The sequence below is a fragment of the Xenopus laevis genome, chromosome 9_10L (assembly GCF_017654675.1).
Source record: "Xenopus laevis strain J_2021 chromosome 9_10L, Xenopus_laevis_v10.1, whole genome shotgun sequence".
Taxonomy (NCBI): domain Eukaryota; kingdom Metazoa; phylum Chordata; class Amphibia; order Anura; family Pipidae; genus Xenopus; species Xenopus laevis.
Window position 1 is genome coordinate 131,482,650 of NC_054387.1, and position 55,364 is coordinate 131,538,013.

The 55,364-nt window shown below is 42.8% G+C and overlaps 2 protein-coding genes across 3 annotated transcripts; both read left to right on the top strand.

Moving 5' to 3' along the window:
* Positions 1 to 1,348: 1,348 nt before the first annotated feature.
* Positions 1,349 to 28,689, top strand: LOC108703962 (RING finger protein 112-like). The gene is made up of 14 exons (XM_041576702.1): positions 1,349 to 1,680; positions 2,343 to 2,442; positions 3,707 to 3,989; positions 4,226 to 4,423; positions 17,079 to 17,216; positions 18,133 to 18,237; positions 19,712 to 19,762; positions 21,292 to 21,348; positions 22,501 to 22,587; positions 24,149 to 24,272; positions 25,143 to 25,273; positions 26,192 to 26,245; positions 27,098 to 27,172; positions 28,132 to 28,689. Exons 2-14 carry the CDS (start codon positions 2,411 to 2,413, stop codon positions 28,549 to 28,551), a joined length of 1,755 nt encoding a protein of 584 aa, XP_041432636.1. The 5' UTR covers positions 1,349 to 1,680; positions 2,343 to 2,410; the 3' UTR covers positions 28,552 to 28,689.
* An 8,597-nt stretch (positions 28,690 to 37,286) lies between these two features.
* Positions 37,287 to 53,586, top strand: rnf112.L (ring finger protein 112 L homeolog). Of its 2 annotated transcripts, none has more exons than XM_018239996.2 (13): positions 37,287 to 37,622; positions 43,631 to 43,907; positions 45,213 to 45,425; positions 45,741 to 45,878; positions 46,025 to 46,129; positions 46,246 to 46,296; positions 46,386 to 46,430; positions 47,885 to 47,971; positions 48,076 to 48,199; positions 48,467 to 48,597; positions 48,686 to 48,739; positions 50,379 to 50,453; positions 53,052 to 53,586. In XM_018239996.2, exons 1-13 carry the CDS (start codon positions 37,480 to 37,482, stop codon positions 53,442 to 53,444), a joined length of 1,836 nt encoding a protein of 611 aa, XP_018095485.1. In that variant the 5' UTR covers positions 37,287 to 37,479; the 3' UTR covers positions 53,445 to 53,586.
* Positions 53,587 to 55,364: the final 1,778 nt, after the last annotated feature.

The window sequence follows — 55,364 nt, forward strand, 5'->3', positions numbered from 1 at the left end:
AGTTTTTTTGTTCATGGGGTCTTTAAAGGACCCAGCATCTTCCGTTGGCAATGTGGTATTTTTTGATAATCGGACTATCGCTGAGTCTACCTTTGGAGACTTATCCCATATATTCTAATTTGTTGAAAATTTTGGGAAATAGATGCTCTTCTGTCCAGGCTCTGCCCATTCATCAGCAATAGGTTCGGTAATACATTTGCTGAAAAAAAAAAATACCTGGATTTTTTGTATCTGTTGCCTAGGACTTTATCTGCCTTGGAAATAGGTGTTTGGGTCACTGATATTTTTTAAGTTGTTGCATATGTATTTGAGGAGTGTTTTAACTTCTTCTGGTCGCTTGTTAGCTGGAGATGTACTGGTCTCCGAGGAATCTGTAGAGGAACCTTCTAAATCTGAAGTGTGTGATTTGCTGTCTGATTGTGATTGATGCGATGAGCTGGGTGGGTGTAGTAGGAGCTTCTAGTTTTTGTCTACTGCCATATTTCACCTGATCTTTGAGTGCCTGTGAGATGGAAGATTTAACCTGATTTTGGATCCATTCTGACAATTGCCAAAATAGATTGTGTTCCTGATCCTGAATTTGCTTCTTTTCTTTGCTTAGAGAAGGAGTGCTAGACTGTGGTACTGAGTGAATGTCACCATCGGCACCCAAAATCCAGAACCAATGCTAGGCTCCCTGGTCTCGGCTCTTGTTTCCGCCTTTAGCAGCCGCCTTTCACCTCAAGAGGAGGCCTCAGCTAATTGGATTCCACCAGGTCTTATAAAAAAAGGAGCTAAGGGTGCTGGACAAGCAGAGGGGTACAATCGTTAGCAAAGTCTTTTGGGCAGAAGATCACAGTACAGGGAGCAGACAGAAAGCATAATCAAAACCAGGACGGGTCGTTGCAGGCAGGATGCAAGCGGAGTCAAACAGGCAAGGGTCAAAACCAGGATATCAGGATAAGAGTCAGACAGGCACGGGTCGGAATACAGATTTCAGAATAGAGGTCACGCGCCAGCATCACATCGCCTTTAAGAAGAGACGTGCGCGCCGCGAGCGCCCCTAGGAAACCAGCAGCAGCGATGATCAGCGTGGCGGGCGTCCCCGCCGACCCCCTCGCACCGCTAGACCACCAGCGTAAGTAGTTGTTACAGTGAATTTGTGCAGTAGTTGTGAGAGTAGTAGCAGCAGGATTATTGTCCTGGTCAGAGTGCTGATAATCAGAGTCTATAGTTTGCAACCTAGGAGCTTATTTGGAGAAGGTGGTCTTGAATACTTTCTTTTCTTACCCCTTCTGGTATTAGACTTAGCATGAGCTTTCTTTGTGCGTGAAGTAGTTTTTTCAGATGCCATGGCCTTGGCTCATAAGCATGAACAAAAACAGACTTACTTACTAGGGAAGCACACTGCAGGAGGGGCTTTACCCTGGAGCTCACCCTAGAGTATAATTATTTTCATTCTGGGCTCTACCTACAGGAGCACACGCAAGGGTCTCAACTGAAAGGCGCACTCTAGAACCTGTATTTTGTAGTCTTCATCTGTATTAAGTAAGAGTGGAGGAAGCGATGTCTGCCCCCGTTCAGGACAAATAAAAAACTGATAAGAGGAAGTGGAGATCAGGAAGAGGAGGAGCTGCAGGATTCTGTTTGTCGTGCCTCCAGACGGGAGAACATTAACCCCCAGACTTCCTGCACTGACAGGTAGGGCCATCCACATAATGAAGAGGCACTCCCACCCCTCATTTCAGCCTAGCCCAGGGGTCCCCAACCTTTTATAACCTGTGAGCCACATTCAAATGCAAAAAGAGTTGGGGAGCAACACATGCATGAAAAAGTACCTGTAGACGACAAAAAGGGCTGTGATTGGCTATTTGGTAGCACCTATATGGACTTGCAGCCTACAGGAGGTTCTGTTTGGCAGCGCACCTGATTTTTATGCATCCAAAACTTGCCTAAAAACCAGGAATTCAAAAATAAGCAGCTGCTTTGATGCCACTGAGAGCAACATCCAAGGGGTTGGAGAGCAACATGTTGCTCGTGAGCTATTGTTTGGGGATCACTGGCCTAGACTCTCAACAGTAAGCATCTTCTAAGTTGCTTAGAATTGTCCATTCTATAACATACTAACAGTTAACTTAAAGGTGAACCACCCCTTTAAATGCCCCTAGAATAATAAATTCCATTGAATTGGGGGGGGGACACATCCAAGTTCCCAGAGTTTGGCACAGCCCCACACCTCCCATACCGTTTGCTGATCACACACGCTGTACTTGGCTCTGGGGAGGGGTCACCCTAAGGTGCTGTGTTTCACTTCTTCTCTATCACCCGCCCTCTCCCCACCCTCCTGCCGAATGTTCCCTCAGTTACCAGCAAGTTCCTCTGCACATTCCCAACCACTGATTCCCTGGTGCCACTTCTCTACACTCAGCACATGGGAGGCAACAGCAGCAACAACAACAAACCGTGAGTGGGACTGTGCCGTGTCCTTCCTCTCTCTGTCCCCCCATCATTGTCATTTTTTATTCTGTCAGTGGGGGGGGGCATTCTCTCTCTCTAACTACCCATTGGGGTGTAACCACCGCTTAGCATACAGCACATCACCCCTAATCTCACCCATCTAGCCTTTGCTTTCTCATTATCACATGGAGCACTAACACCTCACTAATATCTCACTAACACCTCACTTATATCTCACTAACACCTCACTAATTTCTCACTCATACTTTTCTAATATCTCACGTATCACCTTGTGGCTCTGATACACAATCCCAGGGGTATGTGCTCAATGGCTGCTTTATTAACCCTTGAGTTTCCAACTGTTGCCACTGATCAGTCGCAGGAATAGTAAGACGCCTTCAACCAGGTTATTTCCACTGTTGTAGAAATGTGCCTGTGTTCAAACTAATTGTGTGCTATATATATATATATATATAATAGGTTTCCCAGGGGGCTGTATGTTGGAGTGCTGGGGTAAATTTCTTTTAAAATATATATATATAATCCTCCACCGAAGAAGCTGCACTCACAGGACTTATCTCAAAGATATAAATGCTTTATTCAGAAACTAACATTTTGGCTGCAACTCAGCCTTTTATCAAATATATAATTATCTAGACAAAAAAAACGCACCAAACAGGTCTTTGTATAGTGTCAAAAAAAAAAAAAATGTATTATCAACATTGTAATGATAATACATTTTTGTTTTTTTTGACACATACAAAGACCTGTTTGGTGCGTTTTTTTTGTCTAGATAATTATACTGTTGATACAAACCAGCACACAGGCACTGGACATTCATATATATATATATATATATATATATATATATATATATATATATATATATATATATATATATATATATATATATATATATATATTTCCAGAATGAACCAGCAACACAGGTTTTTTTCATTAGAAGAGTGTATTTAGTATATAAGTAAAGCATGTTCCAGCCATTATTATATGTAATACACAAAAGCCATGAATATCCTGTAAATTATATCCTTATAAACGGTGAGTTCTGATGTCATCAGTTATAAACGGTGAGTTCTGATGTCATTTCTGTCACATGACTCACTGATATTAGAAGTTACCTCGGAGTTCCATGACCTGTATAAAAACACTCTGCCTCCTCTGTAACTTATAATATCCTTATATTTTACAAGAGGGGGTACTTTATTCACTATATATACTCACTATATATACTTACTGTATTTGTTTGCAGTCCCAGCATGTCACGGGAGGTCTCTGTACGTTTCCACAAGTTGGAAGAAGATATCACCTGCTCCGTGTGTCTCAGCCAACTTACTGATCCAGTATCCATCACCTGCGGCCACACCTTCTGTAAGAACTGCATTGTCTCGTGTTGGGACACCCCACAACTATTGGGCTACCGCTGCCCCGAATGCAGGAAGGTTTGTCCCAAAGATCAGCTGATTTCTGTCCACAGGCTGAAGAATCTGATCGCAAAGGTCCAGCTGGTGATGAGAGAAGAGCAGGCCAAGCAGGTAAGTGATAGAGGAGGGGCACATATTATTATTATTAACTTGTATTTATAGTGCGCCAACATATTGCACAGCGCCGTAAAGTAAATGTATTTATACAACTAAATTACATACATAGAACATATGGAGTTACATACTGTACATAACGACCAATACACGGCCATTGCTATTATAAGTGTTCAGTACGACACTTGGAAAAGCAACTTCTAATTTCAATTGATTTTTTTCTCTCATTAAAGGAGACCCCAGCCTGTGCCGTTCCACTGGTTTATACAGACAGTCGTGGGCACCTGCAGTTGGATGAAACCAATGTACAAAGCTGTTTTCTGGACAGCGATGTAGCAGATTACCCCGTGTGCCTCATATGTGTGATCGGAGAGAAACGCCGGGGCAAATCCTTTCTCTTGAACTACATCATGAGGGCCCTGTCCTGCCAGGTAATATAATGGAGCTTCTCCTTATAGTCAGGCATGCGTTTGATTGGAGCTGCCCAAAGCACTGACTGATAAAATAATAGGAAGTGTAATAACTAAACTCCTGCTGAGACGGCTGTCTATAGGGCAGTGCAAGTGGGGTAACTCACACCCCAGAGAATATCAGATTTATGCAGAAGATCAGTCCTACACTTGTCTTTACTATGGAGGTGCCGCAGCTTTAAAGGAATTGTTCAGTATAAAAATAAAAACTGGGTAAATAGATAGTCTGTGCAAAATAAAAAATGTTTCTAATATAGTTAGTTAGGCAAAAATGTAATGTATAAAGGCTGGAGTGACTGGATGTGTAACATAATAGCCAGAACACTACTTCCTGCTTTGCAGCTCTCTAACTCTGAGTTAGTCAGTGACTATAAAGGTAAGGGCACATGCCAAGATTCGGGGAGATTAGTCGCCCAGCGACTAATCTCCCCGAACTCTGTCCCCTGCCTTCCCGCTGGCTAGAATGTTAATCGCCGGCGGGATGGCACTCGGAGCGCTTCTTTTTCCGAAGTTGCCTCACGAGGAAGCTTCGGAAAACGAAGCGCTCCGACTGCCATCCCACCGGCGATTTACATTTGTCACCTGGTCGACTAATCTCCCTGAATCTGAGCATGTGTCTCTTCCCTAAGGGGAGCCACATGGGACATAACCGTTCAATGAGTTTGCAATTGATTCTCAGCATTCAGTTCAGATTCAAAAGCAACAGTTATGGCCCATGTGCCTCTGTCTCAAGTCAATCTGATTGGTTACTGCCTGGTAACCAATAAGTGGAAAGCAAGAGAGCTGCAAAGCAGGAAGTAGTGTTCTGGCTATTATGTCACTCCAGCCTTTATACATTACATTTTAGCCTAACTAACTATATTAGAATTTTTTTTATTTTGTACAGCCTATCTATTTACCTAGTTTTTATTTTACACTGAACTTTTCCTTTGTGGGGTGTAGTATGACAAGATGATGGAGGGCTGTCCAGTCTGTAATGTTCAGCTCTTGATGATGATGATGGAGTCCTGTCAGGGGCCACAAGGTCTTCCTATGAAATGGGCAGGGTTTGGGCAGACGACGAGCGAGTCACGGATGTGCCCAGGAGGTTGAATAGGAACCCATGGGTGATTATAGTAACCCGCTACTATTCCATAAATCGATTAATGTCAGACATATCTGAACTTGTGACTAGGAAAGGGTAAAAGTTCAGTTAATGAAGATAAACATAAGGGTGTGTAAGTGACTGGCAGAATCAGGTGAGTAACCCAAGGGAATGTGAGACTGGGAAATCCACTCTGATCACAAGGGACATGACCATAAACAGGAGAAATATTTGTAGGTCTTGGTATAAAACCCTTATGGGTGTCAGGTGCTTAAAGGGATCCTGTCATCGGAAAACATGTTTTTTTCAAAACGCATCAGTTAATAGTGCTACTCCAGCAGAATTCTGCACTGAAATCCATTTCTCAAAAGAGCAAACTGATTTTTTTATATTCAATTTTGAAATCTGACATGGGGCTAGACATTTTGTCAATTTCCCAGCTGCCCCTGGTCATGTGACTTGTGCCTGCACTTTAGGAGAGAAATGCTTTCTGGCAGGCTGCTGTGTTTCCTTCTCAATGTAACTGAATGTGTCTCAGTGGGACATGGGTTTTTACTATTGAGTGTTGTTCTTATATCTACCAGGCAGCTGTTATCTTGTGTTAGGGAGCTGCTATCTGGTTACCTTCCCATTGTTCTGTTGTTTGGCTGCTGGGGGGGGAGAGGGAGGGGTGATATTACTCCAACTTGCAGTACAGCAGTAAAGAGTGATTGAAGTTTATCAGAGCACAAGTCACATGACTTGGGGCAGCTGGGAAATTGACAATATGTCTAGCCCCATGTCAGAATTCAAAATTGAATATAAAAAACTCTGTTTCTTCTACGTCCCTCCATGTCAGTACACATGGGGCATTGCCCCTCCCAGACCTGGAGGTAGGACCTATAACATAGCCAATCAAAATGAATCATGACCTATAAGACCACATGACCTCCTCCTCACCAGTTATTTTTTGTCCTACTGGACAGGGAGGTAGGATCTCCCTCCTCACTTTTTATTTTTTGTTGAATTTTGAGAGAAATCAAACACAGTTTTTGTTTTTTGTTTTTCTTTTGCATTTTCTTTTTGTTTATTTATTTATTTATTTTTTACCTCTGTGTAGACACAGAGGGATGATTCCCAGGTAATGGAGAAGATTTTACCTGATGCCTCAAGATGCATAATCTGTAAATTATCGCTTATTGGGAAGAAATGCAGGTGTGGGCATACCCATGGTCCTAGCCCTGTGCTAAAACAGCCCCCCTGCTATATGCCCAGCGAGGCACAAGATTCAATCTAGTGCTTTTTTGGGAACAAACACAGGTGTGGGCTTCCCACATTATTACCTGTGAGCCTTTTGTTTTTTCTTCTGTATTTTTATTTATTTATTTATTTATTTTTGCTTATTTTTTACCTCTGTGTGGACACAGAGGGATGATTCCCAGGTAACGGAGAAGAATTTACCTGATGCCTCAAGACGCATAATCTGTAAATTATGGCTTATTGGGAAGAAGTGCAGGTGTGGGCATACCCATGGTCCTAGCCCTGTGCTAAAACAGCCCCCCTGCTATATGCCCAGCGAGGCACAAGATTCAATCTAGTGCTTTTTTGGGAACAGACACAGGTGTGGGCTTCCACATTGTTACCTGTGAGATTTTTGGCCTCCCCTTTTCTTTTGAGTTATGTGAGACTTTACAGAACTCTACAGAACTTCTGCAAAAGGGCCGTGGGTATGCATATGGGCTAGTTATAACTGCCTGAAGCTGCTGAGTATGATTCTTCATTATCTACTGTGTGTAGTGCACTGGGAAGTCTGCATGCTAATTGGCTAATTATGTCCCTCAGCTGAGAGCTATTGGGGCTTTGGCTGGAGTTTCCATCCAGCTAATTTATTAATTTATTGCCTTTTATTACACTGGAGGCTTGCACTGCTGAAGCAGTATGGTAGCCCCTTCCTTACATTGAGTCTGCTCAGTGCTGTAACCTGATGTCATTGGGCCCCACATCAAATTCATTTTAGGGCCCCTAACATATCCAGAGGTTGTGCTTTTTTACCAATACGTATTGAAATTGCTCTTTATTTGGGCCTCATGGGTCCCTATACCTTTTGGGCCCACCTGCAGCCACAGGGTCTGCTTCCTCTTTAGTTACGCCCCTGAGTCTGCTCCTTAGAAGCAGTCTGCCACCAAGGATCTGTCTGGATTATTCCTACTGTCTAGCGCATATTATCTGGTTAGGTGCCTGTATTCCTCTGACTTCTTGTATAGTTGTCATCTGAGGTCTTAGGTTTGTGAGCCCGAGTTCTCTGCGCAGACACAGTAGGCAAGTGTGCTCTTATTACACCTTGTATTTCCAGGACCAGCTAGGGGTTTGTTCTGCTGTAGCAGCATTGTGCCCCATTTTTTCCTATGATGTTTCCACACTTAACAGGCAGTGTTCCGAGTTATATGGTGTCTTTTTGTGTGATGTTGGCCTTCTCTTAGATATTCTATTCCCATCTGGACTGGTGGCTTTTGTTGGGAGCTCAGTTGTAGTTATACTACATCTACTGAGTTTTTGTGACGGTAGGTTTCCCTTCTTTAATTGTTGGTAGATTAAAGGGCACTTACTGTTATGTCTATTGGCACCTTAACATGCTTGTAGTCTATGGCCCTTTGTGTGGCCTCGGGCATCTCGCCAGGGAGCTGGGTTTGTGTGGCCTCTAGCTTTCATTATGGTCCTTGGCTTGGGTTAGAGCCCTTGTTTTGGTCCATGGCTTTTTACCATGGTCCTCGGCTCCTGGGTCTGCTGGCCTTTTACAAGGGCCCTTGTTCTGCTGGCCTGTTGCATGAGCCTTTGGCTCATGTGGTCTTTTACCCTTGGCGCATTTGTTTGGTTGTCCTTTTACCTGGGTTATTATGGCTACGGACCTGTTTTCATGGCCCTTAACTTAGGTGCTTGCTTGCCTTTTACCAGGGTTCTTGGGCTGTTGGCCTTTTCTGTGGCCCCTGGCTAAGGGGGCTGCTAGTTTTTATTATAGTCCTTGTGGGCTTGTGGCCGCCAGTCTTGGCTGTGACCTATGGTGCATAGGTCACCAGCCAGGCTGTGGCGGCTGATAGGCATGGTTACTATTCTTGCTGTGGCCCTTGGTGGGCATGTCTGTTTGCCTTGCGGCAATCCTTGGCAGGACAACAGCCATTGGTTTTGTCTTGTCTGCAATCCTTGCAGGTATGGTTCTGGTTACACCAGCAGTAGGCATGATTGACTATTTGGTTGGATCTAGCATGGGTTGTACCATCAGCTGGTGTTTGCTCTGAGTTTCACAGCCCATAGCTAATTTTGTTGCTGATTGGTATTCAGCAGCTGATGTTGGTCATATGTTGGCTTACAGCTAACCTTTTCTTCTGCCTTACATGCATTGTTTTTGGTCTTGTATGCCACTGCTTATTATCAATAAGGCTGGCTTGTGGACCAGGATTTTGCAAGTTCAACAACTGACGTGCTCCGTTGTTGCATGTATGGAAATTGACTTTTGTGTCAGGTGCCAGTGCAGTTGGTTACCTTGTCCCTAAGGGTGGCATTCACAATAGCTGGCTTATTTACTATTGCTTGTGTATTCAAATTCCACTCTGTTTTTTTGCAAACACTTCAGCTGACGGGCATCTTGGCCTGCTAGGGTGACAATGGCCTTGCACATCTATGTTGGAATACATAATAGCTGGCTGGTCCACCACTGGTTGCATGTATGGTGGCTGGCTCTCTGCCAGTGGATTGTGCATCATTGCTGTTTGGTACCAGTTTTTGTAGGCTATAAGCTTCTGGCATGCCTGATTTTGGATTGTGCTCCCAGCTGTTGGCTGGTTCAGTAGCTTCTATGTATGGTCACAGGTTTGGTTCAGTTTTTGCATAAACTGTATCATTGTGCAGCTTGAGCTGTAGTGGCCTCGGCTTTTGTGGGTGTTTTCTAGAACTGTAATTGGCTTGGGTCCAATTGCTTGCTTGTGTAGCAGTTGACTGGGGCAACAGCATATTTTACTGGTAGATGGCTTTAAGTCACATTGGTTGGTTCAGCAGCTTATCCTTGTGCTGTTGTATACCCAGTTTAGATTTGGTGGTTGGTGGAGCTACTGGGCTGTACCAGCATGGCTCTACAATGGTTACAATGATATGCTGATTTATGATAACCCAGAGTTGGTGTTCATTTAGTTAAGTCTTCATTAGGTATTATTAGCATGGAGTTAGTGGATCTTGGACTGATCTCTGGTGTAGAGGTGACTCCGGTCAGCACTGGTTTGAGCTGCTTCCATTAAGATGCAGGACCAGGCTAATGTGGGCCAAGTCTTTTTAGGGCCACTTGCTATTGCTGAGGATCGTGTATTTCTCCAGCACTGGTGATAGATGCATTCAAGTTGTGTTTAGTTTCTGATCTGATTGATTTCCTGGTGGTTTCTAGGGTGTTTTAGTTCTGAGATGGCTATTGCCATCATTCTGGTTTTGTCCTAAGGCACCTTTTTTGTTTTAACAGTTGCAGGATTTTTGTTCTTCCCCAGGTGGGGTTTTGTCAGATAACCATATTGCAGGTATCCCTCTAGTCACTGAGGGAACCTTTTTAAACAGAATATGTTTATTCTTAATCTGCAATGCTTGATCCTCAAGTACCGGTCTCTGTAATTTTGTGGTTGATTTTGTAGCTCTTGTTAATCGTTTACCATGTCCTAGGACATGTTGTTCTTGTGCCTTTTATCTACCCTTTTCAGGAGATATACATTTATCAGCTCCCCTGTTGGATGGATGTGATGCTGGCCTTTTCTCAGGGCCTCCTTAGCATCAGTTTGGTTTTTGCATTATGTTGGTTATTCCCACCCCTTGTTTTCGGTGCATGGCTTGGTAGATCCCATGTGTACTGACATGGAGGGACGTAGAAGAAATAGAGAATTTTACTTACCTACTTGACGTAAATTCCTTTTCTTCTAGTCCCGACATGTCAGTACATGGTTTCCCATCCCAATTATTTATTTTGGTTACTGTACTGCTATGGCAAAAGTATAACTGTGGTGAGGAGGAAGTCATGTGGTCTTATAGGTCATGATTGATTTTGATTGGCTATGTTATAGGTCCTACCTCCAGGTCTGGGAGGGGCAATGCCCATGTGTACTGACATGTCGGGACTAGAAGAAAAGGAATTTACGTCAAGTAGGTAAGTAAAATTCTCTATTTGCTCTTTTGAGAAATGGATTTAAGTGCAGAATTCTGCTGGAGCAGCACTATTAACTGATTCATTTTGAAAAAAAAATGTTTTTTTCCCATAACAGTATCCCTTTAATCTGGATGCCCTTCACCTGCCCATCAGCTCTGGCATTCAGTGTAGATAAGAACCAGTAGCTCACTGATTAAAGTAAAGTTTAGGGCAGAATAAACTACAAATTCGCTTATTGTTGACTTCAATCAATGAGCAACTGGTTCTTTTCTACACAAACAGGGGAAAGAGACGTCTCAGCTTGTAAAGGGAATGACAGTTTGGTTTAAATGGTCACCCATAGCCACCCTGGGTAACGTTCCTCTAAGTATTACAGTCATGGTGAACTCACCACATGCGTAAGTGACATCCATTTAGCCGGGTACCATACTAGGGGGCAGATTTATTAAGGGTTCAATTGAAAAATCAAATTTTTTTTAGTGTCAAAACTGTCAAATTCGACTAGGGAATTATCCAAATTTCATTCAAGTTTGTAAGAAAAATTTGAATCCGATTTCCGAGATATATCATACTCTGGCCCTTTAAGAGCTTGAATTCTACTATTAGTCACCTAAAACCTGCCGAATTCATGTATAAGTTAATGGGAAATGTCCAGGGACCAATTTGCAGATGTTCGTAACCTTCCTGACATTCTAGTTTTTTTTTGCGGAAGAAAAACTTGAATCTAGTTTGGTCGAATTTGAATCGAATATCAGTGCTACTTTTTATTGCTCATTTTTCTATTCAGGCTTTCTCCTTATTATATTCCAGTATTTTATTTGAATCAATGCCGGTTGCTAGGGTAATGTGGTCCCTAGCAAGGAGACTGCTGAAACTGCAAACTGGGGAGCTGCAGAATGACTCAAAAACTACAAATAATAACAAATTAAGACCAATTGCAAATTGTCTCAGAATATCCATCTCTACATTTTACTAACAGTTAATCTAAAGGTGAAGAATCGCTTTAAGATGAACAACTACGTCACAGTCATCCCATATCTGGCCAGTCCTACGCTTAATTTTCATCTGATTCATTAAGAATTCTATTGCTTCATTATACATTTTATAAGAGGAATAAGTTTTACCTGCAACTTACTTGCTGCTTTTAAGGTTAAAACTCCCAAACTTGGCTGCCCTTTTATTGGCCACCAGTGGGATCACCTGACTATAGCTGGGAAAACAGTTCCTAATGTATCAAATGACTGTGATGTAGTTGTTCAGCTTCAATATATTGCATTATATGGACAAACAATCCCTGTTTTGTTTAAAGGGTAAGGCGTTTTTAGTCGCTTAAGGCACAAAATGTCCTAAATATATTATTATTGGGAGTACAGAGGACTCTTGTATTTGTCTGTATGAATTTGTGCTCACAGCCTCTTTGCACCCCCCTAAATGTTTTTAAAAATTATTGGTGAGCACAACTTTCCCTTGTTTGCTTTAGTTTCATTTATCCTAAAAGGTGGCAGAGGCCAGAGACTGGCAGAGGTGGATGAGCCAAGCGGCAGCATCAGTTACAGACTGGAGGAGTGACAGTGTCTGAAGGGGAAGCCTATTAAAAGAGAAGGAAAGCTACAAAGCAGTTTATTGCCAATAGATCCTCAATAGTACAAGCTATAACACTATATTTATTCTGCAGAATGCTTTTCCATACCTGAGTAAAGAGCTTTAGAAGCTCTCTTTTTATTTAAGATAGCAGCTGCCTTATTAGCTTGGTGTGACATCACTTCCTGCCTCTTTCTGCTCACTCATAGCTCTGAGCTCAGATTACAGCAGAGAGGAGGGAGGGAGAGAGAGGAGCAAACTGAGCATGCTCAAGCCCAAGCCCTGGAGGTTTAAGCTGAAAACAGTTAGTCTGATACAGAAGCCCATGAGTACACAATAGAAGGAAAGAAATGTGCTGTTTCTTTTGACAGAGGACTCAGAGCAGAATTACTTTGAGGGTTTACTGGTGTATTTATATAGACCTTTCTGATAAAGCTTACTTACTTTTAGCCTTTCCTTCTCCTTTAAAGGAGAAGGAAAGCTCCAAGACAGTTTATTGCCAAGAGATTAGCCACAATAGTACAAGCTAGAACTCTATATTAATTCTGCAGAATGCTTTACCATACCTGAGTAAACAGCTCTAGACACTGTCTCTGTTTGTTTAGGATAGCAGCTGCCATATTAGCTTGATGTGACATCACTTCCTGCCTTAGTCTCTCCCTGCTCACTCATATCTCTGAGCTCAGATTACAGCAGTGAGGGGAGGAGGGAGGGGAGAGAGGAGCAAACTGAGCATGCTCAAGCCCTAGCCCTGGAGGTTTAAGCTGAAAACAGGAAGTCTGATACAGAAGCCCATGAGTACACAATAGAAGGAAAGAAATGTGGTGTTTCTTTTGACAGAGGACTCAGAGCAGCATTACTTTGAGGGTTTACTGGTGTATTTATATAGACCTTTCTGATAAAGTTTATGTAGTTTTAGCATTTAATATACAGTTATAGGAGTCAAACCATCATATGATGTAAGAAAACATGTTATTGAGTTATTGAGTCACTAGGGCTCATTTATCAACACTGGGCAAATTTGCCCATGGGCAGTTACCTATAGCAACCAATCAGTAATTAGCTGTTTAAAGCCAGCTGCAAGCAGAACAATGAATGCAGTCATTTGATTGGTTGCCATGGGTTACTGCTCATGGGCAAATTTGCCCAGTGTTGATAAATGACCCCCATTGAGTTTCTTTTTAGCCACAAACATGGGCCGGGGACAGGAATACAAAGTGCATTGAAAATACCATCACGTGCAGATACACCCAAAGCTCTTAGAGGCACATTAATCAAAGGTCGAATTTCGAAGTCATGTGAGTTTTTAAACACTCCCCTAAATTTGAAATTCGACCAATCGAAATTTGTTTTGAAAAATCGCATTTTTCAAACTCGGATGAATTAAATCGACCCGAAAACTCGAATCGAATTCAATTTGAATTTAAAAAAACTCGAATGTCAAGAAGGCTGCAAACAACTCTAAATTGATCCCTGAATGTCTCCCAGTGACTTAAACAGCAATTCGGCAGGTTTTAGGTGGCAAATAGTCAACGTTTTTAAAAGACCAGAGTATGATAAATCTCGAAAATCAAATTCAAATTTTTAAAAAAACTTTGAATCAAATTTGAATAACTCCCTAGCTGAATTTGACAGTTTTGACCATAAAAATTTCAAAAATTCGATTTTCGAATTTTCAATTGGACCCTTGATAAATCTGCCGCTTAGTAGTGTAAATAGTTGTAAAATGTTGTGATGTCCTTGGGCACCTTCAATGGCCATATCTATACCCCACCCTGAGACTGCAAACCCCTCATATCTGTACCCCTGGAACTATAGCAGGGTGACACCCCAATGTTTCTATATATCTGTAACCTTGTTATGAGCTAAGGGGGCCCAGTCTGAAGGTCAGTTAGGGGGAGATTTGGGGTGAGTGGTTATTTGTACCCTGGGTACCCCTGGAACTATAGCAGGGTGACACCCCAATGTTTCTATATATCTGTAACCTTGTTATGAGCTAAGGGGCCCAGTCTTAAGGTCAGTTAGGGGGAGATTTGGGGTGATTGCTCATTTGTACCCTGGGTACCCCTGGAACTATAGCAGGGTGACTGTTACCCCAATGTTTCTATATATCTGTAACCTAGTTATGAGCTAAGGGGGCCCAGTCTGAAGGTCAGTTAGGGGGAGATTTGGGGTGAGTGATTATTTGTACCCTGGGTACCCCTGGAACTATAGCAGGGTGACACCCCAATGTTTCTATATATCTGTAACCTTGTTATGAGCTAAGGGAGCCCAGTCTGAAGGTCAGTTAGGGGGAGATTTGGGGTGAGTGATTATTTGTACCCTGGGTACCCCTGGGACTATAGCAGGATGACTGTTACCCCAATGTTTCTATATATCTGTAACCTTGTTATGAGCTAAGGGGGCCCAGTCTGAAGGTCAGTTAGGGGGAGTTTTGGGGTGAGTGATTATTTGTACCCTGGGTACCCCTGGAACTATAGCAGGGTGACACCCCAATGTTTCTATATATCTGTTACCTTGTTATGAGCTAAGGGGGCCCAGTCTGAAGGTCAGTTAGGGGGAGATTTGGGGTGAGTGATTATTTGTACCCTGGGTACCCCTGGAACTATAGCAGGGTGACTGTTACCCCAATGTTTCTATATATCTGTAACCTCGTTATGAGCTAAGGGGGCCCAGCCTGAAGGTCAGTTAGGGGGAGATTTGGGGTGAGTGCTTATTTGTACCCTGGGTACCCCTGGAACTATAGCAGGGTGACACCCCAATGTTTCTATATATCTGTAACCTTGTTATGAGCTAAGGGGGTCCAGCCTGAAGGCCAGCTAGGGGGAGATTTGGGGTAAGTGCTTATTTGTGCCCTGGGTACCCCTGGAACTATAGCAGGGTGACTGTTACCCCAATGTTTCTATATATCTGTAACCTTGTTATGAGCTAAGGGGGCCCAGTCTGAAGGTCAGTTAGGGGGAGATTTGGGGTGAGGGCTTATTTGTACCCTGGGTACCCCTGGAACTATAGCAGGGTGACTGTTACCCCAATGTTTCTATATATCTGTAACCTTGTTATGAGCTAAGGGGACCCAGTCTGAAGGTCAGTTAGGGGGAGTTTTGGGGTGAGTGATTATTTGTACCCTGGGTACCCCTGGAACTATAGCAGGGTGACACCCCAATGTTTCTATATATCTGTAACCTTGTTATGAGCTAAGGGGGCCCAGTCTGAAGGTCAGTTAGGGGGAGATTTGGGGTGAGTGATTATTTGTACCCTGGGTACCCCTGGAACTATAGCAGGGTGACTGTTACCCCAATGTTTCTATATATCTGTAACCTCGTTATGAGCTAAGGGGGCACAGCCTGAAGGTCAGTTAGGGGGAGATTTGGGGTGAGTGCTTATTTGTACCCTGGGTACCCCTGGAACTATAGCAGGGTGACACCCCAATGTTTCTATATATCTGTAACCTTGTTATGAGCTAAGGGGGTCCAGCCTGAAGGCCAGCTAGGGGGAGATTTGGGGTAAGTGCTTATTTGTGCCCTGGGTACCCCTGGAACTATAGCAGGGTGACACCCCAATGTTTCTATATATCTGTAACCTTGTTATGAGCTAAGGGGGCCCAGTCTGAAGGTCAGTTAGGGGGAGATTTGGGGTGATTGCTCATTTGTACCCTGGGTACCCCTGGAACTATAGCAGGGTGACTGTTACCCCAATGTTTCTATATATCTGTAACCTTGTTATGAGCTAAGGGGGCCCAGTCTGAAGGTCAGTTAGGGGGAGATTTGGGGTGAGTGCTTATTTGTACCCTGGGTACCCCTGGAACTATAGCAGGGTGACACCCCAATGTTCTATATATCTGTAACCTTGTTATGAGCTAAGGGGGTCCAGCCTGAAGGTCAGTTAGGGGGAGATTTGGGGTAAGTGCTTATTTGGACCCTGGGTACCCCTGGAACTATAGCAGGGTGACACCCCAATGTTTCTATATATCTGTAACCTTGTTATGAGCTAAGGGGGCCCAGTCTGAAGGCCAGTTAGGGGGAAATTTGGGGTGAGTGTTTATTTGTACCCTGGGTACCCCTGGAACTATAGCAGGGTGACACCCCAATATTTCTATATATCTGTAACCTTGTTATGAGCTAAGGGAGCCCAGTCTGAAGGTCAGTTAGGGGGAGATTTGGGGTAAGTGCTTATTTGTGCCCTGGGTACCCCTGGAACTATAGCAGGGTGACTAATAGATCAGTAAAAAAAACAGGGATGAGTCCTGAAGCATTTTTGATATAAGGGATGATAGTCTGAGGGGGGAATTAAAAAAAAGTCAGTGACATTATCAGAATATAATCCATAATATTTCTCCGTCTCTAACATATTGTGCAGCCATTTTTGCTGACAGCACCTCTTCACCAGTAGAAAGTGAACGTCCTTCAGTCTGTTCTCCCTGGGGCTGTCTGTCTGTCAGTTTCCAGGCTGTGAGTAGGCTCTGGATCTGTCCTGTGTAACAGGCTCCTGCAGTATCAGTTGGCCGAGGTCGCTTTATGAAGAGCCTGTAATGCATTTCATAGCGTGACACAAAATAATAATAGAGATTAGCTCTTATCAGTTTTCTGACTTGCTCTTATCTTTGCTTGTTGAATTTCCGCATCTCTGCTGTGAATAACTAACTTGAAGTTTGCATTTAGGCAAAGTATATTCATCACGGTGTATTTTCCAGTTGCAGCAATAATGTTACCCAGCAGCCCCCAGACTAAAAATGCACATTCATTCCATTAATCCAATGACAAATATATTAAAAATGAACAATTTTTTTTTTTTTTTTAAAGGAAAGGGGCGAGCCAATCAGCTTTGGAGCAGAGGATGAGCCTCTGTGTGGATTTAAATGGGAAGCGGGTACAGAAAGCATCACCCAGGGGATCTGGATCTGGAACAAGCCGTTCATTCTAGAACACAATGGAGAAAAGGTGAGACAGAAACAGAATTTGGATTCCAGTCCATAGAATATCCTCTCTGCTTCAATCTCTGGATCTGTCCTATCTAGGGACGAGTGATTTTTTTTGTGTCGCGTTTCGCTGCGGAAATGACGCCCATACATTTCAATGGGAGAAAAAAAATGAAGCGCATCAACAAAAAAATTGTCGCCCATTGAGTCTATTTTTCGCCGGCGGCAAATTTTGGCAAAGTGAAATGGGTTAAATTCAACCCATCACTGGTCCTGTCTGACATATGGGGACATAGATATGATGGGCTTCTGAAATACTTCTGAGGTATTGGGGGGTCACACTGTGCCGGGAGTATCAGCAGACACAGCTCCTTCCTCTCCAGAATGGAGACATTTCCAGATTCCTGAGGAGGCCTCTAATAATCCATTTTTTCGAGGTAAAGTCCAGAATCGGAAATTAATCAAATAAATGATGAAATATACAAAATCAAAAAAAAAAGCAAAATGTTATTAAAAAATGATCTCTTACCAGGGTAACCCCCTGTCCAAGGGTTTTTGGTAAAATATAGAGCATTCAAATGTAGTAAGAGTCATCCTGTAGTAAAGCCGTAGCCAAAAATGTTTATTAAAAGGAAAAAAATCTTTATTAGGACATAAGCCTAACACGTTTCGTGCCTGAGGTGGCTACTAGCCTATAAGTAAGTGCCCACCTCAGGCACGAAACGCGTTAGGCTTACACATGTTCTAAAAATGATTATTTTCCTTTGTTAGAATTTGAATGCTCTGTATTTTCCCTCTAATAATCCCTTTCACTGTCTTAAATCAACACTAATGAACATGGTGGGTATATTATCTGTTATATAAGATTGTGTAAGTCATTAGTGTGGGGTAACACAGATATTTATGGCCGTGCTCTTCTTTGGCTCTTCCCATTGCAGATGGTCGTGTTTGTGTTGGACACAGAGGGCTCCCTGGATACTGGGGGTTCAAGATACATTTGCCTGAAATTGTCTGCATTATCCATGATCCTCAGCTCCTACCTGGTAGGTCACTGCCTCCCCCCTCATGTCATTTACTACTCCGGGGGGCTGGACTTTCCACTAACATGCAACTCATTAATATTCATGTGTCAAAGTCTGGTGCAGTAAAGTAGCGCTGTACATATTAATCTGGCTCAATGTACACAGGGCACAAGACCCCTGCACTTGCCTTACTTAGGCAACTGGTAAGTATAAGCCTCTGGATCCGCCTACACTGCTGAATGTGCCTGGTATACAATGTGCCCTTAAAGGAGAACTAAACCCTAAAAATAAATATGGTTAAAAATGGCATATTTTCTATAGTGAACTTATTGCACGAGGCTAAAGTTTGAGCTTGTCAATAGCAGCAATGATCCAGGACTTCAAACTTGTCACAGGGGGTCACCATCTTGGAAAGTGTCTGTGACACTCACATGCTCAGTGGGCTCTGATTGGCTGTTGAGAAGCTAAGCTTAGGGCTCGTCACTAATTATCCAGCAGAAAATGAGCTTCCCTGGCTGTAATATAAGCTGATGCTACAGGTTTGCTGATTATTACATTCTGATGCTAATTGCACTGGTTTCTGTGCTGCCATGTAGTAATTATGTGTATTAATTACTAATCAGCCTTATATTGTGACATTTCTATTCTATGTGTACTGTATATTGTGAGTGGCTCCCTAAGCTCAGTAAGTGACAGCAGCACAGAGCATGTGCAGTGAATCAGCAGAAAAGAAGATGGGGAGCTACTGGGGCATCTTTGGAGACATAGATCTTTACTGCTAAAGGGCTGTGGTTGCCTTGGGCTGGTACAGAAGCACAAAACATCATGTACAACATTTCTAGCTACTTTAGTTAGGCTTTAGTTCTCCTTTAAAGGGATTTCAGGGGGAATCTCACACACATTTCACAGCCATTAAGGGTGGACATACACGATTAGATCTTAACCCAATAAGCCCACTAACAGCAGGACGATATTGGATTAATCCGAACGATCGGCCCTGGGACCGAACAATTGGATTAAAATGATACAAATGGGAGCCGACGGGTCGTAGGTCCAAATCAACTAGCCAATGCGGTCCTGGATCAAAGAAAAAATCAAACTTGCCCGATCGATATCTGCCTGATTTTTGGCCTGATATCAATCAGGGGGATCTGTCGGAAGCCCCCGCGATCAGGAAAATAAGATGGTGAATCAATAAACAAGAAGAGTCAGAAGGCGCACTCCCAGCCAAAGAAATGTGAGGTGCGATACTTACGGGAATCCCCAACAGACTCACCATAATAGACGTGATATTCTTACTGCCTTTTCTTTCTTGTATATTTTTCCCTGATGAAGACCTTACCGGTCGAAACGCGTAGGGCTATGCTTAAAGGGCTGATATAGGCAGCTTTAATTTGATCATCTATGGCCACCTGTCAGGAGCAAATCTGGGCATGTAACAGCACAGTGAAAGGGCAAAATAATGGTTTTGTTTATATTTTGGTCTTTTTTTCAGATTTTCAATGTGAACTCAAGCCTGAAAACAACAGAACTCGATTATCTGGAGGTGAGAAGGCAAAGGGAAGGGCTGAGAGAAACATAAATATGATTATGAATCTTGTAACTTTCTCATATGAAATCAGCAGAGATAAGGGGAAATAGTCCTTCCTTACTTGCACTGCATCTGGGCACAAGCTACATGGGGACGGACATTTATCAAAGGTCGAATTTCAAATTCATGTTTCATGAGTTTTTTGAAACTCCCTTAAATTCGAATGAATTCGACTTGGGGGAATTTATTAAAAAAAAAAAAAATCAAAATTTTTTAAACTCGATTAGAATTCGATCAAACTTGATTCGAGTTTTTTCTCCTAAAAAATCTTGAACGTCAGGAGGGCCGCAAACATCTTCAAATTGATCCCTGGACCTCTCCCGTTGACTTATACTGTAATTCAACAGCTTTTAGGTGGTGAATGGCCAAATTCTAAAGGCCAGGATATGATAATAATCTTGAAAATCGAATTTGAATTTTTAAAAAAAAAAAAAAAAACTTGAATCGAGTTTGGATAATTCCCTAGTTGAATTTGACCATAAAAAAATTCGAATTTGAATTTTCAATTCGACCCTTAATAAATCTGCCCCTAGTGTAAAGCAGCCAATGGAGGTTTTGTGTTACTCTTGAGTCGCCATACAGCTTGGCCAATTTCAACAATCTGGGCATCTACAGCCAGTCGGGGGGCACTCAAAGCGATAAACTACAAATTTTTCCTTGCATAAATTTAGTAAATTAAAGGGATACTGTCATGGGGAAAAAAAAAATTCAAAATGAATCAGTTAATAGTGCTGCTCTAGCAGAATTCTGCACTGAAATCCATTTCTCAAAAGAGCAAACAGATTTGTTTATATTCAATTTTGAAATCTAACATGGGGCTAGACATTTTGTCAATTTCCCAGCTGCCCCAAGTCATGTGACTTGTGCTCTGATAAACTTCAATCACTCTTTACTGCTTTACTGCAAGTTAAAGTGATATCACCCCCCTCCCTTTTCCCCCCCCCAGCAGCCAAACAAAAGAACAATGGGAAGGTAACCAGATAGCAGCTCCCTAACACAAGATAACAGCTGCCTGGTAGATCTAAGAACAACACTCAATAGTAAAAACCCATGTCTCACTGAGACACATTCAGTTACATTGAGAAGGAAAAACAGCAGCCTGCCAGAAAGCATTTCTCTCCTAAAGTGCAGGCACAAGTCACATGACCAGGGGCAGCTGGGAAATTGACAATATGTCTAGCCCCATGTCAGATTTCAAAACTGAATATAAAAAAATCTGTTTGCTCTTTTGAGAAATGGATTTCAGTGCAGGATTCTGCTGGAGCAGCACTATTAACTGATGCGTGTTGAAAAAAACATGTTTTCCGATGACAGTATCCCTTTAAGTAAGCGAAGAGGAGCTGCAGCTCCCGGTTGTAACCGAAATGATCATCACAATGCAACGTATCCTGCCCTTCCACCCGCAGGTTGGTCTGTTGGCCGGCCGTACTGATTGGCAGCTGAGTTGCCGCCTTCAGTCTAATACTTTATTCTATTGTTTTCAGATGTATCTTCATGTGGCAGAACTAGCCGGGAAATCTTTTGAGCTGCAGTATTTACAGGTAAAGGAACGATTGTGCAAGACTCCTTAGTGTCCTTGTAAAACACAAATTCTCTATCATTCTCTGTCGGTTTTCGGCTGAAACCTCACATTCCTGCGACAATCATATGAAGCAAAAAAATTTTTTTTTCAGTTTTCCTGTCCCTAATTTGCATATGCAAATCTGAATTGGGTTTGGTATTCGGCTGAATCTTTCATGAAGGATTCTGGGATTCGGCCGAATCCCAAAAAGTGGATTTGGTGCATCCCTACAACAGACAACACTGAGGGGCGCATTTATTAAAGGGGAACTATCGCAAAAACAAAAATGTATTATTAGCTTCAGCATACTGAAGTGAGAAACTAAATGCAATCAATGAAATATTCTGTATTGTTTCTGAAATAATCACGTTTATCTTCACTATTCCTCTCTCAGCATCTGTTTCTCTTCATTCTGTCTTCATGCAGCAGTTGGGTGTCAGTTAGATCCAATATATCTTATAGGGGGGCTCCTTTTGCCTAGAAGATGTATTAGAGCTCACTCTATTAAACTCACCAGACATCATGTCTCTCTACATGCAGGATTTGTGCAAAAGGCAGTTATTTTGTTACATTTTTGTATATACTGGAATTTGAGTGAGCTCTAATACATCTGCTAGGAAAGGAGCCCCCCTATAAGATATATTGGATCTAACTGTCAGTGAATATCTGACACCCAACTGCTGAATGAAGACAGAATGAAGAGAAACAGATGCTGAGAGAGGAATAGTGAAGATAAACGTGATTATTTCAGAAACAGTGCAGCATTTTTAATTGATTGCATTTAAAAAGTTTCTTACTTCAGTATGAGGAAGCTTATATTAAATTTTCATTTTCACGATAGTTCCCCTTTAACATTGGAGACAAACATCAATGTGACAACCAATTAGATGGGAACAGTCACGTACAAGTTAGAAAACAAAAGCAAAGATCTGCTTGGTTGTAATTGGCAATATCAGTGGTGATGTTAGTTTCCAGTGCTAATAAATCTGCCCCTATATAGGGATGTGACCCAGTAAAGGATTATATACAGTCTGTTTGGCTTCATCTTTACCTTTGAATACATAGTCTCCTGTGTAATGTCCACGTGTGTTTTGAGTCCCAGTTGCCATGAGTTTGCCTTTATGTGTTCCAGCACCTGGATATACTGATCAGAGATTGGTTTGATTCAGAGAAATGTCGCAGAGAAGACGCCCAATCATATATCAACCGCGAGACTGAGGTATGTACTTCCATATCTGAGACGCTGTATCTCAACCGTTGGGTTGGAATTAGGGATTTGTTGATTCTTGACTAGGAGTGTGGTTGTCCAATCACATATGCACTCAGATGCTCATTTACATACAGAGAACATTCTGTCTCCACCCCCTTATCCCCCCCCCATCATTGCTGGCTGGGCACTAGTTGGGCAACATCGACTGCAGAGCTCACCATGTGCATGACCATCCCAAATGGCAAGAGATAGGGAGGCACATTTATCAAAAGTCAAATTTCGAATTCATGTCTTTTTTAAAGCTCCCATGAACTCGAAATGTATTATAAAAATCTAATTTTTTTAACTCGGGTGAATAGTATAGACCCGAAAACTCGAATCAAATGTGAATCGAATAAACTCGATTTAAAGTTTTTTTTCTCCGAAAAAAACTCGAAGGCTGCAGACAACTCCAAAATGATCCCTGGACGTCTCCCATTGACTTAAGCATCAATTGGGCAAGTTTTAGGTGGCGAATACTTGAATTCCAGTTCTTAAAGGGCCAGGATATGATAAATCTCGAAAATTTAATTCAGATTTTTTTTAAAAAAAACTCTTATCGAATTTGAACTCTGGATCAATTAGGCAGGTTAAAATCGAGTACAAAAGGTTGAACTTGATGGACGTGTGTCTTTTTTCAACCTAACTTACTATGTAACTATGAATAACTCTCTAGTTGAATTTGACAGTTTTGACCATAAAAAACCTAAAAAATTCGAATTTCGAATTTTTTAATTCGACCCTTGATAAATCTGCCCCTTAGTACTAGGTCTACAAAAGGCAAAGTTTTGCAAGCTGGGCCCCCTTTGTAAATGGGTAAGAAAGCGCCTCTTATTTTAAAGGAATGTAAAATTAATGAGGGGGCTATTCTAAGAAATTGTGCACTGTACATTCATCATTTATTTTTTTTAGATTCCAAGATATTAAGGGATACATGTGCTGTTAATATGAATGAATTTTGTTACAACAGCGCCACCTGCTGGTCAGTTTCAGACCAGTCTGACCACCAAGTAGTCAAGGAAGTTGTCAGACTTGGTGGTCAGACTGGTGGAAAAATGACCAGCAGGTGGCGCTGCTGTAACAAAATTCATTCATATTAACAGCACATGTATCCTTTTATATCTTGGAATCTAAAAAAAATAATGAATGTAAAATACAAAAGTGCTTAGAATAGCCCCCTCATTAATTTTACATTCACTTATTTCAAAGGTTTACTTATCCTTTAAGCACAAATACACATGGTCTGAAACTTTTCCCAACTGCAACTCCCATCATTCTTTAGCCACCCAGTCGTTCAGTCTGCAGGCTGATCCTGATTGGATCTTGCAGTTTTTTTCCATCCACTGGGGTGGTCAGATTGCACTCAGTCATAGCGCTTGACCTGGAGACTGACCGGTCATGTTCCCATTAGAATCAGCATACGTAGGTCATTGGAATTATTGGATTAAAAGTGAGCAACCCAACCTAGAGCTTTTTTTAAGTGTGATGACTATAATGAACTGACTGCAACTGTTTTTTTTTTTCCTAAAAGAGGTTGAGAAAGAAATCTGAATATCCCTGTGTGTTAAACACCCTGAGAAGCCCATCAGTGAGCTGCTGCCTCTTGCCCCACCCAGGAAAAAGACTGATGGGAGTCAGCGAGGGAAGGCTTTCAGGTAACACTCACCTCTAGTAAACATTGCTCTTCCTTTTCTTTCCCAAAATATTGTTACTAGATTTCCAATGGCTTTCAGTCTCCACCAATCCTCAAAACTGCACCAGCCCCCCAAAAATCCATTCCTACAGATTGGTACCCCACTGCTTATAATTACTCCCCATTACACACACAATAAGGTTAAAGGAAAACTATACCCCCCAAACAATGTAGGTCTCTATTAAAAGATACTGAGTAAAACAGCTCATGTGTAAAACCCTGCTTCATGTAAATAAACCATTTTCAGAATAATATACTTTTCTAGTAGTATGTGCCATTGGGTAATCATAAATAGAAAATTGCCATTTTAAAAAATAAGGGCCGCCCCCTGAGATCGTAAGATTCACTGTGCACACATACAAACCACATGTAAGGTCACATGAGCCAATTAACAGACAGAGTTCTGCCTTTTGCTTCCTCGCTTCTTCCTGTTACAGTTAGAGCTGCAGTATTTCTGGTCAGGTGATCTCTTCCTGTTACAGTTAGAGCTGCAGTATTTCTGGTCAGGTGATCTCTTCCTGTTACAGTTAGAGCTGCAGTATTTCTGGTCAGGTGATCTCTGAGGCAGCACAGATAGAGTCACGAAATGGTGGTTCAAGGCAAGAGATGTAAAAGGGCAATATTTATCTAAATATATATTCCAGTTTGGTAAGATTCTTTAATATGTCATTCAATTTGATATAAACTATCTGTTGCTTAAGTATTCATTTTGGGGGTATAGTTTTCCTTTAAGGCCATTGGAATGTTCACATGCAATGTTTCAGGACACTGGCCACCCTACTCTACATATTCCCATAGGACTTGTGATATTCCATCTTGCTTATCTTTACAGACATGGATGATGATTTCAGGAACCACCTTCAAAACTACATAACGGACCTTGTGCAAGGCATCTGGCGCCACATCAAAACTGATATCTGTGGGGATAAAGTGACCTGTGCCCAACTGGAGAGAAAATTAAAGGTGTGTGTGTGGCCACTCCATTTATTTCTAGTACAGAATTGCTGTTTCTTATTGCTCTTTTGTATCCAGGACCGCCATCAAAAATCACAGGTCCCCAACAGCAACATTTTCTGGGTCCCAGCCCAAGCCCCACCCCAGATCCTATCCCCACACCACCGTAAAAAGTCCACACAGACATCAGCCCTTAAAACGGTAACCCCCCCCCACACACACAAGTTGGTGGTCAGGGCCCCTTATAAGTTAAAAAAAATAGCAGCCAGGGTCAAACATAAAAGTTTTGGTGTCAGGGCCCACCTGCCAGGGCCCTCCATAAAAGTTTTTTTAAAAAAAAATGGTGGTCAGGGCCCTCCTACAAGTAAAAACAAAAACATTGGTGGTCATAGAATATTTTTAAAAAACCATTGGTGGCCAAGTGGTTTAATAAAAAAAAAAAACACATTGGTGTTTAGTGGTGTTTAGTGGTGTTTAGCTGTTCTTCAGCTTCTTTGTTACTTTCGCGGTTTCGGGTCTTCAGCTTTGGCTACTTTCGTGGCTTTGAGTCGTTTTAGATCTACAACTTCAGGTCTTTTCGCTGCTTCGGGTCTTCAGCTTCTACTACTTTCGCGGCTTCGGCTCACTTTGCGACTTCGGGACTTCAGCAATTTGGGACATTTTGCGGCGCATCACTTCCTCGCTGGTAAGTGGGGCCTGGCTAATTCGAAAAGTGTAGCACAGCCGGGCCCCTCTTGAGGCCAGGCCCGGTACAGTTGTATCCCCTACGCCTGATGGTGGCCCTGATTGTAACTGAGACAACATCCATAGTACAGGTTTCCCCATCACACTAATTGGTTCCTGACATCTCACATGCATCTGGCTAGGCAAAAAACTGACAGTTTGGTTCAGGTCCTGAAAATTGACATTAACACTGTTTCTTTGTAGGAATGTGTGGACCTATTGCAGAAAGAGCAATACAGATTTGCCTCCCCATTGCAGGTAAGAAGCCATATGTTCTGTTTCAGTCTGTGCCCTTAGATTCTTCTGCCCGCCCAGGTGTATAGATAAGGGCACTGTGCCAGTTTACCTTGTCTGTCTTTACGGGTGGGAGGGGCTACAGGGGACAGGATTGGCTGCTTGTTTGAAGCCCGCACAGGGTCGGACTGGGGGGCCCGGGGCCCACCGGGACTACTGTCCAGGGCCCCTTCCGCCCCCTACTGCGACGCACCGAGTGCGCGCACACAAAGGTGGCGCTTGGCGCACCAGCGTGAAAACGCCTGGCGCATGCGCAGAAGGCGTTGCGCTGATCGGCGCTGCGGGAAGCAAACTTTTTTAAAGATATCTGGAGAGGTGTCTGGCCCGGCGGGGGCCCATTAAGGGTCGGGGCCCACCGGGTATTTTCCCGGTGTCCGGCCGGGCCAGTCCGACACTGAGTCCACAGATCACAGCACTGGGCACCTTGACAGAATGGGGCAGATTTATCAAGGGTCGAATTGAAAATTAGAAATTAGAATTTTTTGAGTTCTTTTATGTGTCAATTGTGTATGTATTCGATTTTCTAAATTTATCATACTCTGGCCATTTAAGAACTTGAACTCGACTATTCGCCACCTAAAACCTAGCGATTTGTTGTTAAAGTCAACGGGAGAGGTCCAGGGATCGATTTGGAGTTGTTTGCAGCCTTCCTGACATGCAAGGTTTTTTTTTTAGAGAAAAGAACTCAAATTAAGTTTTTAAAATTTAATTGGATTCTAGTTTTCCGGTCAATCCTAAAATTCGATTTTTATAATAGATTTCGATTGGTCGAATTTGAGTTCATGGGAGTTAGGAAAAACTCTTCTTCCTCCTTAGATGTTCTTCACATTTGAAAACCACAAGAATATGAGCAGAGTTGAAGGGGAATTCCGGAAACACATGGATAATCTGGTAAGCGGCTTATCATGAACTTCTTAGGTACTTACCTGAGCACTATTTTATTATGCAAAAACTGTTTTTTCCCCACTGGGCTAACAGAGCTCACATTCTGGGTCGGAGAACTACATCCCCCCAATCCTTGGAAGCGCTAGACCACCCTCACTGAGAGGACATGACATGGCTCACACAACCTACAACTTCAGTAGGGGAAAACATTGAGGAGTGTTTGAACCAATCAACAGCTAGTTAGAGAGTTTAAGGGGCAGATTTATTAATTGTTGAATTCAAAATTAGAATTTTTGATTTTTTTTTTATGGTCAAAACTCTCAAATTTGAATTGTGAATAATCCAAACTCAATTAGAATTTTAATTAGAAATTTGAGCTTTATCAAACCTTGCCCCTTTAAAAATGTGGAATTCAGCTATTCGCCACCTAAAACCCGCCGAGTTCATGTATAAGTCAATGGGAAAGGTCCAGTGACCAACTTGAAGATGTCACTAGCCTTCCTGACATTCACGTTTTTTTCGGAGAATTCGAATTTGATTCGAGTTTTCAGGTCAGTAATATTTGTTCGAGTTTTAGATATTCGTTTTTCTTATTAAATAACCCCCCAATCGAATTTCAAGTATAATCGAAATGTAATAGTTTAAAATAATTTCACATGAATTTGAAATTCGACCATTGATAAATGTGCCTCTCTATGTTGACAAGACTAGAAGCAAATGGACGATTTGAGTAGGACTGCCATGTCCAATACCAACAATGAAAGTGTAAAAGTCTACATTCCCTGTGATCATTACCACTTCCACTCTTTATCCTCCTGCTCATACACCGTCCTTTAGCTTCCTGTCTGTTTACACACTTCCTGCACTTTGCTTCCTGTTGCTATGCCACGCCTCTTCCCTCAGCTTCCACTTCCTGTCCTGGATTTGTTTTAGCCTTAATTCCTCCTCCTTTTGCTATTTTTCAGGCCCCAGCCAGTTCTTCTCCTTTCAAGATTGTGGGAGTGAAACCCAGCAAGATGAGGTACATGACCAGTGAAGCTGCCGCCCATTTTCTCTCTGTCTATGAAGAATCAATTAAAGACGATGACAGTCAAGACCGGCAGCTGCTGATGGATGAAATGAAATCCGTTTTGCTTGAAGCAGAGGAAAAATTTAACACTGAATACTCCAAACGGTTCAAGAAGTGCACCATAGGGATTGGCTGCGCTGTGGGGGGTGGTGTTTTAAGCTTGGCAGGAGGCGTGGCTGGAGCTGTGGTAGCTGGAACAGTACTGGCGGCTGCGGCTGCGGTGGGCGGTACTGCTGCGGTGCTGATTACAGGGGCTGTGGGAGGCACGGTGACATTGGGAGCCATTGCAAACAAAAAAACAGAAACAAAGCGCTAAACAACAGAAGAGGGAGGAGACGGGTCAGGAACGGACACACAGCAGCTGGTGGAACCGTAACATCCATTAAAGGAAAAGGAAAGGTTAACATTAAGTAAGCTTTATCAGAAAGGTCTATATAAATATACCAGTAACCCTCAAAGTAATGCTGTTCTCTGTCAAAAGAAACACAGCATTTCTTTCCTTCTATTGTGTACTCATGGGCTTCTGTATCAGACTTCCTGTTTTCAGCTTAAACCTCCAGGGCTGGAGCATGCTCAGTTTGCTCCTCTCTCCCCCTTCCATTCTCCCTCCTCCCCTCCCTGCTGTGATCTGAGCCCAGAGCTATGAGTGAGCAGGGACAGACTCAGACAGGAAGTGATGTCACACCAAGCTAATATGGCAGCTGCTATCCTAAACAAACAGAAGTTTAAGAGCAGATCCAGGAGCATGATAAGTTCATTTTGCAGACAGAAACAGAAGTGGGAGGGGCATATATTGAATGCTATATGCTAGAACACGGCCGTCAGGGTGCTGGGCAAACATAGATCCATTGTGGCTCCCTGCTGCAGAGAAAGGGAGTAATTGAGGGATAGGTGGACTTTAGTGATGGGCTAATTTATTTGCGAGGTGCAAATTGTCAGCAAATTTCCGTGTTTCGCCGGTGACAAATAAATTCTCGGATTTGCCGCGAAAATTTCGCCAGCGTCAAATCTTTTTGACGCCGGTGACCATTCCGACTCCGGCGTCAGATAAACGGACGCCCATTGACTTTAATGAGAGTCATAGGTCGCCGTTGGAATGGTCGCCCGCCGGCGAAATTGTTGCTGGCGCCAACCGAAAATTCACATTTCGCAAATTTTTCGCCTGTTTTGCAAAACTCGCAGGAAATTTGCGAATTTCGTGGTGAAGTGAAACGCGACAAATTCACCCATCACTGGTGGTCTTCCATTGCTGCTGAGATCCATCCTGGATAAAGATATGAAGCTTAATTGAAGCATCTGGCACGTGCAGCTGTGCTCATTATACCAAATGCTTCAATAAATACTGTTCCATATGCATTATGCAACAGAGAGGCACCTGATTGGCCCGTACAATACAGGCACCTGATTACTGGTAAAAACCATGTGACAGTGGTTAGTAGAGCTGACAGTCCCCTGGACCCTGCTTTATTGCTCAGATGGGCTACCTGCTAAGTGACTGGGCCATCACATTCTCGCTTAGGGACCCACTGACTATATATATATATATATATATATACACAATACAGTCTTAGTACAGTTTAGTAATTAATGTAGATTCACATTACATGGCAGCTCCAAAATCTGCGCAGCCTGCATCAAAATTTAAAGGAGTGGTTCAGTTCACCATTAGTATGTTGTATAACAGTTAATTCTAAACAACTTTATAACTGGCCTTCATTATTTATGTTTTATAGTTTTTATTATTATTTGCCTTCTTATTCCTTCCAACTTATAAATAGGGGTCACTGACCCCATCTAAAAAAAAAAACAACTGCTCTGTAAGGCTACACATGTATTGTTTTTATTCAGGCCCTCTCCTATTCATATTCCAGGCTTGTATTCAAATCAATGCATGGTCGCTAGGGTAATGTGGACCATAGCAACCAGATGGCTGAAATTACATACAATACAATAAACCACAAATAATAAAAAATGAAATCGGAAATTGTCTCAGAATATCACTCTCTACGTTATACTAAAAGTTAACGCTTATGGGGATGATGAAATGAATGCATTTCTCTGCCCCTATACCTACTGTATATAAACAGGAGCAGCTACAAATGATAAATGGGGAAGGATATTTATCAAAAGATTAAACTGCATTTTTTCTATTGGTAAATACGCCCCATTGTGAGGTCATTGAAGAGGAAGAACGGATCAATGCGCTGCACAAACACTGTTTTTTCTTTTATCTGTGACTCTGTCCCTCGATTGGTCGATACATTGGTGATGTCATACATTAGTCACACGCGTGCCCTGCCCATGGGGCGGGGCTATTGTCTCTGATTGGCTCGTACAGCATCCCGCCGGGTGCCCCAGTCTATAGTCTCTTGTGTGTGTGTTGTTAAAAATCAGAATCAACCTTTCTGCTGTTTTTATGTTTTTTTTTTAACCATTTCAGTGCAGATGAAATATATTTAATTAAAGCTGTTTTTTTTTTCCACTGTGTATTTTTATTTTACTTCTGTTCATGAGGTTGGGGTGTCTGGAGGTAAGTGGCACCTCTAAACTAATGTATTGTGACTGCAGTAGCGTAACTAGAGGGGGGCGGGCCCTAGTGCGTGACGCGCAGCCGGGCCCCACCCCCCTCCATACTGCCGGCATTATCAGTGGCGCGCGGGCTGCCGGGGGGTCCTGAGGGAGTGCGGGTCCTGGCCCGCTCGTACCCCTTGCTCCCCGCCACTGTGTGACTGGAAATACCCCAATGATTTGCCCCATTAGTTATTACAAAAGTGCATGCTGTAGGGTTCTTTTAACACTTCCTGTGTGGCACAAGGGAAAGTGCTGACAGATAGGATGCAACTGCCAGTCAAATCACAACAGTCTCACGCTCCAATATTATACAGCAGAATCCATACAAACCCGTAAGACATACCTCCCAACATTTTGGAAGTAAAAAGAGGGACAAAAATTTTTTTTCCAGCATGTAGCGCAGCAATTTTTTCACCACACCCCTTTCTGAGGCCACACCCCTTTCTGAGGCCACACCCCCTAATTACCATGTTTGTTTTACAAAATTTGGCAGGTTATGAAAGTTTGAAAATATTTCTCCTTATCTAAACTGTGTTTTTGTGTCTCAAAACTGTTACAAAGTATCTTATTTGCACCTGTTAGCTGTTCTGGGCTCTCTGCTAAAAGCCAATTAAGTGAGAAACTTTGTTTCTTTTTCTGGCTGTTCAGTGCAGAGAAAAGAGGGACTTTCCAGTACAAATGAGGGACTGCGGGCTGAGCTGTCAAAAGAGGGACTGTCCCTCCGAAAAAGGGACAGTTGGGAGGTATGCGTAAGACTGTATAGTGATGGGCGCACACACATGATCATGGCTCCTTTATATCTATCGTTAGCGCCGTGGCGTTTAAGGATTGGGGCGACACTGTGACCAATGTTACTCACCGGTTTTACGGACACCGCGTCACATGGGCAGATGGAAGCACTGCAGCACCTGAAGGGTTAATAAGGAAAGAGGCAAATGCAAATACGTTTGTTGCTATTCACGGCTATACAGGTGACCAATAGAGCGTGAGCCAACTGCCCCACCCACATGATTAGTCACATGATCAGCCACTGCTGGGATTTTACACCGGGGTTGCCAGGTTGGTGGTTTTCCAGCCAAATTTGGCTACTAATTTAAAGGGATACTGTCATGGGAAAAAAAATTTTTTTCAAAATGAATCAGTTAATAGTGCTGCTCCAGCAGAATTCTGCACTGAAATCCATTTCTCAAAAGAGCAAACAGATTTTTTTATATTCAATTTTGAAATCTGACATGGGGCTAGACATTTTGTCAATTTCCCAGCTGCCCCCAGTCATGTGACTTGTGCCTGCACTTTAGGAGAGAAATGCTTTCTGGCAGGCTGCTGTTTTTCCTTCTCAATGTAACTGAATGTGTCTCAGTGGGACCTGGATTTTACTATTGAGTGTTGTTCTTAGATCTACCAGGCAGCTGTTATCTTGTGTTAGGGAGCTGTTATCTGGTTACCTTCCTATTGTTCTTTTGTTTGGCTGCTGGGGGGGAAAAGGGAGGGGGTGATATCACTCTAACTTGCAGTACAGCAGTAAAGAGTGATTGAAGTTCATCAGAGCACAAGTCACATGACTTGGGGCAGCTGGGAAATTGACAATATGTCTAGCCCCATGTCAGATTTCAAAATTGAATATAAAAAAATCTGTTTGCTCTTTTGAGAAATGGATTTCAGTGCAGAATTGATGGTATCCCTTTAAAGTTTTTTAAAGTGCAAACTAGTCAAGATATGGTTTTAGGCTACTTTTTGGGCCTTTGTACTTTGGAAACCAACCAAGGTTTTTTCTGGCCCTAATGTGCAGAGCCTGCGTCTCCCAGTGCATGTTGGGTAATGACGTTTTTGTTTAACAATTTGCCGACTGCCAAGTTTAATGTAAGACTACAATACCCAGCATGCAATGGGACTGACTTGTGTAGTCGGGATTTACCAGATTTTGGGCTCCCGTCACTCTTAAAAGGATGGTTCGCCTTTGAGGTAACTTTTAGTATGTTATAGAATGTCCAATTCCTTGCAACTTTGCAATCGGTCTTCATTATTTATATGTTATACCTTTTGAGTTATTTGCCCTTTGTCTTATGACTATCTAGTATAGGTAAATCTAAAACAACTGGACTTGCTGAGTAATCAACGAAGAGGCTGCTCGGATGAGTAGTGAAACGTCTTCAATGATTACTCAGCAAGTCCAGTTGATTTAGATTTACCTATACTAGATATACCATGACCTGGATGAATGAAAATCGTCATAGTCATTTTCTTCTGACTCTTTCCAGCTTTCAAATGGGGGTCACTGACCCCATCTAAAAACAAATATTCTGTAAGGCTACAAATGTATTGTTATTGCTACTTTTTATTCCTCATCTTTCTATTCAGGTCTCTCTTATTCATATTCCAGTCTCTTATTCAAATCAGTGCATGGTTGCTAGGGGAATTTGGACTCTAGCAACCCTAATGGCTGAAACTGCAAACTGGAGAACTGCTGAATAAAAAGCTAAATAACTCAAAAACCACAAATAATAAAAAATGAATACCAATTGCAAATTATCTCAGAATATCCCTCTCTACATGATACTAAAAGTTAATTTAAAGGTGAACAACCCCTTTACGCATTCTCGCATTTTCCGGTGACTTTGCTCAATTTCAGACATTTTAGGGCGAAAAATCTGCTGGCCACCAAAACGACTAGAGGTTGGGCTGTTTTACCAATATTTATTGAAATTGTATATTTATTAAGCCTTATAAGGGCCCCTATACCTCCAGGGCCTCCCTCTGTAATTACTCCCCCCAGTGACGGATAAATCTGTCGCATTTTGCTTCATGGAAAAATATGTGAAGCTGTGAAAATTTGAAAAAGGTGTATTTTCACATATACTCATTAGACTTTTTCACTGCACATATTGTGCTATTTTTGGGCTACTTTTCAAGTGCCTCTTGGCTAGTTTTAGGCTGGGTTTGGCATAGGGTTGCCACCTTTTCTAAAAAAATTTACCGTCCGGGGGGCGGGAATAAAAAGGAGGCGGAGTCATACACTGTGCTGCAAAGGGGGTGGAGCCCACGCATGCAATGGACAGAAACCTGAAAAAAAAGTAAGTACTGAGCAAATTGAGGGTGGGCCAAGGGCTTTTTCTTAAGGGTATTACAAATTACTGGCAACTACATTGCCGGTAAATTTGTAATACCGGCCCGGCCTTGGCCGGTGTTTTACCAGTTGGGTGGCAACCCCAGTTTGGAGCTGACTTTGGCTGGTTTTGAAAATTAGACCTGGCAACCCTGGTTGGCGAGTTTATAGCCAAATTGGGCTGTTTTTAAAATCTAGTGGTGGGTTTTAAAAGTCCAAACCCGCCAACGTACAGATTTGGGCTACTTTTAGAAGTTGTTTGGACTTTTAAAACCGGCCCAATTTTTAAAGCAAATGAAGTGTGTGCGGCTGAATTGGACTCTGGAGTGAATCAGAGATATTAGGGGGAGAGGCTGAGGTACAGTGGAAATGTCCTTGGTGAGTGTTTCTCTGTACAGCCCTTTTACTTTCCCTGCATGTGTTGTGTGTTGTGTGTTGTGTATTGTGTGTTGTGTATTGTGTACAGTGTGTGTTTAAATAGGTACATGACACAATGGCACAGTTTGTGTAGGTATAAATTGTGCCCTTGTCAGCTAGAATTGTATGAATGTAAGGTGTGTGTGTGTGTGTGTGTATTGTGTCCCTGCTTGCTGCTATTGAGAGACGTGTGTCTGTGTTATATACTGTATATATTAATGTAGGGATGTGTAAAATAACCATCCCCAGTATTATTGTCAGGCAGTCCCTCAGTGTTATAGACACCTAACTGGGTCCTAAAATCAGGGCCGCCATCAGGGGGGGACAAGCGTACCGGGCCCGGGCATGAAGGGGGGCCCGGCAGCGCTGCATTTTTTGAAGATCCGGGGCCCCCTTACGAGTGCCCGAGCCGTACGTCTTGCCTCTGCGTTGCCAAATGCATAAGTGCCGAAAGCCGAAGCTGAAGTGCCGAAAAGACCCGAAGTCACGAAAACAGCCAAAGCCGAAGTCCCAAAGCGCCGAAAAGACCCGAAGTCACGAAAGGAGGCGAAGTTGAAGTACTGAAGCCTTGAGTTCAATTCTACTGAACACCAGTTTGTGTGTGTGTGTTTTTTTTTTTTTTAATCCCCTGGCCACCAATGTATTATTTTAATATTCTATAGGCCCCTGCCACCAATTTTTGGGGCCAAAATTTTTTTTTAACCTGTAAGGGGCCCCTTGTAACCAATATTTTTTTATTTATTTTTTTAAATAATTTTTAAAAAAAAAATTTTTTTGGGGCCCCAATTTGTTTTTAACTTATAAGGGGGCCCCTGCCACCAATGTTTTTATTTTTTTTATTTTTTTTGGGCCCCAATTTGTTTTTAAGTTATAAGGGGGTCCCTGCCACCAATGTTTTGTTTTTTTTGGGGCCCCAAGTTTTTTTTAACTTATAAGGGGGCCCCTGCCACCAATGTTTTTTTTTTTAAAAATTAAATTTTTTTTTTGGGGCCCCAATTTTTTATAAGGGGGCCCTGACCATCAATAGCTTTTTATAACTTGTGTGTGGGGGGGTTACTTTTTTAGCGCTGATGTCTGTGTGGTCTTTTAACTGCAATGTGGAGTGGGCGGGATATGGAGTGGTGCTTGGGCGTCAGTGTGGGCGGGGCCCATAAATTTTGTTGTACGGGGCCCTGTGATTTCTAATGGCGGCCCTGCCTAAAATACAGTTGGGAGGGGTACTGTTTGCTCTTCCTGCTCTAAGCTATGCCCCTTGCTGTTTCTCACAGTGACCAGCAGATGGCACTGTGCTGGGATATAAAAGGCTCTGAAGCCATGCTTTCAGTGTCCATTTTGTGCTGGCTCTGACCTGAACAGGCAGGTAGAGCTCTGTGGAACCTAGACAGGTCAGGTCTAGTAAGAATAGGCTAATCACCATTATAGGTCACTCTAGGAGTGACAGACAGACTGGTTATTTAGCTGAGCAGCTCAAGGCTCCGACGAGGAGAGTCAGAGGGATTAAGATCCCGGTTACTAATAGACCAGAAGTAGGGACTAAGTGTATAGGAACAGGGTATATAGATTCCCCTCAGGTTCCACTTAGGGAAAAGGCTGAAAGCTGGTTGTACCTTTATTATCACTTCATTTTATTAAGATTTTTCAGTGTAATAATTGGGCTATTTTTGGGCTACTTTTAAAATGGCTTTTGGCTACGTTTTGGCTAGTTTTTTTTTATAGTCTTTGGCTGGTTTTGAAACACAAACCTGGCAACTCTGTTTCCTTCACGTGGAAACATTGAAATGGGGTCTCAGAGAGGAGGAGTGTCCCTAATGTCATGGGGTCTCAGAGAGGAGGCGTGTCCCTAATGTCATGGGGTCTCAGAGAGGAGGCGTGTCCTTAATGTCATGGGGTCTCAGAGAGGAGGCGTGTCCCTAATGTCATGGGGTCTCAGAGAGGAGGCGTGTCCCTAATGTCATGGGGTCTCAGAGAGGAGGCGTGTCCCTAATGTCATGGGGTCTCAGAGAGGAGGCGTGTCCGTTAATGTCATGGGGTCTCAGAGAGGAGGCGTGTCCCTAATGTCATGGGGTCTCAGAGAGGAGGCGTGTCCCTAATGTCATGGGGTCTCAGAGAGGAGGCGTGTCCCTAATGTCATGGGGTCTCAGAGAGGAGGCGTGTCCTTAATGTCATGGGGTCTCAGAGAGGAGGCGTGTCCCTAATGTCATGGGGTCTCAGAGAGGAGGCGTGTCCCTAATGTCATGGGGTCTCAGAGAGGAGGCGTGTCCTTAATGTCATGGGGTCTCAGAGAGGAGGCGTGTCCCTAATGTCATGGGGTCTCAGAGAGGAGGCGTGTCCCTAATGTCATGGGGTCTCAGAGAGGAGGCGTGTCCCTAATGTCATGGGGTCTCAGAGAGGAGGCGTGTCCTTAATGTCATGGGGTGAGTGGCTGCTGAGCATGCTGGGAGAGTGAGTCAGACAGAGGAATGCTGGGCTGAGAGATAAGGGGGAGGGATTAGAGCAGAAACGAAACAAATACACAACGGGGAAGAGGGAGGGGCCTATACAGACTGGGGGCGGGACAAGTGAAGTCCCACAATTTTCCCACAATCCCCTTTAAAACACAAGGCTTCTGAGCCTGTAAGTGTACATGGACTAATAATATAATGTGTCCAACATTCCCTGTCACCCCTTTGTTATGAGCCCGGACTCCGCCATAATCACCTCAGTGACAACACCAAGGTCTCAGCGTGTCACAGGCCCCGCCCCCACACACACACCCCGTTTATAATACAGACTGGAGGGGGAGAGGCTGCACATAAATACTCTCACACACTAATGAGCGGGACAGACACTGCACCGAGAGGCGGGGAGGCGTGAGTTTGGAACACAGGGGAGAGAGAGGCTTTTATAGACAAGGGGAGGGGCATAGAGTGGGAGGGGAGGAGTGAGAGCGGGACACAAGGCAGAGAGAGACAGAGGCAGTAGGGAAGGGGCGGGGCAGAGGGAGGGGAGCAGCGGAAGTAGAACCGATTACAGAGAGGGGCGTTGCTTATGGAGGCGACATAGAAGGGGCGGGGCAATTAGAAGGAAGTAAGGATTTGAAGTTGGCAGTGGGAGGGGCCAGGCTGGAGTAGGCCCGGAGTCTAATGTCTGTCAGGGGCGGCCGATAATAAAAACATGGAGGGTCCCAGCCGGGCAGCGGCAGGAGAAAGAGGAGGCAGAAGGGGCAGCGCTGCTCAGTCACAGAACAGGAGAGGGAGAAGGAGGCAGAGAAAGCCAAAAAACACTCCAGAGGCCGGAGATTCAGGGACTTCATCCGGGTGAGCTGTTACCTCCTCCTTCACCCCCTCCTTTACTGATACACTGGTTATACTGATACACTGATATATATATCTGATACTGATACACTGATATAATCATACACTGATAGCAGCAGGTCATTCTTATGTTCCCTGTACTTCCTGACACTTTCCTGTTGCTGATCAGCTGACCATGTCCGGCAAACAGCAGCAGTAGGGCCTTGCTTTATGGCAGGGGGTTAGACCTGCTCTCAGAGGGATTACCCTGTAGTGCTGCTGTCTGCCATGTTCTGGGCACATATTCATACATGGTGGGACAGTGCTTTACTAGATTGCTTGTCTCTAGGGCTTGTACTGGGGGTGGGAGCAGTGATTGTGGGGGTGGCAGGGGTAGGAGTAATGGTGGTCAGGTCTGGGCTGGGACTCAAAATAGTCCCATATACGACACAGCTCCATTCAGGATAATAACTTTAAAAAGCCTTTATTTGCACATGGATCTGCAACAAACATGACGTGTCGGGCTCACCTGTAGCCCTTTTTCAAATGACTGCTACATCTGTGGAGTTACAATTTATACCATAAAGAAAGAATTGTTCAGTGTACCTTCCTAAAAAAGCAATACGTTTTCCGAACGAAAGAGGTGTGATTACCAAAATAATGTGTTATAGAAATGAAAAGAAGTAAAACCCCTCTCTATTCAATTGACCACCAATTAAAGAAAATTCAAGTATTAGTGCAGCAGTGTCAGAGTTTATTAACAGTTTCGTTAAAGGTTACTAACCCAGTGTTGCTTCAATTATTGGGCAGCCATTGCTGGGTTACCCAATAAAGTGCTATGTGCTAGGTGCTAATAATTCATCAGCAATTAAAAATCATGTAACAGGATTAATTAATATTGTGCTATAAAGTGCTAGTGCTTCAAATGAAATTAAGAAGTTAACTTAAATAACCAGGATTAAATTGACCCAAGTGAGATTAAAGTTAATTCGTTATTATATATCACACATTAAAATCCATTCATTATAGAAGATTGTAAATAACTGATTAACTGTTAAAAAGTAAACTTTACTAAATTCATTAAAATTGCTGCAGATCAATTAAGGTAACCTCTGAGGACTGCATAAAAATTGGTGAGTAATAATTAATCCATACACCCCCGTTAAAGTTATAGGGTGTTAAAAAACGTTTGCATAAAATTATTCAAAGGAGACCAGCATTGAAAGAGAAAGGAGGAATAGGAAAATTGTTAGAGGTGGAGAAGTCCCAAGTTCTAGCTGCCTGTATTTTTCTAAGTCTGGGACCCCACACGGAGGAGAAAGTAGGTCACTGGGGACTGTAGTCTCAATTTTACCTTGCTATCTTATAATTCGGAGAGCTAATCTTCCCTATAAAACTACAAATCCCACAGTGCCATTGGATAACAGATAAGATTATAAAAGAAGAATCAATGCGGTCGCAAAAGTTTAAAATCAATAGGAAATTATTTTGCAATAGTAAAAATAAGGAAAGCGCCCAGGAGGCTTCACAAAAAGCGCTTCCCAGTGTGCCAACACGTGTTTCGCCTGCTGGCTTTGTCAAGGCAAAATCTAAAAGTGACTCGTTTGGTGTGGTATCTTTATCACTTCCTGAATGCAAAGTCTCGCGATACTTGAAAATGAGATCTCGCGATGAGGTCTCGCGATACTTGGAAATGGGATCTCACGCGATGGCTGCCCAATAATTGAAGCAACACTGGGTTAGTAACCTTTAACGAAACTGTTAATAAATTCTGACACTGCTGCACTAATACTTGAATTTTCTTTAATTGGTGGTCAATTGAATAGAGAGGGGTTTTACTTCTTTTCATTTCTATTACAATTTATACCAGTTATCACAGCGCCATCTTTTGGCTACTTTTAGATTAATCTCTCTGACTCAACTTCAAAGTCTTTATACATCAGGTTATACCTGTGGATCCTTACAGATCAGTCCATACTCTGAAAGATATAAAAATGTACAACATTGAAAATACAACCAAATGAAAACATATTGTCACCATTAGGTTATTGCAGAAGTATAGAGTTGATCTGAAAATTGGATGTGAGTCCTATTCACGGTTAAGGCCATGGGGTTCCAAAGTCCCCAACAAACGTATCCACCTTGCTTCTCTCTTTAATTATTCCCTTATCCTGTTCCCCCCCCCCCCCGACGGGGTATGGGAACTTGATCAATAACCTGGAATTTGAATTGGTGAACCCCATGAGCCTCATCCGTAAAATGAGCAGAGACCACCTGGTCCACTTTCTTTAATTTAATTACTGACTTGTGCTCTCTTATTCTTTCTTTAACGATCCTTGTGGTCTGACCCACATATAGCAAGCCACACGGGCATTGAATCGTATAAACTACATATGAGGATAAACACGTATAGTGACCTTTTATTTTTTATAGGATTACCCTTTCTCGGATGATCTATGATATCCCCTCTCTGGCAATTGGAACAGCAATTGCAGGAAAGTCAAGGAAACAATCCATTCCCAAGGCCTCCCACATTGGATCTGACTAGTTGGGACCCCACAGTTTTATTCCTTTTGTAAGACATTACTGGGGGCTGTCTGAAGCTATCAATTTCTGGTAACCCATCCCTTAGTACTCCCCAATGTCTCCTTATAATTTTTGCTACATGTCCACTCACAGAGGTAAATTTAGTCAGTTTTACTTTCTCTTTTTGTACTTTATGTGCATCCCCCTCCTGTGATTCCACTAATGCCCGTTGTTGCTTCAGGAGGGATTTTGGATAACCTCTCCGGAGGAACTTTTCTTCCATATTATCCAGTTGTTCCGACCGTCTCTCTGGTCATCTGTTACTATTCTCCTCACCCTCAAAAATCGGGATTTCGGCAATGGCTTACGTGTTTGTATGGGGTGAAATGAATTGTAATCTAATGTAATATAGTGTTTTTATCAGTTGCTTTAACGAACAGATCAGTCACTAGATGATTTCCCTCTTTGATCACCATGGTGTCTAAAAAAAGACACCTTGTGCAGATCAGCATGTATGGTAAATTTTATATGGGGTAAAACAGAATTAATATACTCATGGAACCCCTGTAAGGACTCCTGTGGCCCCGTCCATAACGCAAAAACATCATCGATAAAGCGCAGCCAAACTGCACAATGTTGTCTTTATACCTGATGTATAAAGACTTTGAAGTTGAGTCAGAGAGATTAATTTAAAAGTAACAGAGACAGATAAGTGATACTTTGTTGCAATTGTCATTTTTGTTGGAGCAATGAGACAATGTAGCCAAAAGATGGCGCTGTGATAATTGGTATAAATTGTAACTCCACAGACGTAGCAGTAATTTGAAAAAGGGCTACAGGTGAGCCCGACACGTCATGTTTGTTGCAGATCTAAAAGCCATGTGCAAATAAAGGCTTTTTAAAGTTATTATCCTGAATGGATCTGTGTCGTATATGGGACTATTTGTGAAACCGGTTGGACAGTGGGCCACTGGACACGTGCACCGTCTGAGTTACTAAGCGGTGGATAAGTGCTGACTACAAAAAGCTGACTGGGACTCAAAATAGGCCCTGGCATTTCAAATACACAAGAGGCCCATCCAGTCCCCCACCAGCCCCACTCCACAGTGACTGTCTATGGCATTTTACAGCAGCCCCTCTGGCATTTGCCGGAACTTACAGATTGCCAGTCCGGGCCTGATGGTGGTGGCCGAATGATGTGACCTAGAGGTGACGGTTATTATTATGAGGCCACAGGTAGCCCTGACACTATAGATGACTTATAGGTTCCACAGTTGCTACTAGCCAGAGCGAAACCTTCAGTGTCAATGGTCTGTGTGGTCACCATTAAGGTGTAGCATTGGGATTGGTTGGGCAGAAGAAGCAGGAGCGGTTGCATGTGATTATAACCTTTGTCCCCCTCTGAAATTACACATAAAGCCTCTGTCTATCCTGCCCACCCCGAGTTCCAGTCAGACTATATTATACCTGATATACTGGACATATCTGTGCTACTCACTGTGTGACCTGGCAGCATTGCTCGGTGCAGTCCAATCAGCCTGAGTCATGTACCGTGTGGGTTTCATATGTAACGCTGAGTTGGCAATGCCACAGTTGGGTACTTAACTGGAAAGGTAGCTCACACAATTGCCCTTTTGTGTATGATATGTAGTTATACACATCATATACACTTAAGATAATAATGTGATAATAAGATAATAAAGTGGGTACAGTTAGACTCAGCAGGCAGTCGTTATTCACAGGGCTGGACCTACCTGTAGCTGCAGTATTAAAGGGGACCTGTCACCCCAAGAAATAATTCCAAACTCTTTTCTATCACGTTAGTTGAGCATAATAAACTTTACTTACACTATATTTATTATTTATTTCCTTCCATCTTGGAATTACACAGTCAGGGGCGCGCCGCTAATGAGGTGAGCTGAGCCGCTCGCCTCAGGCGACAGCGCCTGAAAGGATTCCAGGGGCGACAAAAAGCCGCTCCTGCACCTTTAAGAGCCGAATTTCCGGTTTTTGAACCGGAAATTCAGCTGTACTATTGCGAGAGAGCGCAATTGCGCTCTCCGCAGTAGTGTTTCTGCCTCCCCTCCCGGCGCGTAAGTTGGTGAGGGGGGGCGGCATTGCAGGAGCCGCCTCAGGCGGCTCCTTAGAATCGCCGCTGTACACAGTCACAGCAAGCAGGCAGGAGCCGGGCTCGGTTAATAATGCAAATTGTTTCACCCCAAAATCTTGTGTATACACCAGAATGGGGGACCTAATGCCCATGAGCAGAGCCCTACATAATTATAGAGCCTGAGGAAGGAAGGGGCAATGTGAGAAGTGCTGAATAGAAAGTGAAAGTAATTGACTGCTCCAGCTCTATGCCTCCAGCATAGAGGCGGGACAGATAATATTTAATTGACAGATATTTAAACACCAGGTAGGGATGTTTTAATGAAAAAAAATCATTTGTGTTTCATGTTTAATTTGCAAAGGACTTTCATTAGGCAGCTTTTTGTGTTTGGGTGGCCGTTCCACTTTAAAGGGGTTGTTCACCTTTGAGTTAACTGTCAGTATGATGTAGAGAGAGAAATTCTGAGACAATTTGCAATTGGTTTCCATTTTTTATTATTTGTGGTTTTTGAGTTATTCAGCTTTTTATTCAGCAGCATCTCCAGTTTGCAGTTTCAGCCATCTGGTTGTTACGGTCCAAATTGCCCTAGCAACCAGCCGCTGATTTGAATTAGAGACTGGAATATGAATAGGAGAGGCCAGAATAGAAAGATGAGTCATAAAAAGTAGCAATAACAATAAATGTGTAGCAATACTGAGGATTTGTTTTTCAGAAGGGGTCACTGACCCCCCATTTGAAAGCTGGAAAGAGTCAGAAGAAGAAGGCAAATAATTCAAAAACTATAAAAAATAAATAATGAAGTCCAATTGAAAAGTTGATTAGAATTTGCCTATTTATAGCATACTAAAAGTAAACTTGAAGGTAAACCATCCCTAAATAACATTGCTAGACCGATCTCATCTCCAGCCAGATAATAACCTGTACTGGGCTAGACCAGATCTGTAGCCAGTCAGAGCACTGGAATGTTTACCGTTCTGGATTAACCGCAGCCAGTCATAGTTTAGTTTTAGAACATTCACAGGGCCAGAGAGAGTAATACTCCTTGTACAGGACTAGACCACCCTGCAGCTAATCGGAGCACTGGAACATTTACAGGTTGACTGGCCCAGATCAACTTGTAACCAGTCATAGAACTAGAACATTCACGGTGCTATACCAACCTGTAGCCAATCATGCAAAGAACATTCACTTGTTGGAGCAACATGTAGCCAATCATAGAAGCGTTAGCATATTCTCTGTTCTAGACCGACTGGTAGATAAAACCTGTAAAAAAAAAAAAGTTCATCCATCTTGGAGTTCTGAATATTAGAAGCAAAGCAGTTCAATTAAGTTCTGAAGGGCTCATCTTGCACTAGTTTTAATCTTGCTCTTCCCAAACACCTCTGTTTCCCAGCAGTGCCCCGCACCCCCAATATGGAGCAGATTGTTTCTCTTCATTAACGGAGGATATTACCTGTTCCATCTGCCTGGACGACCTAACCGACCCTGTCTACATTACCTGCGGACACACTTTCTGCAGGAACTGCATCACTACCCATTGGGGCACCTCACAGGGATACCTTTGCCCGGAATGTCGGGCAGTGTGCCCTAGAAATCAAATAGTTCCTGACTACAGACTGGGAAATCTCATCTCCAAAATCAAGCAGGGTATAAAAAAGAGTGACGCAATGCAGGTAAGGCAAAGCTGGCAACCAATCAGCTATAAAACGTACAGGCAGGAGGGTTGGTGGGAATAGGACTGGTCATGAAGACAAATCTAGAGTTTGTTGTGTGCTGTGCCTTTAAGCAAGGATTTGTGCGGTCAGTTATGTACTGCTTGTAGGTTTCCATCCAGAAACCTTAGTGCAAGTGGTTAGCCTCTGAGAATCTTAATTGGTTCTTGTGACGAGCATATCCATCAGAGAATATCTATTCCGAGAACTAAAGGCTGGGAGGTCAATGTCATGTGTATCCCAAACTAAGACATTGGGGGAAAGAGCAGCTGGGCACCGAGAGTGAGAGATGGAAAATGTAACCAAATGGTGATCGGAAATGGGTAATTGTAATTGGTGTAATTGGTTAATTAGTCCTCGTGACAAGCAAATCCATGAGAGAATATCTATTCCAAGGACCTCCAGCTAAGGCTGAGAGGTCAATGTCTTGTGTATCCTGAACTATGACAGTGGGGTAAGGAGCAGGTGGGCAGGGAGAGTGAGAGATGGAAAATGTAACCAAATGGTGATCAGGAAGGTGTCCATTGAGAAACCTTTGTGTAAGTAGTTAGCCTCTGAGCATCTTAATGTGATGAGCAGATCCATCAGAGAATATCTATACAGAGAACCTCCAGCTAAGGCTGAGAGGTCAATGTCACATGTATCCTGAACTAAGACAGTGGGTAAAGGAGCAGGTGGGCAGGGAGAGCGAGAGATGGAAAATGTAACCAAATGGTGATCGGAAAGGGGGAAGGGGTCACTGTTAAAACTAGAGAGAGAGAGAGTTTTTTTTTTTTAGCAAAGACTAGATCCAGAAAGTGGCCATCTTTATGAGTAGGGGTGTTTGTCCACTGCTGGAGCTCAAAGGAGGAGGTTAGGCAGAGAAAACGAGAGGACCAGGGTTGTGAAGCATCATCAATTTGGAATCCCCAAGGATGATTGAAGGGCTGTCAGTGCAGAGAAAGAAAGAAAGCCGGGTGTCAAAGTCAGAAAGGAAGGCAGCAGAGGAGCAGGCTAACGAGCATAAATGACAGCTACACGTACAGAGAGAGGGTGGAAAATCTGAAGTGCGTGCAACTCAAAAGAGTTGAATGAGAAGGCTTTTTTGACCATTTAACCAAATTTTTTTTTTTTTGCTTCAAATTTAAAGGAGGCATGGTGAATATAATCTAAAGTGTAATGTGAAGAATGGTAAAGTCATCAAGGACAGTTTTAAGAGGAAGAGCATGAGATGATAAATATGCATTTCAATATTCATTCTTAAAATCTATTTATTTCAACATTTAGGAGAATCTTACAGCTGCCGAACCGGATCATCCAATTCAATTGGTCTGGACGGATGTGAATGGTCGTCTGAGTTTAGATCTATCAGGTGCTCACGACTGCTTCCTAAATACGAGATACTCAAATTACCCGGTGTTCATTCTCTGCATCATTGGGGAGAAACGGCGGGGCAAGTCCTTTCTGATGAACTATATCATGCGGGCGCTGAGAAGCATGGTGAGTGTGGGGGGCACCATGTCTGTGTATAATAACAAGCCTTCAGTGGGTTACCATACCTCTATCAGAGCTGTAAAGTCTATCTAACAAGCTGTCTAGACTCTCTTTCCAATGAATCATCAAGTGCTTTCAAATGACTTCTGCAAATACTGGTTTAGCAAGTGCTATGATGAAAGCAAAGGTCTAGAAGTGCATGAGATAAAAGGCAGTTAATAACAATAATAATTGTATCACTAATGCTGCAGAATGTTAAGCCCTGGGTTGAAGACAGTTAACTGCTAACAATAGATATGCTTGTCCATCCATCACTTTCAGGAGATGGATGAGGAGATCTCCTTGGGGGCAGATGATGAGCCCTTGAAAGGTTTCGAGTGGAGTCCTGGAACTGAAACCACCACAAAGGGTATCTGGATGTGGAACCGGCCTTTCCTACTGAATCATAAAGGGGGGAAGGTAAGCAGCCACCACTACCAACACCACGTGTTGCACCATGTTTATCAGACTAACCAGGGTTTGCTGGAGAAACTTCATTGACTCAGAAGACCATCTCTACACCTGCCACCATCATCTCTGTCTTACCCTCAGATTTCCTTTTCCAGATTGCAGTCTTTCTACTGGATACTGAGGGCTCCTTGGATATTGAGAGTGACCGAGAAACCTGCATTAAGCTCTCTGCGTTATCCTTGTTCATCAGCTCGCACTTGGTAAGCAGTTTTACCCCTTGTAGAGCAAAACGATATATGTAACTTCAGCCATAAGTACATAAGATGGCAGATGTAAGATGGGGTGCTCACTCTTTGTTCTTATTGGAATCTTGCAGATTTTTAATGTGGCTTCAAATCTGAAGGAAACAGAGTTGGACTATATGGAGGTGAGCTCCCGGAAGTTTGAGTATGTTGGTGATATGCAGGGGTGGGTACTCTGGGATAAATGGTAGTAATAAGTGTAATCTTTTGTTAGATGTACATGAATATGGGAGAGGAATGTGGACCAAAGAACCTGCAGGTAAGACTCCTTGTGCTCCCTTGCCTCTCGCAAGTCTTTTGGCCATTCATTTCATGCTTTCTCAATGGACTTGATTTAAATGGCTTCTAACATGATGGGATGCACTCACTCTAGAAATCTGTCCTTGTTCTCCCCATTATTGTTTCCTGACATAGTGCACTCTTCCAATTACACGATTGGCTCTTTGTGGATGCTTTCTTGGGTATCTTTGCAATAGTGATGTGGTCAACATATAGTTAGTGGTCAAAAAGAATTTGACCTGCACCGACCCTAACCCGTCCACTCCCAATCCGCAACCAAACCTAACCCGCTGGCACTTCTATTTATAGGCACTCTTCCCCACCCCTCTTTGACATCATCACAGGGGGCAGGCAGGCGTGTGCCTATAAATAGATACTGACGGAAGAAGAAGAAGCAAGCGCGGCAAGGTTGTGGACAGGGAGAGCAGACATCAACTGGAACCTGCCCGCAAACTGTGTGCAGAAGTCAGCTCAAACCCGCCAGACTCTCGAGTCCCACGGATATCGAGCTGGCCCTGCTCGTCACAAAACCCAGTAGAAAAGTTACTGATGGTTGACCGGGATTAGTAGAAGTCACAAACACCAAGGGTTCTGTGGCGTAATTACTTATAATACACAAAAGCCGTAAATATCTTGTAAATTATATCCTTATAAACGGTGAGTAGTGATGTCATCAGTTATAAACGGTGAGTAGTGATGTAATTTCTGTCACATGACTCACTAAAATTTGTGTATTATAATTAATAAAGTACCCCTCGTTGTAAAATATGAGGATATTATAAGTTACCTCGGAGTTCCATGACCTGTATAAAAACACTCGGCCTTCGGCCTCGTGTTTTTATATGGTCATGAAACTCCTCGGTAACTTATAATATCCTTATATTTTATAAGAGGGGGTACTTTATTCACTATATATGTAATAGTATTCTTTGTCCATTGATACTTGTGATAAATCACCTTGATTTTCTGTGATTAGTTTGAGCTAATCGGATTGGGCAGGACAGCAGGAAAGGGGACCTCTGGAGAATGGAGTTTGGACTGGGCAGCAAACCAGCATTAGGCAGGGCTGCACCTTTTCTTTGACTGTTTTGGAATCTTTCACTACGTTGAAAGGGGACTCTTGATTGCTGAAATGAAATGGGATGGAATGTGTATTGTGTGCGCCAGATGCATCAGTAAAATCTGCATGCCAAAAGGGTGATTCATTCCGCACAATCAAAGGAGCTGCCAAAGCAGACCGTAAATGAAAAGAACTTGCCCAAGAAGACATCAGGATGTGTTATAGCTGTTGCTTGTTTACATTTATTCGTGCTTGTTTTCAAAAGCAGCAGTCCTGCACTGCAGATGTATGGATGCTAAGCAAAGGCAGTGTAAACAAACCATCAAATCTCACCACCACTTTGCACTCCCTTCTCCCCCTCCTGTGTATTCCAGCATCTCGATATCCTGGTTCGAGATTGGTACCACTCAAAGAAGTGGGACAGAGACGTGGCTCGTTCCTATATCAGTCGGGAAATTGAGGTACTGTAAATGTCCTTGATGCTCATCATGCCTGTTACCTTAAATGTTAAATATACACTTAAAGGGAAATTGCTGAACATTCTCGGTGTTTCTTTCTCTTGCAGAAACTAGAAAAACTAAACAGTTACCCCAAAGTTTTATGGAGCCTGAAAAGCAACCAGACACGCTGTTTTTTGCTGCCCCATCCGGGCAAGGGGATAACTGGAGAGAGCGAAGGAAGGCTGCAAGGTATCACAATACGATTGGGGGTCTTGGCATGCATAAACCCACTGCTTTCACCATGACCAGTTTGACAAAATAGTGTATAGCTGATATGGACCTCAACTCCAGCATGTTCAGTCAACCTCTCATTGATTGAGAATGAGGGGAACTATAGTCCCCAACCACTAGAAACAATGAAACTCTCCACCATGAAACCTAGATTATGCCATACACGATTCCAAGGACCTCCGTATGCAAGCTCTTTAGCCTTTTGTCTCCTTTTCCCTTTTTCAGACATGGATGAAGACTTTCAGGAAAGCCTGAGGAGCTATGTCTCTAAAGTAGTTAAGGGGATCTGCACGCATATTAAGACGAATATAGATGGAGAGTTATTGACCTCTGCTCACGTATTTTCTATGTTACAGGTCTGTATACAGATGGAACACTGATGTTCCTTGTAGTATACGGGCGTTTGCTTTGTTTACATATCTTTATTATTTATCTGTTGTCTAGGAGTTCACGGAAGTTCTTAATCTGCAAATTTATGGCTTTTCTTCCCCAATGGAGGTGGGTATTGGATAGGGGAAGTATACGTTTTTATATACAGTTCTTGTAATAAGGGCCCTAGAAAATAACATAAACTACAATGAGTCTGTACCCATTCATTTGAAGAAATGCTTCAATATATCTGGAAACTGTTGTTACTGAGGTGGGTCTCATCCATGCATGTTAGTAAGCTGCCATGTCAAGGAGACAAAGCAGAGGGTCCCACCAAAGGGCAATGGAACCTATAACAGATCATATTTTAGAATGCCTGACTTGTTGACAAAATGTGAGCAATGGCATGAAAAGATTGCAGACATCACACAAACAGGACTGTAGCATCAAGTGTGGTGACTTCAGGGATGTTTCTTTGTTTTAGGGGGTCCCAGGGCCCTGAATAAATTAAAAAGTTGCTACAAGCAGGGTGGGTTTTGGCTGGACTCCATTGTACCACTACTTTTGTTTAGTCAGTAGCACCCTGACCAGCAGCATGCCACAAAAACGCATTCCTGGACCATTGTTTTGAGTGTGCAATTCCATAGACATAAAAGAGAGATTTAGAGCACCAATTTGATTTTAGATCTCATTCTTATTTGTCCAGTGAGGTTTCAAACAATGGGAACTCTATTGGAGACTGTGTCATAAAAATATCAGGGTCACTGTTTCATGAAATGCTTGGACCATAATATATATTACTGGGTCATATGTTCCTGGGCCCACTGTGTCTTAAAGGGATACTGTCATGGCAAAAAAATGTTTTTTTTTTTCAAAATGAATCAATTGATAGTGCTGCTCCAGCATAATTCTGCACTGAAATCCATTTCTCAAAAGAGCAAACCGATTTTTTTTATATTCGATTTTGAAATCTGACATGGGGCTAGACATATTGTCAATTTCCCAGCTGCCCCAAGTCATGTGACTTGTGCTCTGATAAACTTCAATCACTCTTTACTGCTGTACTGCAAGTTGGAGTGATGTCACCCCCTCCCTTTCCCCCCCAGCAGCCAAACAAAAGAACTATGGGAAGGTAACCAGATAACAGCTCCCTAACACAAGATAACAGCTGCCTGGTAGATCTAAGAACAACACTCAATAGTAAAAACTAATATCCCACTGAGACACATTCAGTTACATTGAGAAGGAAAAACAGCCTGCCAGAAAGCATTTCTCTCATAAAGTGCAGGCACAAGTCACATGACTGGGGGCAGCTGGGAAATTGACAAAATGTCCAGCCCCATGCCCATGTCAGATTTCAAAATTGAATATTAAAAAATCTGTTTGCTCTTTTGAGAAATGGATTTCAGTGCAGAATTCTGCTGGAGCAGCACTATTAACTGATTCATTTTGAACTGTCCCATGACAGTATCCCTTTAAAATACAGCGACAAGTGTTAAGAAATGCTGGGGTCATTGTGCAATAGAACCACCGCTACCGTTTTTTTAATTGGCCACTTTGACCATCGGCTTAAAGGATACTTGCATAATTTAAGGAAGATTGCATTAGGCCTAGTTAGACAAGTGACCAGTAAATGCCACTTACTGACTGGTTTCTATGGGTTACTAGACCTGGTCCAAACGTTGTCACCCAATAACGTAAAATTCTTCTGTTTTTTTTCTTTATTTATTTAAAATGTTTAAATTCTTTTCCTGCTCCATATTTACAGATGTTTTACGCCATTAAGAACCAAAAGCTCATGGGAGACATTGAAAATGAGTTTCAGGATTTTTTGAAAAATCAGGTAGGTGAAAGGAAACCGAGAATATATATATTTTCTTTTCAGAAATCAATCAAATCCCTCATTCCAAATGTCTGTATGCAACTACAAGAAGTTCCGTCCACTTACCTGCCACAGTGGGTCATGTGGTGTAACTGGATCAGTGAGGGCAAAACGCACCTACACTTGTGTCCAAAAATATTGGCACCTTTGCACTTTTTTCAAATAATGTACCAGTTCTGCCAGAAAATGATTGAAAATAATGAAAACCAGTGCTTTGGTATTCACATACAGTATGTAATTCATTTGCTTTCAAAAGGGCAACACAAAAAAACTGGAGAAAGTTGCCAAAGGTTATCGTATTCCAGAAATCCTAAAATGGCCTGGAAAAAAGTTAGTGGCACCTTTTGAAAGTTGCAAGAAATATTTGGATTTTGCTATACTGTGTCTGAGTTCGCCGCGCCGAACATGGAGAAGAAAATGAAGAGCACAGAGCTGTCTGAGAAAATGAGACAGAAACTTGTAAGACAACATCTTCAGCCTTCAAGTCCAGAGACCATTAGATTTTGTGTCAGAGAAGTTTGAGGTATAACAAACAAGGGAAAGTTGTGCTCACCACTAGTTTTTAAAACCATTAGGCGGGGGTGCAGCGAGGCTGTGACCACAAAATACATATAGTCAAATACAAGAGTCCTCTGCACTCAACCCATTTTGTGCTACTGTGACCAGCTCCATGTTGTAGCTCCCAGAGGGTGGGAGCTACAACATGGAGCTGGTCACTGCTTCTGTAGTACTATAACACCGCCTAATGGTTTTAAAAACTAGTGGTGAGCACAACTTTCTGTTGATTGTTATAGTTCTACAGGAGCAGTGACCAGCTCCATGTTGTAGCTCCCACCCTCTCCAACTATAGTCAGGTGATCCCACTGGTGTCTAATAAAAGGGCAGCCAAGTTTGGGAGGTTTACTTTGAAAGCAGCAAGTAAGTTGCAGGTAAAACTTAGTCCCTGTGTAAAATGTATAATGAAGCAATAGAATTCTTAATTTTCATCTGATTCATTAAGCGTAGGACTGGCCAGATATGGGATGACTTTGACGTAGTTCTTCAGCTTAAATATATTGCAATATATGGACAAACAATCCCTGTTTTGTTTAAAGGGTAAGGCATTTTTCAGAAATGTCTCTGTCTTAAATATATTGATAATGGGTTGAGTGCTGAGGACTCTTGTAATTGTCTAGAGAAGTTTGAGGCCCATGGCACTGTAACCAATCCCAGGACATGGAGAAAACCGATCAAAGATGGCAGAGAAGGATTGGTGCAGTTTTGGTGAAAGAACCTCGATCAACTGAACTACAGATACAAGGTACCACAGTTCAACCATTGCCAACTGAATGGTAGGAGACAAGGAAGAGACAGCGAAGTCTGATTGGAGTTGACCAAAACATACTTTAACAAGCAAAACCCCTTCTTTCAGAATGTCATATGGAGGCAAAATTAGAGCTTTTTGGTAAAGCGCAGCATATTTTTGTTCTCAGAAAAGCCTTCAAAGAAAAGACCATCCCTACAGTCATGGAAGAGGTTCGTTGATATTTAGAGTTTCATTTTCAGCCTGTGAAACTTGAGTATGGTATCACAAAATCTGGAGATAAGGCGTTATGAACCTGGTGTCAGAAAGCTGTGTCCTTGTCACAGATCATGTGTCTTCTAGCAGGACAATCATGAAATGTTAGGCCATGGTGCCATATAATGCTGGGCCCACTATGTCATGAAATACTGGGGCTGGTGTGTTATGAATATGCTGCCGTCCTATGCTATTGAAGCACTTCAACAAACATGGCTAAAGAGAAAACGCTGGACTGTTCTGAAAGTGGCCACCAATGAGTCCATATCTATATCCATGGAGCACTTGAGGCGAGATGTGAAGACTGCTTTATTAATGGAGACATATTATGTAAAAACCAATACTGTGCCAGTGTTTTAAACTCTCTTAGATATAGAAGGAATGTGCCTTAAAAAGTTGTGTTTATGGTGACTTTATTGAAAATTTCTGCAAAATCCCCACTAGTCCCGCCCATCTGTTCCACTTCCTGCTGCCTCCTTTCCCAGGCTGTGCAGGGGAGCCAGAAGCACACTGCACTGTAGGGTAGGAACCAATCAGCACCTAGGCTGAACTAAAGCATGTCTGTGCTTGTGTGACTGCAGGGCTGTGATTGGCTGTCCTCCTCCTACTGTGCTTCTGGCAGGGAACATTAGGACACGCCCACACCCCTCATTTGAAACTTGGACGGGGATCTTAGCAGATCTAAAAGGGGGCCCTTTTTAAAAGAAAAATTTTTTTAGGCAAAAATAAAACCAGCACCATATAGTATATATATTATTGCCTATAAAATTAGAGGGGGGGGGGCTCATTATCCTATGTCTCCTTTAAAATGTAGAACTGGAGCAGTTTACACATGTAGAGTGAAACAAACTGTCAGCAGAGATTCTCGGGCTTTTTGAGGGTGCTACCAAATACCAGGACCAGGGTTTATTTGTGAATGGAGTAAGAAAGTTCTAGAATCATATTCATATTTTGTGCTCTTACCGACACCCAATAATGGCACTTTTTTTTCTCGTTCTCAGTCTTCCCTAACGCTGCCTCCCACAATGCGGGTGAAAGTGTCGCAAAAATTCTCAGAACTCCTCGAGAAATTCATGCAGTTTGTACAGGGCAGCAACACCTCGAGTCACGACGCCATGCTGAAGGATCTAGAAGTGAGACTGCTGGAGATACAAGAAAAGTTCTGTAATGACTTTACTACACGTTTCACAATGAACGCCGTTGGGGTCGGCATCACCGCAGGCTTCGGGGTGTGTAGTGTCTTGGGAGCCACAGCAGCCCGAGGAACTGCAATGCTGGCGGCACAGCCCGTAGTGGCAGTAGGCGAGAGGGCTGTTGCTATGGAGATTGCGTCTGGAGCTGTTTCGATGCTCAAAACTGGCATGACTGCGATGCTGGGCAGATTTTTCCGTTAAGGGCTAAAGCACAAAATGTTTTTAGTTTAATGAGACTAATGAGACTATGTATACTCCTGAAGAAGGGAGGCTGTGTCCCCCCGAAACGTTGAATATTGGTTGTTGGTGGCATTAATAAAAGGGGCACAATCCCCGACTGCAATATTGGTGTGTGCGGACCGTTTTTCGAAATTACAAAGCAGTAAGGTGACCTGGCAAGGTCAACGGAAGACCAGCACCACTACGCAGAATAAGTGGAAGGAGGTGTGCGGTAATATAAAGTTTCATTGAACTATGTATACTCTCACATCCATTAATAAATGTTGTTCAACCAATCAGCAGTTTGCTTTGATCAGTCTAGTACAAGATATAAAATGAAAGCAAATACCTAATTGGAGGCCACCTCCCGTGACCTTGGGGCCTCCCTGTGCTCCAGGCTGTAAGCCGTTCAGAAAGTAAATAGAATATTCGAAGGTCCTTGTAGTTCCGTCCCTTAGCCGGTTCACCACGTCCATTCTCCTTCTGATATGACAGCAAAAAAAAAGATTTGAAAGTGGACCAGAGCTTTAGAAAAGCTCAGGAATAAATATGGTGTAGTATTTCTATACTTTATAATACAACTTTTTGTGATAACACACTCATACAGAATGGAAGTGCTCTTTTCCACAACCTACGGGGTTAGGTTACCCTTTAAACCAACGACCAATAAATGACACCCTGAAGGAGTTGAGATTGGATACTCGACAACATTTTAAAGATCCGCAAGTCTTGGAACAACTTCTGCTTCCCAAATGTTGACACCGTTAATTCTAAAAAAATATGCCATTACGATCGTGTAAAACATTTTAATAGCCATCTATCTTAATAAAAATGCGGTTACGGTTGCCTATAGTCCGTCCCTCTGTGGTTCTCTTCTCTAGCGCTATCCCAGACTGATCTCAATGGCCGGCGTTCCAACTGTAGTAAGCTGAACTGGGGGCCCCCGGATGAAGTCACAACCTTTCAGCCTGATGCGTTTCGGCTGGAAACCTTTGAAGTCAATCAAGACGAAACGCGTCAGGCATGTGAAAGGTGGTCTTTCTTTAGAACTAATGGTGTCAAGATTTAGGAAGCAGAAGGCTTGCTGATATTTAAAACGTTGTTGAGTATCCAATCTCAACTTCTTCAGGGTGTCAGTTACCGGCGATGGTTTAAAGGGTAACCAAACCACGTAGGTTGTGGAAAAGAGCGATTCCATTCTGTATGAGTGTGTTGTGAGAAAAAGGTATACTTTTACTGCTACCAGGTTGTAAGCTCCACAGGCAAGGAGTAATCAAACAAGGTTTGTCGGGGGGGGGTTTGTGAGTGCGACTGTGCAGTTGTGGGTCAGTGTGTAGATGAGTGTGATTGTGTATTCACACTCAGGAATACGCTCACTGTTTAGTCTGGGCTGAGTTCCCAGACACTTGGATGCTGCTTCCTGATGACATCATGCTCTGCAGCGCCTTCAGCTCCCTCATTCCTTAACCCATTGTGTGCTAGATCTGAGGAGCAACAAGCATAGAGAATGCTTAGGCCTTAACCCATTGTGTGCTAGATCTGAGGAGCAACAAGCATAGAGAATGCTTAGGCCTTAACCCATTGTGTGCTAGATCTGAGGAGCAACAAGCATAGAGAATGCTTAGGCCTTAACCCATTGTGTGCTAGATCTGAGGAGCAACAAGCCTAGAGAATGCTTAGGCCTTAACCCATTGTGTGCTAGATCTGAGGAGCAACAAGCATAGAGAATGCTTAGGCCTTAACCAATTGTGTGCTAGAGATCTGTTGAGTGTCACATGCTGCACAGCTGTTGCACTATAACCCAATGTGTCCCTGCACCGTGTTGCAGCTTGAGTAGGTTACACTGCAGAACAAACTCAATGTAGCTCTCTGTTATCCACTGGGTGCAGGGACTTATCCCCC

Coding starts and splice junctions, on each gene's coding strand:
- rnf112.L (XM_018239996.2), top strand. CDS start 37,480: ATGGAGGGTCCCAGCCGGGCAGCGGCAGGAGAAAGAGGAGGCAGAAGG. Junction 37,623..43,630: donor GATTCAGGGACTTCATCCGG/GTGAGCTGTTAC, acceptor GTTTCCCAGCAG/TGCCCCGCACCCCCAATATG. Junction 43,908..45,212: donor AAAAGAGTGACGCAATGCAG/GTAAGGCAAAGC, acceptor TTCAACATTTAG/GAGAATCTTACAGCTGCCGA.
- LOC108703962 (XM_041576702.1), top strand. CDS start 2,411: ATGGGAGGCAACAGCAGCAACAACAACAAACC. Junction 4,424..17,078: donor TGAGGGCCCTGTCCTGCCAG/GTAATATAATGG, acceptor TTTTTTTTAAAG/GAAAGGGGCGAGCCAATCAG. Junction 18,238..19,711: donor TGATCCTCAGCTCCTACCTG/GTAGGTCACTGC, acceptor TCTTTTTTTCAG/ATTTTCAATGTGAACTCAAG.